The 69,099-nt window shown below is 56.5% G+C and overlaps 3 protein-coding genes across 3 annotated transcripts in view; all 3 read left to right on the top strand.

Moving 5' to 3' along the window:
- The window catches only part of SLC52A3 (solute carrier family 52 member 3), a 4,154-nt gene extending 1,067 nt beyond the window's left edge, over positions 1-3,087 (top strand). The window contains exons 2-3 of the mRNA XM_048820442.2: positions 1,010-1,133; positions 1,346-3,087. Of these exons, the coding sequence (XP_048676399.1) occupies positions 1,010-1,133; positions 1,346-1,558 (337 nt within the window). The 3' untranslated portion in view covers positions 1,559-3,087. The remainder of the gene's footprint in view (positions 1-1,009; positions 1,134-1,345) is intronic.
- A 32,695-nt stretch (positions 3,088-35,782) lies between these two features.
- On the top strand, positions 35,783-47,167 carry SCRT2 (scratch family transcriptional repressor 2). The gene is made up of 2 exons (XM_048820502.2): positions 35,783-36,309; positions 45,703-47,167. The coding sequence occupies exons 1-2, from the start codon at positions 36,168-36,170 to the stop codon at positions 46,407-46,409; spliced, it is 849 nt and encodes a 282-aa protein (XP_048676459.2). The 5' UTR covers positions 35,783-36,167; the 3' UTR covers positions 46,410-47,167.
- An 8,897-nt stretch (positions 47,168-56,064) lies between these two features.
- On the top strand, positions 56,065-64,376 carry SRXN1 (sulfiredoxin 1). Its single transcript, XM_048820544.2, has 2 exons — positions 56,065-56,561; positions 63,551-64,376. Exons 1-2 carry the CDS (start codon positions 56,331-56,333, stop codon positions 63,752-63,754), a joined length of 435 nt encoding a protein of 144 aa, XP_048676501.1. The 5' UTR covers positions 56,065-56,330; the 3' UTR covers positions 63,755-64,376.
- The last annotated feature ends 4,723 nt before the right edge of the window (positions 64,377-69,099 follow it).

Below are 69,099 nucleotides of genomic sequence, written 5' to 3'. Positions count from 1 at the left end.
TAGGTGCATCCACAATGCCCTCGGCAGCACAAACAGCCCCTGATTTACAACTCCCACAGTGAGCCGGGTTGTGCGACACCCGAACCCACAGGGGCTCCTCACCCATCCAGACGGTTCAGCACCCCCTCATGGACACTGAATGCCACCGACGGGAATCAGGGCTGCTGAGACAACCCCTCGCCAGCCACACACCGGCTGCATACGTAGGGACCATTGGCCAGGAGGGGCAGTTATGGGAGTCTAGAGTTAGGCTCCTGAGTCTGTACCTAGGCGTCCGTAAGTGCCTTGATTTCCCCCCGGGTTTGCTCAGCACTTCAGCAAGTCAGAGTGTGGATTTAGGGCAGAGCTGAATGCTAGGCCACCAGGTTTGGAAATCGGGGTCATTCCTGGGGACAAATGGCTCTCCCAGCTCCACTCACTGTCCCAGACGCATCTCTGGGGCTTTCCAGGTCTCCAGGGGAGTGAAACGCAAACCGATACAAACTCAGTTCCTGTGGTTCACTCCCTTGGCAACCGAGGAATATTACAGACACACTTCCCCTGCCCTGGGCCATGCCCTGCCATCTCCAGTTCTGAGCTCTCCTCTTGCTAAGCCCAGGGGAGAGGTGGGGATCGCAGACCCAAAGGGCAGCTGGCTCTGGCTGGGAAGCCCTTGCTGACCCTGGTACCTGTGTGAGCCGCAGGTCACAGCCCAGTCAGCAAAGCAGCAGAGGTATTTACTGCTTCAGGAAAGACACCCCACCCCCCCCAGGGGAGAAATACCAGGGGAGTTTGTTTGTCCCCTTAACCCTTTGCTCTCCTGCCTGCAGGCCCTCGGAGCTGCCCAGATGTCGGACAGGCAGACCAAGGCAGTTCTCAGTCTCCATGCAGTGGGCAGGACTCGTCCATGTCTGGGCCCAGCAAGTTCTGGGAGCTGTAACTCCAGCAGACTTTGCAGGGCAGGGTGGGCTGAGCCGGGGCAGCTGTGCGGATGCCCGGCTGGGAGTCACTCTTTGTGTGTCTCACACAGGTCTCTGACCCTGCTGGGGGCGCTCTCCGTGGCCGGGACAGGATTTGGGGCCTATAACATGGCCATGGCTGTCATGAGCCCGTGCCCCCTCCTGCAGCACGCGGCTTGGGGGCAAGCTATCATTGTAAGTAGCTGGCGCTGAAGTCTCCCCCCACCCCCGGTCTCTGGAAGGTCTTTGCTACCGTCCCTTCTGTTTCGGCTCCAAGATCCCGCACCGGTGCCTTCCCCTTCTCCCCCGCTCTCAGCCTGTCCCCACTCCCAGCCCCCATCCCTGTCCAAACGGCTGCTGCCAGGAATCTGCGACCCAACCCGGGGATTCTCTTTCTGTTCTGACAGGTCATCTCCTGGGTGTTCTTCATGGGGAGCCTCAGTTACGTGAAGGTGATGACCGGGGTGATCCTGCGGAGCCAGAGCCACAGCGCCCTCGTGTGGTATGGGGCAGTAGAGCAGCTGGGGTCTCTGACGGGGGCCCTCATCATGTTCCCCCTGGTGAACGTCTATAGCTTCTTCAAATCTGCTGACTATTGCAGCCTGCAGTGTCCAGCGTGAGCCTGGGCCAGGGGAGGTGCTCTGGGGAGGAGCTGTGGCAAGGGACTTGCTGGCCAAGGACATCACTGACTCCAGTGACTTCCATACTGGGCATAAAACACCTCCGCCCCGATCTCGTGAGCTTGATGGATGTCCATGCTGCAGCCCATATTCTCCAAACACTGCATGCCAAAGCACACCCCAACCAGTCATGCAAACAGTGCTGGCTCCAGGGCCGACGCCCACTGTGCTTTGGCTGCACAAGGACAATGGACCCACACAGCTGAACGGATGCCACAGCTGCCCCTCAAGCCCTCCCTGACAGGCTAGGGGAGTGGTGGTTTCTCTTGGGAAGTTTAAAGCAAAACGGGTCAGTGCACGTGATCTGGGAGGAAGCAACTAGCTCTCAGCTCTGCCCAGTGCATGGACAGATTGTACTCAAGGGGTCTCTTGTGCACAGCGGAGTCCCCCTACAAAACACAGTGTATCCATCTCCATCCAGCGTGGCTGGCAGGCTCTGGATGGAGCATTCCCCACATCTCGATGACCCAGGGCATCAGTTCAGGTGCTGTACCCAGTCTGTGCGCTTTCTGGGAGGCAAGTGACTCTCTCCTTGTTCCAGCTCTGCTCAAGCCTGACATCTGGTTGCGCACATTGACTCTGCTCCCCGTGGCGTGCCCTGGGTCTGTGTCATCTGCCTTGATAAAGCAGCTGAAGTCAACTTTTATTTTTCCCGATTGAGTTAGATGGATCACTTCTTCCTTCTTTCTCTTCCCATCTCCTCCTGTCCCAGTTCCCTTTCATCTGAAATTTTACTGAGTGGTTTCCATTCTATCATTCTGAGACACTCATAACATTCCTGCTGGAGTTTAGGGAACTATAGAAATCATAGAAACGTAGGGCTGGAGAGGAGCTCGAGAGGTCATCTAGACCAGGCCCCTGGGCTGAGACAGGACCAAGTAAACCTCAACCATCCCTGACAGGTGTTTGTCCCACCTCCTCTTAAAAATCTCCACTGACGGAGATTCCACAACCTCCCTTGGAAGCCTGTTCCATAATTAAACTACCCTTAGAGTTAGAAAGTTTTCCCAATATCTAACCTAAATCTCCCTGCCTGCAGACTAAGCCCATTTCTTCTTGTACTACCTTCAGTGGCCATGGAGAACACCTGGTCACCGTCCTCTTTACACTGGCCCTTAAAACTGTTCTCAGGTTCCCCTCAGTCATCTTTTCTCAAGACGAAACCTCCCCAGTTTTATTAACTTTTCCTCACAGGTCAGGTTTTCTCAACCTTTGGTCATTTTTTTTGCTCTCCTCTGGACACTCTCCGGGTTGTCCACATCTCTCCCAAAGTGCAGTCCCCAAAACTGGGCACAGGACTCCAGCTGAGGCCTCCCCAATGGCAAGTAGAGCAGGACAATGACCTCCTGTGTCTCACATGTGACATGCCTGCTAATACACCCCAGAACGGCATTAGCTTTGCCCTTTTTCACAACTGCAGCACAGTGCTGACTCATTCAAACAGTGAGCGACTGGAACCCCCGGCTCCTTTTCAGCAGGATGATCACCTTGCTGGCTATTCCCTGGCTGTTACTTTGTAGTTGTACATTTGATTTTTCCTTCCTATGTGTAGTACTTTGCACTTGTCTTTATTGAATTTCATCTTGTTGATTTCAGACCAATTCTCCAATTTGCCATGGTCATTGTGATTTCTAATCCTGTCCTCCAAGGAGCTAGCAACCCCTCCCAGCTTGGTGTCATCTGCACATTTTATAAGCACGCTCTCCACTGTATTAGCCAAGTTGTTCATGAAAATATTGAATAGCACCAGAACCCCGCGGGACCCCACTAAATATGTCCCCCCCCCACCCAGTTTGACAGTAGACCACTGATAACTACTCTTTGAGTATGATCTTGCAACCAGTTTTGTACCCATTTTATAGTAATTTCATCTAGACCACATGTCCCTAGTTTGCTTAAGAGACTGTCATGTGGGACTGTGTCAAATGCCTTACTAAAATCAAGATACCTCATGTCTACAAGCTTCCCCCATCCACTAGGCCAGTAACCCAGTCAAAGAAGGAAATTAGGTTGGTTTGGCATGATTTGTTCTTGAAAAATCCATGTGGGCTATTCCTTACCACCCTGTTATCCTCTAGGTACTCACAAATGGATTGTTTAATAATTTGGTCCAGTATCTTTCCAGGTATCGAATGGAATGTCTCTCTTTTTCAAGAGAGGTGTCAAAGTGGGAACCATTTCCTCAAACTTGTCAGATAAATTGAGATCGGGAACCAGATCAGACCAGGAGCTGTGCAATCTCTGCAATTCCCACCTTATGGGGCAACAACAGTGAAATTCGGAGCTTGGAATCTTTAATTTGCAAGATTATTGGCGCAGACAGACACTGTGTGCTGCCCCCTTGGGGTCAGGCCTGTCTCTGCTTGGACTTAAAGCACATACGCCTGTCCCAAAAGCAGCCCAAACAATTCCATCTCCTCTTTGAACACATCCGTCCGAGAGCCAGAACAGAGGGGAAGACTCCAGACTGCCACAGGCTGGGAGCTGTTCAGAGCTATGTTGCTAGCTAAGCTGAGCCAGGATGGACAAGTAGCAGGATAGAGACCTCTCAACCGAAAAGCCTAAGTGATGCTAGTGGTATTCCTCTGTAAATCCCATTCAGAGTAAGGAATGCTTAGGGTTAATGGATGGCATGATGTGGATGGTACCAGCTGCAGATGAGATGGAAAAGTCAGGCCTTGACCCCCTGTAGCCACTGAAAAGCCCAATGTATTTGCCAACCCTGGCATCCTGGCCAGACTCCTACCTGGGTGTCATTCCTACCTAAACTCCCCTCTCGTTTCAATGGGATATATTCTTCTTCTTCACTTCCTGTCCTGAACTCTAGCGTAGTGTTGTTGGTATTGTTATTTCCCACCCCAGACGTGGCTGCATTTCTCTGGCATCATTTGTAATTCTGTGGAGCGCCTTAAATTTGTGAAAGGTGCTGTCTAGACCGGTACTCCCCGCCCCCAGGTACTCCACTCCCCTGAGTCGCACTGCATCTGCCAGGTGAAAACCAGCTTCAGCCGGTTCTGGCATGGCCACGTTGTATGGGGTGAATCCAGCCCTGCCAGGAGCTGCATCCCACAAACATCCCTGTGCAAAGGACAAGGTGACTGATACACAGGGCAGCCCTGTGCCAGTCATGCCAGGCACTTGCAAGAATCCTGTAGGTTTGTGAGCATAAGGGAGAGGCCTTCCTGACTCTGAATAGGACATGGGCTTTGCATACAGCGCTCCGCTGCGGATCTTCACCCTGACTGGGACAACCTCGGTACCCACAGCGCAGCTTGTTCCACCAGGCGTCACTGCAGCCCGAGAGAGCAGAGAGAGAAGGCAGAGGTGGGCTGGTCAGGCCTAATGCTGGTTGTCCCAGCTACAACGCTGGGTACGGAGGTCGAGCAGGGTGCAGGCCTGCAGGAGAATAAATGGCCATTGCCACCTTGGGCTAGGGCCTGGCTGGATTTGCAGCTAAGCTGGGCCAGGGCCAGTCAATTCTTGCATGGGACACTGCTAAGGAAAGTGATATTGAGTCCCAGATGATCCAATGCCCTGGTCTGTGTGTTCAGAGGGCCCACAAATGAGCCTGGGATCCTGGTCATTCAAGAGCTCACCCGAGCCCCATGCCCTGGCTCCAGTACCGGCAGGTCTTTGCCTTTTGAATGGCATATATTTGGACCTCTTCCCGTCCTGTCCCAAACACTGTTGCTGGGAGATCCTACCCAGAGCTGGCTGCATTTTAGCCCCCAAGGAAGCGGCCCCTTACAGCTCCCAGTGTGTAGGGCACCTCGGGGAGCAGCTCTTCTGGGAGCGAGGTAAAGGCCAGGGGCCTGACAGAGCTGCAAATGAGGGGTGCCCCGATAGCGCTGTGCTGGTGGATGGGAGAGGAGAGCCAAGTTCAGGGGCTTAATTAATCACGTCTCCCCCGATCCGCGAACCTTCCTTGTAGCCCACATGCAGGAGGCCAGAAAAAGGTCAGCTGTGACTGCAAGGGAAGGGGCACTTAACGCCCCAGGTCCTGCTGTCGGAGCACGTGGGGGGGCCGAGCGCTGGCAGCAAGCCCTGCCCCTGTGCCCCTGCCATGCTGGGTTGTGTGAGAGCCTTTGCCCAGCGGCTCATCCCCTGGAACCCATCCTTCCTCAGTCAGCTGGAGCATGCACACGTTAATTCTTTCATGGTTGATCTGCAGCATCTTCAGTCCTCCGGGAATGAGGCGCGGAGGGGCATCCCTTCCCCTCCCCCAACATGGGCAGCCTCGCCCCGGCGTGCAGCTGTTCTACCGCCGACTCCCCCACCCCCCTGATGGCGCACGGACGCCCTGCTCCTTGGAAAGGGGGAGAGGGAGCCAGACAATGGCGGAGGGAGCCCTGTCCCCCCCCGCAGTTAATCACAATTAGGGAGCGGGGTGTCAGCTGCATTGCTCAGATCATCAATCACGGGGTGTGGAGGAGAGTTGGCAGAAGCAGCAGCCCCAGCAAAGGGAGACACAGGGTGACCCAGTTACCATAGGAGCAGTGCAGCAGCCAGGAGATTGCTGCTCACAGGATCGGGGGCGGGGGGGAGATGGAAGGGCCCCCACCTCGCCACACAGTTGCACCAGTCTCTAATGAGCCTGGGCCTGGAGGCAGCTGGGGGAGGGGGGTCAGCAAGTGTTCCTCCCCCAGCGGGATGTACTGGCAGAGAAATCCTGCCGCAATGCCCCCAAACACAGGCAATGGCTGTGCACCCCCCGCACCCCCTGCCTGTGTGCAGCTGTCTGCTCTTTTGGCTAGGCGTGGCTGTGCCCCTTGCCCAGCGGGCCCCTGGCGGGGGCCGGGAAATGCTACTGCCCTACAAACGCTCAGGATGAATTGGAGGCGAGGGCCCCATGCCAGCCGCTTCCCCAGCAGCACACAATTCCCTTCCAGCAAAAAGCAGGCACCGGCTGTGCAGGCGGGTTTGCTGGCTGCCCGGAGCACGCACCCAGCAGCGTCCCAGGGAGCAGGGCTGCCTAGAGAGGCCAGCAGCCTCCCTTCCCAAGGCTGGGGAGCAGAGAGCTTCTCACCAGCCGCTCCTGCCTGGGTGGCAGGCCCTTCTCCCTGATAGCCACCAGGGGGCAGTAGAAACCTGCAGTCAGTGGTGCCTTGGGGGGGGACCTGTCCAGGTGCCCCCCAGCCTCCGGGGGCATATTGCACAGGTTGCTAAAGGCAGTAGGGGAGTTGGGTGTTTCAATGTGGGCGTGGGGAGTCCCAGCCTTTACAATATGGGACAGACGAACGCCTCCGGTGGAAGAAAGGGGAGTCCCGCCTCTGTCACATCCCCGCCTTGATACCCCTGGCCCAGTGCGGCGCTTTCCCCATATCCCGCTATAGCTTCGCGCCCCATGTGCGAGGGATCCCCTGTCGTTTGCCTCTGGCATGGAGGGTACGAACAACATCCACTGCACCTCCCGGGTCGGGGGGGACGACTCATTTCTTCTACACCTCCCGCCACCAGGGTGTGCCTTGCTCCCCTCCCCCAACTGGGGGCTTCTTGGCTAATTAACTCGGAGCTAATAAGCCACCGACTCAGCCTCCTTTGTGCCCCTGTGGCGGGCGGCATTGAGATGCAAAACGCCCAGGGCCGGGGCCTCCCCGCAGCCCCCCGCTCTGTCCCACGGCTCCCAGGCTGCAGCTGGCCAGAAAGGGCCGGCACCACCTGGACATCCCAGTTTCGAGGCGGAGATCCCCCTGCGGCCTTGAGCAGCGAGGGGGCCGCCTGGCTGCTCGCCCATCTGCTTGCAGGCCTGCCCCCGCCCCTCAGCCTGCTCCAGCCAGAGAGCGTGCGGGGCAGGAGGGGGAGCTGGCTGCATTCTCACATGCACCCCTGCAGGCCGACGTGTCCCCCACCCACAGAGCAGGCCCAGGGTGGCCGTGTGCACCAAGCCTGAACATGGGGAGCAACTCCAGCCGCTCCCCCAGCGTCAGGCCGGGTCGTGCTGAGGGAGCGGATGGGGCCTGGGGCTCAGAAATGCCAGCCGACAAGGGATGGGGCCAGAAGAAACAGCCCTGAGCACCGGGAGCTCCATGCCAAGGAAGAAAGGGTCTGATCCCCAGGGAGCCATGTGCAGGGGTTGGGGGGTAACGCTCTGGTGTGGGGGTACCTGGGCGAGCCTCCCCTGGGGACACTTTGCTCAACCAGGCCCTTTGGTGCAACCTGCTCCCTTGCAATGGCAGAGCGCCCACCCTCCGAGCTGGCCTGGGCAGCACGGCCGGTGGGGATGGGCTGGCAGCCGGGCTGAACTCCCCAGAGGAAGGGAATCCCCCTGCCTTACAGCTCACCTGGCTGGGCATGGGGTAGGGGGGGCGACATCCTGGGCTGCAGTGAAGCGCTGGGAGGTTCCTGGCGTTTTGATCCTGCAGCACATTTTTCCAAAGCTGCTGATTGACGTGGAGCCCGAACCCCAGTGCCCAGGCGTGAACCCTTGTACCCCCACCCTGGGTGTGAGCCCTTGTACCCCCACCCTGGGCGTGAGCCCTGTACCCCCACCCCGGGCCTGAGGCCTTGTACCCCCACTCCGGGCCTGAGCCCTGTGTCCCCACCCCGGGCGTGAGCCCTGTACCCCCACCCTGGGCATGAGCCTTGTACCCCCACCCTGGGCCTGAGGCTTTGTACCCCCACCCTGGGCGTGAGCCCTGTGCCCCCACCCCGGGTGTGCCTTCTGCCCTGCCATAAAGCCCCAGCCCGACCCCTCGTTCCCTCCTCCAGCTCCAAAGCTCTGCAGTGCACCTATGTAGTTCTATGTAGGCCAGCCCAGAGGATGGTCTCAGATGCCCAAGACACGTGTGAAATCCAGGCTTGGGATCCTGGCCTGCCGTTACCGCACCTGATGTAATTCTGGGGTGACTCCACTGGCTTCAGCGTGCGTGAGTGTACGGGTGCACACACACTCACACCCAGCATGCGGGCACTAACCTTACGAACCGGCCTTGGCTCTCTCGCACCGGGGCAGTCAGCGGGTCCCTGGTGTCACGAAGAGCAGAATGAGGCCTGGGGTCTGCACTGCACAGGAGCTGTTACAGGCGACCGATGAGCATCAGGCGGCTGATCCAGCGACGGACGGGCCTTTGCGTCCCGACTGCTCTGCAGCTGGCTGACCTGAGCCGCTCGTCCCACGCGCTACAGCGTGACTCCAGGTGACGGCCCTGCCGCTGCGGAGCTGGTGTTTGAAGCAAGTTTGGCTTGTTGCTCTAAACGGCCAGCACGCTGGACTGACCTGGCTAATGAGCTGGGTCAGCTGCTGGGATGTGACCGTTCCAGCGGCTTCAGGCGCGTGTTGGTGCCTGGCGGAAGTGGAGGGCGGTTGTCTGCCGTGTGCACAGCCCTGTCACACCCTGTGTGCTCGAGCGGTACCATGGTGGCACAAGGAGCGCAGAACAATGTGTTCTGGACCAGCGTAAGCACAGGGAGGCAGAGCGCTACCTAGGCGGATGCTTCTCCTTTACACCCTTTTCACACCAGCTACAGGGCCACGCTCGCATCGCGGAGCCGCGTCAGGCTTTCGCACTCACATTGCTGGCACATCTCATGCATGCACCTCTACGCACAAGGCCCCAGCCAGCTGGTCTGATCATCCCCAGGGTACAGAGGGAGAAACTGAGGCTCTGAGAGGCCTATGGTCACACGAGTCAGTGGCAGAGATGAGAATAGAACCCAGATCCCCAACCACATCCTAAGCGCCCACCCTTTGCTACACACACACACACACACACACACACAACTGTACATTTCCTCTAAGCTCCACATTAGAACTCAGTGCCATATGTTCAAGGACCCCAGGCCCTGTGCCCAGCCCCACCCACTCACCCACAAGCCAGGGTAGCACTGCATTACAGAGGAACTGCCCTTGGGGCAGAGATGCAGGGCTGGTGCTAGGGTCCCGCCCTGCCGTTAGCCATGAGGCGTGCAGCAGTAGAGGGAAGCTCTGCCCAGGCTGCTGAGACTGTGGCTTACGGCACTGGGTTTGCCAAGCAAGGGGCCAGGATCGGCTGTCACCCTGCGGCACAAGAGGCTGGTGCTGGCATACCGTGCGGGCTGGGAGGCCTCGAGTGCACCTGGCATTCCAGCTGCTCCTCGGCAGCGGAGAAACACAGCGTGTGCCCCGGGGGGCGCGTCAGGCAGAAGGGAAGGGCGGCTGGGGGGCCACCTCAGGGAGAGAAGGGTGGGGGGACCTGGCTGGATGTGGCCTGCAGGGGCACGATTCTATGGTCCAGGAGACAGTTGTGGCTCAGTCCAGGGCTCTGGATTTGGTTGGAAAAGGCTGACACAGAATTGTAGGAATCAAGGCTGAGCAGCCAGGAGACGTGAGCCAGTCCGCCACCCACCGGGGTCTTTACACTTCAGTGGGTGGAGCGGGTCCATGCCAGGCTGGGACAAGCAGGGAGCTCACTGCCCAGAACTCTCTGGGGGCTGGAGACTAAGCCCAGCTCCTGTACACGCGGGAGGGAAGGTTGCAGGCCCAGTGCTGACCCCTGCGAGGGACCAGTGTCCCCCACTCCACACTGGAGTCTTCTGCCACCCTCTGTGCCTGTCGGGCATGGGACCAGCTCTGACCCTTTGCCTGTCCACAGTGCATCAGGGCACTGAGTCGGCTATTTACAGGGTGTTCAGCCAGAGGAGGATACAGCAGGCAGAGGAGGGCAGGATCTCTGTCCCGCACAGAGACCCGGGGCCCCTGGGGCAGCCATGCCGAGACAGTTACTGCAGCTGCGGGCAAAGCACTTCCACTGTCCAGTCACTGCAGTGCCAGCCTCCATAGGGCAGTGCCCAAGCAGCGCCAGCCAGGACTCCACCGCTGCAAGTTTCCTCATGGCAGTGCCCTGCCGGACCCTGGCTGTCTCACAAGCAGTCTGAAATCTCCGGGCCAAGCGATGCCTGCAGAAGGTGCCGTCACAAAAGGTATCTTGGCCCATTCCTTGCCCAGCCCCTGGCACCTGCCACGATCCACAGGGCAAGCACCAAGGTGGGTTTGGTGGGTGCAGGTTACTCCTCTGCTGACTGACTGGGGTGCAGACTCAGGCCGCGGGAGAGGGCTCCTGGAGAGACGACGAGTTTTGGATAGAAAAGGAAAGTCCCGTAGGCTTGGCCGGTCTGGTCTCTCAGGCCTTGTCCACACACACAAGCAGCCCAGGGATGGTTTCTTTTGCTAAAGCCCAGCCCAGTGTGTGTGTCCATTGCTGCTCCTGCTCTGGGGTAACCCGCCCCGGGTCCCCACAGCGCTGGGCTCTATCGGTGAGTGTGCGGCAGTGCGGGCCGGCCGAGCTGATCACTCCCGAGCCCTGCCCGTGCCTGGAGCTAGTGCCAGTGAGTACCAGCGCTGCCCAGCGACCCCTCCCTCAGAGCGGCTCTGCTGGCTGGTACATCAGACTCAGGCAACGGGACAGGAGCCAGCTCTGCCACAGACTTGCAAGGGGGCCTTGGGCAAGTCACTTATCTTCACGTGCCTCAGTTTCCTCCGCTATGAATTGGGGGTGAAGGTTCCAAGTTCACAGGGGCATTAGGAGACTAAATGCTTGAATCTCTGTGAAGCAGTTGGAGGCAGAATGGCTGGGCCTTACCACAGTCATCTGAGGCGTTAGCAGGGAGGCACAAACACACGCCCGGCTCCAGCTTGTCCCGGGTGACACAGTCCAGCCACTCCTAGGCCTCAGTGATCTCACAGGTGTAATGGGGCCAAGGCAGCCAGCACCCCTCCTGCAGCTGTTTGCTAGAGCCCTCTGCTGCAGTCCCTCCTCTGGGCCTGGTGCTACCCGTTCACAGGGGCAAGCCCCTCTCACTCCTAGATGGGCAGCAGCCCCAGGCCGCAGAGAGAGCTAAAGGGGCCACGTAACGGCCGAGGGCCCAATGCAGTCCCTGGCAGCTTGGCTGGGCTTCCCTGTCTGGGGCAGTTAAATCCTGTGGCTTGATACAGATTCAACCTTCCACATGGAAAGAAAGAATCCCCACAACACACACACAGGGCCACCCCTGCACACACCACCAACCCTTCCCAGACACTCCCCCCCCCACTTTCACACACAGTGTTCCCCAGGGGGCATCAGGCAGCTCAGCCTTTGTGCTGGCTCTTTGTCTCACAATCTGTTTCTCCTCCAGGAGATGAGCTGCTAGGCCCTGACAGTCTGTTGTTTTACCTTAAAGACACAGGCTACAGGCGGCCTGGGGGGCTCCAGCTGTTCCCATGCTGCCTGTGGGAAGGGGGCAGAGAGGGGCTAATTTCCCTGGAACACCTCGCAGAGCCGGGGGCAGAGCCCGGGGCACTCTCCGCTGGCCCGGCGTGGGGAGGAACAAGGAGGGAGCTCATGGCTGCAGCATGCTCTGCAAACCCACCCTTCGGTGCCTAAAGGCTCCCTGGCTTCGCTCCAGCCAACCCCACAGGCCTCGTCCCCAATCCCTCACCTTCCCACTCCTTGTCACGCAAGGCTGCCCCCTCTGCGCCTCTCCATGCAGCCTCCCCATTGCTGGCACAGAGCCTTCTCCTCTGCAGCCCCAGCCCTCTCACACAGCGCCCCGTGTTTCATTATCCCAGTGCCCATGTGAAACCTCAGCCCCTTCACCTCTCTCCCAGGGAGCGAGGGGGGATACAGCCAGACCCCCTCGTGCCCTGAGGGTCAGAGAGCAAGGGGGGACATACAGCCAGACCCCCTCGTGCCCAGAGGGGCAGAGAGCAAGGGGAGACATACAGCCAGACCCCCTCGTGCCCAGAGGGGCAGAGAGCAAGGGGGGGGGGATACAGCCAGACCCCCTCATGCCCAAAGGGGCAGAGAGCAAGGGGGGGATACAGCCAGACCCCCTCATGCCCTGAGGGGCAGAGAGCGAGGGGGGGACATACTACCAGACCCCTCGTGCCCTGAGGGGCAGAGAGCGAGGGGGGACATACAGCCAGACCCCCTCGCGCCCTGAGGGTCAGAGAGCAAGGGGAGGGATACAGCCAGACCCCCTCGTGCCCTGAGGCGCAGAGAGCGAGGGGGGGGATACAGCCAGACCCCCTCGTGCCCTGAGGCGCAGAGAGCGAGGGGGGGATACAGCCAGACCCCCTCGTGCCCTGAGGGGCAGAGAGCGGGGGGGGGGAGATACAGCCAGACCCCCTCGTGCCCTGAGGGGCAGAGAGCGAGTGGGGGGATACAGCCGGACCCCCTCGTGCCCTGAGGGGCAGAGAGCGGGGGGGGGGAGATACAGCCAGACTCCCTCGTGCCCTGAGGCACAGAAGAGCGAGGGGGGGGATACAGCCAGACTCCCTCGTGCCCTGAGGGGCAGAGAGCGGGGGGGGGGGATGCAGCCAGACCCCCTCATGCCCTGAGGGGCAGAGAGCGAGAGGGGGGATACAGCCAGACCCCCTCGTGCCCTGAGGGGCAGAGAGCGGGGGGGGGAGATACAGCCAGACCCCCTCGTGCCCTGAGGGGCAGAGAGCGAGTGGGGGGATACAGCCGGACCCCCTTGTGCCCTGAGGGGCAGAGAGCGGGGGGGGGGATGCAGCCAGACCCCCTCATGCCCTGAGGGGCAGGGAGCGGGGGGGGATACAGCCAGACCCCTCGTGCCCTGAGGGGCAGGGAGTGTGGGGGCTGCTCCTAGGGCTGACACACGGCTGGCAAGGTAAGGAGACTGCAGCTTGCTCAGGCGACCAACAGCAGCAGAGCATATACGGTCCCTGCTCCATCACAGCCCCGCTCAGTGGGCGTTTTGCCCGATGTACCTTGAAGGACTGAGGCACTGGCCTGGTCTCAGAAAGCCCACCCCTCCTCCCACCCCACCCCGAGCCCCAGCAGCTCTGTCCAGACGGGGTGCAGGGGTGTGAGGGGCTTGGTGCACTGAGAGGTGGTGTCACCTCTCTCCGCCCTGAGCTAGACCCCTTGCCACTAACCAGGGCTGCCACAAACGACCCATCGAGCACTGAATCCATTGAACAAGGACAAAGAGTGGATCAGCCCAGGAGAACTGCAGCATGTCCATGGCCAACTACAGGCTCAGTGTGCTGGAGAAAGTGACTGCAGCAATCACTCAGCCAGTCCTTCCTCTTTCCATTAGCTAATCAGGGAGGCTGGGTGGCTTTTTGCTTAAGTCGAGGCCCACAAGTCAGGAGACCTGGATTCTATTCCCCACTCTGTTACTGACTGGCAGGGTCACCTTGGGCGAGTCTCTTCCCCGCTTTGCACCTCAGTTTCCCCATCTGCACAATGAGAGCGATGAGACTGACCTCTCTCATGAGGCTTAAATCGCACCATGGCATTTGCAAAGCACCCCCAGATCCGCTGAGTGGAAGGTGCTAGAGAAAGTGCCCCGTGTTAGTAATCAGACGGGGGCTGGGGGGTGTCCATCAAGGTTGGAGATTTCCAGGTGGAATGTGTTGACTTGTCAGAGGACTGGTCTGCCAGGTGTCCAGACACCGGTGCGATGAGGGGGCAGGTCCGCCCCTCAGACAGCTTTAGACATGAGGCTGTCACTTCACTCCTGAGATGTTTCTAACCCCTGCAACGTGACGGTGGCAATTAAACGCACTGCCTTCGAGCTGAATGGCCAGGGAAATGGAACCGGCCAGAAAAGCATCTCCCTGCAACAAGCAGGTTCCCATAAGCCTCTGGGCCACCTGGCCCATCCCCCTCCCTTTTCCTGCCTCACCCCCCACCCCCTCCTCCAATCAATATATCAGTTTCCTCTTAGCGCTCTCCTTGCAGAGCTCAAAGTGCCTGGAGGAGAAGCATTAGCTGGAAATCCCCCTTAATTCCTCTTGCAGGCTCAGAGACAGCTTCCCATCCCACCCCCATGGCCTCCAGCTTTCTGTCAAACTTTGTCTTCCCTCCTGCTACTTCCCATCACTCCCTTCCCTCAACCTGCCTCCTTCAAAGCCTCAGAATCCCCGCTACTGATGGACTTCCAAACGGGGCCATTCCAGCTCAGGGGCCAGGGATGCTTCCCACAGCCCAGGTGTGAGCCCAATGTGCGGGAAATGTCACCTCCTGGCAAGCCACATTCCAGCCGCGGGGGCTCCTCTCTCCCTGCTGATTATGAAGCCTATCTCGAAAAGCATTCAGCCAGAAGGGGCCATTAGGGTCGCCTAATCTGGGCGATGGCATAGCCCAGGCCAGAGAACCTCCCCCATGGATCCCGGCATCCAGCCCAGAGTTGGTGTTGGAGCTAAAATAGAGCTTTTAGAAAGATATCCGTCCTGAGCTTTCTCAGCTTGCCCGTCAGCCCCCTGCCCCATGGCTAGCTGTTATTATGCTTTGTGTCACCGTAGCACCTAGGAGCCTTAGTCACGGACCAGACCCCATGGTGCTAGGCACTGTACAAATCCCTGGCCACTCTGTGTAGCTATGTCACTGAAAGGAGATCGTATCATTCTGTTTTCTGTGTGTGGCACCTTTCAGTTTCCCTATATCCGTCCCCCGCCCTTGGCCCTTTGCTGCAAAGCAGCTGCCATTTTATGTTCAGTCCAGATGCAGACTGTATGAGTGAATCACTGCATTGCTCTCGCTCAGAGACTTTACATGTATTCTTTCTTTGCATGTTGGCTTCTTTCATCTTAAGGATCATCCAGACTGAAAAGGAGGCAGTTGTGGGGTTGCCGGCCCTTTAAAAGGAAATGGGTCCCAGCCCCCCCTGTGACATAGCCAACTCCCCTCCCCAGGGTGGAAGAATGAAGACGATCATAGATGATGAGGAGGGTCAAGTGGCTCAATCAGGCTGCTGGGGTAGATAAGGCTAGTGAGCTATGGTAGAGAGTTTAGCAGCCAGTAGAAGGCTCCTGCAGGGGACCCTGAGACAGTAGGCGAGAAAAGACCCCAGCTTGGTAGGACTGGGGGCAGCCCGGCAAACCAGGGAAAGGTATGGCAGGCAAGCCTGTGAGGGGCTTGATGGAGAGCAGGGAAGAGTGACTATATGGACTTTGAGGACTTTATTTGGGCTGGTTTGGGATAATAAATGAGAAAAGGCTGGGGGGGGGGGGTTATTGAGGTGCCCTGAAAGGAGGGAAACTGAGGCATGGATTGTGCAGGGCCGGGCCACCCCATCCCATGAGGAGGTGGTGTGCAGGAGACCAGAACCCAGTTAGAGAAGTAACCTGTTCTTTGTGCATGGGAAAAGCATTGTGAGAGCAAAACAAAATTCCCCTAGAACTGAAGCCTAACAACACGGTGACTTCTTTCAGTACCTCCTGCCTTTCATCTTGGGAAGTGGTCTAAAGAATGCTCCCAACATCCCCATGCAGCAGGGAAGTCTCATTATCCCCCTGTGCAGGGGGTGGGCCCGGGGGGGGGGTAGATGAGAGACCGATTGTTTGTTTAAGCTCCTCTGAGAAGTGAGGGTGTGCATGGGAGCACCTGTCAGAGCTGCACAGAGCGTGTGCCCAAAGCATGCCTACAAATCAGGAATTTGCCTCTGAGCAGACCCAGCTTGAGCACACAAAGTGTGTGTGTGGGGGGGGGGGGGGCGAAGGGTGTTTAAAATGTGGGCCTAAGTGACTTGCCCAAGGTTCCACAATAAATGAGCATTAGGGTCAGGACCAGAACTCAAGGGTTCCTGGCTCCCAGTCTTGTGGTCTGAGCGCTAGTCTCATAAAAATTCACGTCAGCACACTCCTACCACAATCAACAGCCACCACGGGGACTGGGCTAGCTGGAGCTGGGGAGGAGTTACTCAAAACACCAAGAACCTAAGGAATGACGCGCCCAGATCTCCCTGCTCTCCCTCCCCCCACATCCACGCACTGACATGCGGTGAGAGTGTATACTGCTGTGTGCGACACCCCGCAATGCACACAGCCCGTGATATTCACTGCTGCGCAAAGACACGTACGCACAACCTCCTCGAACACCGTGCTCCTGCAGCACCGCCTGCTGGCGATGACAGCCGGGATCTCCCCATGCGCCTTGAACCACCCCTGCTGAGAGGCTGGAGCCGGAGATGCTGTGAGCTCCCCAGCCATTACTGACATGTACAAGGTGGTTATGAACTTCATAGCGTAGCTGCAAACAAACCAGCGCTCAGAGCCACCCCCCTTCACTTGCTGTCTCTGGGCTCCCACCTCCCAGCCAGCCCTGCTTTCAAACAGAGGGAACAGCGAGGGGAGACACACGCTGCTCACCCTGACGGCAGCGTTGCATTTGGGCCACTGAGCAAGGAACACCCAGTGCGCAATGTGGGGACGTCAGTACTGCCAGGTCTATTTCGGGAGGCGCGGGGAGTTTGCACAAGAGCTTCCTAATTCCATTAGCTCTCTCCTAGGCCCACGTTGCAGAGTTATTGATTGCAGATCCGGCTGCAAGATGGGGCCCTGCTGTCCTGAACAAAATTAGGGAACCTGATCTTCCGAGGCAGTTCACTTGCGCACGAGTTCAGATCTGGCACTGCAGCATCCAGCTGGGTCATTCCTGATCCCACGCAATCCATGAATTCAGGAACATCGCAATGTGTGTGTGTCTAACCTCACTCGTGTACTAGGGTGCTGAACCAGAGACTAGGGAAGGACAGGAAAGGTCCAGTTTGTACTGTGCCTCTGGGAGGCAAGATCGTCTTCTCCTTTGATCTCCTGAAGTGACATGAGTTCTCCCTGGTAGCCCGGAGAGCAAAGACTAGCCTTGAAGAGGCTATTTCCCCTGGTGCCACTGCTTTCCTGCGGGGCTGGTCCTGCACTGTAGCTATCGCTGCAGTTCTCCACCCAGCAAGGCAGGAGCTTGTGGCATGGCAAGTTTTCTCTGCCAGTCAGCTGGGGTCCGTTGGCATGTGGCTGGTACATCCCAGCCCAACACGGCACTTCCCTGCTCCCACTGTCTAGATCCAAGCCCTCGAGACCCAGCTGATCCCCTCTGGGCTGAGGCACAGCCCTGATCATAGGAGGACTCCACACTGAGATGGACCAGAGTGGAAGCCATTTATCTGAGCCGCACCCCAAGGGAATAAGATTGGGGCAGAACTGAAGCCTAGAACTGAAGCCTAACAACACGGTGACTTCTTTCAGTACCTCCTGCTCCCCTGGATCCACCCCACACACTGCCAGTTTCGGAATGAAAAACTGACCATGTCAGGCAAAGTCCAAACCACCCATTGCTTTGGAAGATGGGTTCACTTGACGGCATTCAGCTCTGGTACTGACCACCCCAAAGTGTCGTGGGTGCTGGACACTGGTGCAGCTCTCATGGTCCTGGCTAATGGTTCCTATGAGTCCATAGCTGGACTTCGCAGGGCCATGAGATGTGAGAAGCTTGGTGCACTCTTAGAGGGCTAGCTGCATCTCTGTCCCTTTTCTGATCTCTCTAAATGTGCCCCCCCTCGGGTCTTAGGCCTCATGCCTTCATCTGGCCCCGGTGGAATTACACAGTTCTCCCAGGCTCTGTGTCTCAACCGTGCTTTCATAGCAGGTCCAGATGAATTCGACACCTGCGGTTCTTCCCTTCAGGAGCCTCTGCTCATCGGTGGAAGTGCCCAGCCTTCTTAAACCAGTCTTGTTTATTTGCCAACAGAAACAAAGCATAAAAGAAAGAGGATTTAAAACAAGAAAGGGTCTGTACGTGTCTCTCATCCCCTCCCCTAGGCAGGCCTGACTTCTCCAGACTCCAGTGGGCCTGGGGTATCAGAGTGGGTCTCTCAAACACCCACCTGCTCCTTTGAAAGAGAGTCCCTTGTTAAACCTGGCTAGAGCTCATCTGATCTCATGTCTTCCCAGGCCTTGCCCTGTCCTGGCATCATCTTTAAACAGCCTACAAGTGTCTGCAAGGAAAGGCCTTATCTTGAGCCAATCTTTCCCTTCCTGTTTGCTCTACCCAGCAGCCCCTATTAAAGCAATATATTCGTACAGCAAACATCCCCACAACCATCATACAGCTATTACAGGGCAACTCCAAATCAATTACACTGGGGGCTGCAATGCCGGCATCACCTGTGGCCAGTCATCTGCTAAGTCCTGGGGAGGGGTTCATGCAGGGAATGGGAGGAGATTTGTCCCTTCCACCACCCATCCCCCTCCCGCTTCCCCTCCCCAGCTCAGCAACCAAGAGGGATCATGCAAAACCAGCAGTGGGCTGCAGGAAATGCTGGTGAAAGGGTGATGTCTGGCAGCCTGCACAGCAAAAGGTGCCACAGGCATTTTCATAGATGCTGTGGGTTTCGGCTCTGCACCCTCTGTCACTGATACTGAATGGAAGGGTCTGTGCTCTGCCCCCTCCCCTATCACTGAGCTGCAGGGTCTCCATTCAGTACTTTCCCTCCCCATTGCCTCAGAGCATCCAAACCCAGAGCCTATCCCGGGGGAACCTGGTCACTTAGCCACTTTCCTGGCTGGTCGGCCTTTGCTCTCGAACCCCAGGGTTAAGCCAATATGTAGGACGGGCTTTGGGGGGTCAGACCAACAGCTGAGGGGGTCCCCCATTCTGTAGGACATTGTTGAGGTGAGGTCCCCCATTCTGTTGGACACTCCTATGTGGACCGTGGTGCCGTGGGCCTGCAGGCTGCTGCTGGCTCAAAACATTGACCAGCACGCCCTTAGCTGGAGCTGTGCTTGCAGCCTTAGGCAGGAAGGGAGTGGAGAGGTGACAACCAGTGGCTCCCCCACCCCACTGAGAATAACCTTGCTGATGGGCCCCAAATTCCCACGGGCAGCTTTGGCAGTGACCCCTCAGCCCTGCAGGTAGCAGGTGGAGGAGTGGGGGTTGCTTAGCTAAACCCAGGGTGCTGCTTTGGCAACCTGGGAGGCCAGTGCCAGGCACTCGGAGCTGTTCTGGCAGGCCAGGAAGCTTTCCCATCATTCCTACCTAGGGATGGGATGAAGCTGCCAAGTGGTGTCCCCCCCCCCCCTCGATCCCAGTGCCCTGCAGCTGGGGGGGCACTGAGATCAGCCCATTCTAGCAACAGGGTCTAGCTGCCCGGTGGCTCCATAGCCCTCGGTCATGAAGCTTTCTTCTGGAGACTCCATTCAAAGGCCACAGATCAGTCACTCTCCTGGCATCATTCCCCCCCCCCCCCCCATACACACACCCTTGCACGCTGGGGGATTGTCCTGTGCAAACAGATGGCAGCAGAGCCAGCGAGCTGGGCCCTGTCTCTCAGAGCTCAGCACAAAGGGGAAGGCATTTGCTTTGCAGTTCAGGGACTTTGTCCTGCTCCTTATCACACAGAACAGACCCACAGCCAGGGCCGCCTGTGCCCCACGCTCCCCTCATTCACGGGCACACAATAGCCAATTGGCTTGTAAGGTGCGAAGATTAATTGCCCAATAACCAGGAGTATGGGATCCGGCTGCTGGGGGAGCTGGGAGAGGGAATAATGAAGTGTGCAAAAGTTAATTTGATCCTTGACTCGCTGTTTGTCAAAAGGGCCAACAATAAGGTTGCATCTTTGCAGCGTAATTGAACGAGTTCCACTCCAGCTAGCGGCTGGCGGGGGACGCACGGGCCTTGGGCCGGGGCTGGCCAGGGTCACTGCAGAGCGGGGGGGGGGGGACCTGGGACCCAAGGGGGAGGGGGCGCAACGGAAACCAGCACAGGAAGGTGCTGAAAATGGAATTCTGTACTTCTACCCACACGCGGCTACTGCCTCCTGCTGGGACCCCGCTCTACTGCCTCCTGCTGGGACCCGCTCTACTGCCCCCTGCTGGGACCCGCTCTACTGCCATTCGCTGGGACCCCGCTCTACTGCCCCCTGCTGGGATCCCGCTCTGTTGACATTCGCTGGGACCCCGCTCTACTGCCCCCTGCTGGGATCCCGCTCTGTTGACATTTGCTGGGACCCCGCTCTACTGCCCCCTGCTGGGATCCCGCTCTGTTGACATTCGCTGGTCCCATTTTACTGCCCCCTACTGGGACCCCGCTCTACTGCCATTTGCAGAGACCCCGCTCTACTGCCCCCTGCTGGGACCTGCTCTACTGCCATTTGCTGAGACCCCACTCTACTGCCCCCTGCTGGGACCCCACTCTATTGCCAGTTGCTGGTCCCATTTTACTGCCCCCTACTGGGACCCCGCTCTACTGCCATTTGCTGAGACCCCGCTCTACTGCCCCCTGCTGGGACCCGCTCTACTGCCATTCGCTGAGACCCCACTCTACTGCCCCCTGCTGGGACCCCGCTCTATTGCCAGTTGCTGGTCCCATTTTACTGCCCCCTACTGGGACCCCGCTCTACTGCCATTCGCTGAGACCCCACTCTACTGCCCCCTGCTGGGACCCCGCTCTATTGCCAGTTGCTGGGACCCACTCTACAGCCCCCTACTGGGACCTGCTCTACTGCCCCTCCTGGGACCCCGTTCTACTGCCCCCTGCTGGGACCCCACTATACTGTTCCCCACCGAAACTCCACTATGCAGCTCCCCACTGTACCCCATTCTACTGCCATCTGCTGGAACCCCACTATTCCACATATCCCTCTTCACTACTAACTCTTAAATCCCACTCACCTGCTAGTCCATGGGCCCTCACTGCATTGCGACTCCCTGTAGCCAAAATGGCACCATGCAAATGCCCAGAGGGCCCTCTCTGGCAGTGCCCATGCTTCCCCGGCCAAATGAGCCTTTTGCACAGCATGGCCTCTGGGCAGCAGCCTAAGCAAACGGTTTGAACAAGGGACTGGGAGTTGGAGCTTTGCCCCTGACTCACCGCACAGCCTGGAGCTAGTCACTGAATTAGTCTGCAGCTCAGTTTCCACTTGTGTAAACCCAGGGCTGACACCCCTGGCCCACCACAGCCAGGGTCTGTGGGATTCTCAGCTGCAAAGACCTGGCCCTGTCCAAGGGCTGGGCATAATGAATGTTATTAGACGTCTCCGATGGGTTTTGAAGGCAGGAATGTATCCTGTATTGATGAAGTGAATCCTGAGCCTGATTTCAGGTCTGTGGCTGTGGCGTGTGGATAGATGGCAAGTCAGGGCATCTCCTCTTTGTCATGACTTGGCGGAGAAGGTGCCAGGCGCCGCCAAGAGACAGAGCCCCGAGAGATCCAGGAGCGAGGCTGGCATGGCACAGAGGGCATCTGTCAGGCTCCTTGGATGAGTCAGTTCTGAGCGAGCCCTTGCCTGGGCCCCATTTGGTTTTGAAAGGTTTTTGGCATGGAAAGTCCTCTTCAGAGCAGAACCAAGCAGGGGCAGGCTGGAGCCAAGATCCTGATGGACAGCAAGAATCATCCTCATCCCTCCCTTGGGAGACAGGGAAGGAAATGTTCACAAGACACACAAGGGAAAGACAAGGGTCAGATTGGGCGGCTGGAACTCCAGATGAGCCAATGAGTTGTATCTGCTGACCTCAGCTACGGGCATGGTCTGCATTGGCACCTGTTGAGTTACACTGGCCTGAATCTCTGTGCACCAGCTTTTATTTTGGTTTAATTTATCTAAATGCTCTTCTCTGGATAGCAGAGACTGATGGAGCCCCAGCTAGACAGTCTGTACCCAGTGACCTCCAAGGGCTCCAGAGGGGTGGCTCTGAATGACACACAGATGAGAGGCTTTGAGTGCTGAGCCCTGCAGGGAGCCCTCCCCAGCCACAGGCAGGAGCAGGATTCAGGTTCAATTAGAAAAGAGACCAAAGCATCCAACTTGCTGCTGAGAGCAACATATCCAAGAGGGATTCCTGCCTGAGACAGTCCTAGAGGCCAGGTAGACATGCTCAGGGTTATCTCCTGGAGGGACAGCAGTGGGGAGCACTAGTTTAGTGCAGTGGGGGGGGGTCCCTACATCTGGGCGGGCTGGGGTCTGCCCTGGTGGCTGTCTGGGAAAGAACAGCCGCAGGCTCAGGGCTGCTCTCAGAGGCTGTGGCTGCACTGTAGATCCAGCCATGCCAGGGAAGTGGTTCTCCCTAACCCTGTTACCAGCATCTATGTGGTTGCAACCTGCAGTGTAGACTGACTCTTGACCATGTTTCATACCAAGGCTGAAGTCTAGGTTAGCACAGTTAACCTAGTCTAAGTGTAGCCATAAGTGTAGCCGGGCTTAGGGGACCACCACATTGTGCCCAGAGTCCCTGGCAGGGCTGTGTTTGTAATTGACATGATGCCAGACAAAGAGAGCATGCAGTGCTCAGAGATGGATTTACTAACATACACGCCCACCCCCGTTCACTTGGGGCTGAGCTGAACTGGCTCTTTGGTTTACAAAGATGGAAGCCATCTGCAAAATTGCGATCCAGAGCCAGGTTTGGAGTTCAAACTCCTTCAACGTGTTCACCAAAGAGACCTGCTGCACTCCCACGCCCAGCCTTAGCAACAACTAAGTCTGCCCCTTCCCCCGTGTTCTTACCACTAAGTACTCCAGAGAGGCAGCATCCAGTTTGGACTGGAGGGATCAGTGGGGTGTGAGAGGCACTGGAAAGCAGAGGGGAGCGAGGGGCATAAGGTGGGGTGCTGCAGAGCCTTTAAATGGTTTTGTAAAACTGAGCGAAGGAACTGCTATTTCATACTGTGCACCATTAGTATGTGGAACTCTCTGCCACAAGATTTAATCAAGGTCAAGAGCTTAGCTCGGTTGAAAAAAGCCTTGGATGTTTGCTTGGATAACGAGAGCATCCAGAGTTCCAAACGGTAAGGTCCAAATAAACAAGAGTTTGGGAAAGGCTGCTTTGGGGCACAAGCCAGCCTTCAGCTCTCAGGAGTTAGAAGGGAAGGTTCTCCCATCACTGCCTACTGCAAGGGTCCTTGCACTCTGAAGCAGCAGGTGCTGGCCAATGTCGGCGCCAAGGCTCTGGGCTAGCTGGCCTGGCTCACTGGCACCTCCTCTGTGTGCTGTGCAGGTTGTCGTTGGAGAGGTCCTGCGAGCAGCTCTCCCCAGCTGCCCCTACAAAGAGGGGGATGGTTTGCTCTCATTTAAAGGCACCTCTCGGTTTCTTTTCAGCTCAGTCACAGAGCCAGGTTTTCCCACCAAACAACACAGCTCCAGCTGGTGAGATGTAAAGGGGAAACCCCATCCTGAGCAGTGCTGGGGGGCCTGGTAACCGCTCTTAAATCAAGGCTACCAGCAGCCTGAGGGAGGCAGGGAAGGCTGGTGCAGGGACAGGTGTGCCCAACAGAGGGAAATGCAACACAAAGGTGGGGTGATTAACGTGCCAGCCGCAGGCAGCAGAGGAGGGGACGGATTCTGTCCCCTCTTTCAGCGAATTGAAGCGTTCATGAAAAGTGAGTCGGATACCAGGCATGGTGCAGGCAGGTGCTGCTGTGCAAGCTTCTCCACACACCACTGTCAGCGGACCTCCACCCTGCCCAGCACTGCCCTGGTTACGCCAGCCCTGTGCCTCCCTGCTCCTCTGCCAGTGGCCCGATGTGACGAAGTGGGACTGTTCTTAATGTTTCCTCTGAATAGTGTGGGGGTGCCTCAGTTTCCCCTAGGCAGTTCTTAAGTATCTAGGGGGTGGGGTAAGGGTGTATGATCATTGCAGAGCCCTAGAGGGCATGTGTGTGCAGGAGTCTGGACACAGAGAATGGCCGACACCCTGTTTCCTGGCAACTAATGGCCTGGGCCCTTCCCCCCCTGCAAGGTGAGAGCTGAAGGGTTGGAGAACAAAGGAATCAGGTGACCACCTGGCCCGGGAAAGGAACAAAGCCCAGAGGAGGAGGGGCTGGAGGGGGTTTTCAGTTTGGGGCTGGCTGGGACATGGAGTGAAGTGCAGACGTGGTTATCTGGCTCACTGCCCCCCAGAATGGACCCAGCTGAGGGGTCCCGTTCTCTGCACCTGCAAGCTCTGTTTTAGACCATGTTCCTGTCGTCTAATAAACCTTCTGTTTTACTGGCTGGCTGAGAGTCACGTCTGACTGCGAAGTTGGGGTGCAGGACCCTCTGGCTTCCCCAGGAGCACCGCCTGAGCGGACTCGCTGGGGGAAGCACACGGAGAGGCAGAGGATGCTGAATGCTCCGAGGTCAGACCCAGGAAGGTGGAAGCTGTGTGAGCTGTGTGTCCTGAAGACAGTCTGCTCACAGAAAGGCGACTACCCCAGAGTCCTGACTGGCTTCATGGGGAGCAGTTCCAGAGCATCGCCCAGGGACTCCGTGACAACTGGTGGCAGCGGTGGGATGTACTGCACCCCGTGGATGGCGCTTCCTGCAGTAAGTGACTGGGGAGCAGTAACACGAAGGGGGATTGCCGAGGACCAGGCCTGCTGAAGGCTCAGAGAGGAGCGGTTTCGGGGGGCGGTTAACCCCTGGGAGTGTGTGACCAGCGAGAAGGACTGTGCAGTAACAGGGTTCCCCTGGGGATTGCAGCGAGCAGTCCAAGGGGCGGAGGAGTCTGCAGCTCGACCCTGGCAAAGAGGTGGTGACCTCGAGAAGGGCTGGCACACTAGGGGTTCTCCCTGGAAACCGTGGGGAGCTGAGAACACACGGGCCTGTGAGTCCACAACAACTTGGGAGGAGCGGAGTGATGGCCTGTCACCGTCTCCTTAAGAAGGACATTGTAACCCTGTGCAAAAAGAGAGGGTTGAGCATTGGAAAGTTCACCAAAGCAGAGTTAATCGTGCAGCTGGAGGAGGATGACCGCTCTAAGGAACAGATTCCTGACCCCAACTGGGGCTATAGCAGGATCTGGGAGCAGCTGAAGCGGGAGCCAGGCATCGCCAAGACTCCTGTCCCCGACCAGACGGTCTTCACGATCGGGTTCCCCATCGGGGGATCGAGACGGACGGGATTGGAGCTGAGTCTGAGAGAGCAAGAGGACCGTGGGAGACAGCGAGAGCCCGAGAAAGAGCTGCAGAAGCAGCAGCAGCATGAACTGGCGGTGGGGGAGCGGAGAGGCCTAGGGGACCTCCCCGGGGTAAGTGGGGATAGACCCCGGGGGGCCAGTTCTGCAGGGAACCTCAAGACTAAATTGCTGCCCCTGGTTAAGGAGGGGGGGTGTGGATGCCCACCTCACTGCCTTTGAGCAGGCTGGCGATTTGAACCAAGGGGACCCTGCGGAAAAGCCCTGGTGTCTAGCTCCCTTGCTGGGTCCCAAGGCCACAGACTCCGTCAGCCAGATGGTTGGGGATGTGGACAGGCTCCCACTCCTGACCCCAACCTATATGTCTGTGTGGAGTTTCCTGGGGCCAGGCCCCTCGGACCTCCAGTGGGAGCAGAAGGTGATGGTCAATGGGGAGACATTCTTGGGGTGGCCAAAGGGCATGGGCTGCATAAACCTTCCCACATGTGGCCTGCGAGTGCTATCGAACACCCCTGACCTAAGGGAGGGCGTGAAACTGGAAGGGCCTGGTGTAACTCCTACCAAGGAATGGGAGAGATGCTGGGGCATCCATGGGAACGTTGGTGGCTTCAAACTTCCCCAGGTCACCGGCTAAAGTGACCCCGCTCAGTTCGATCTCGAAGGGGGGAGAGATGTGACGAAGTGGGACTGTTCTTAATGTTTCCTCTGAATAGTGTGGGGGTGCCTCAGTTTCCCCTAGGCAGTTCTTAAGTATCTAGGGGGTGGGGTAAGGGTGTATGATCATTGCAGAGCCCTAGAGGGCATGTGTGTGCAGGAGTCTGGACACAGAGAATGGCCGACACCCTGTTTCCTGGCAACTAATGGCCTGGGCCCTTCCCCCCCTGCAAGGTGAGAGCTGAAGGGTTGGAGAACAAAGGAATCAGGTGACCACCTGGCCCGGGAAAGGAACAAAGCCCAGAGGAGGAGGGGCTGGAGGGGGTTTTCAGTTTGGGGCTGGCTGGGACATGGAGTGAAGTGCAGACGTGGTTATCTGGCTCACTGCCCCCCAGAATGGACCCAGCTGAGGGGTCCCGTTCTCTGCACCTGCAAGCTCTGTTTTAGACCATGTTCCTGTCGTCTAATAAACCTTCTGTTTTACTGGCTGGCTGAGAGTCACGTCTGACTGCGAAGTTGGGGTGCAGGACCCTCTGGCTTCCCCAGGAGCACCGCCTGAGCGGACTCGCTGGGGGAAGCACACGGAGAGGCAGAGGATGCTGAATGCTCCGAGGTCAGACCCAGGAAGGTGGAAGCTGTGTGAGCTGTGTGTCCTGAAGACAGTCTGCTCACAGAAAGGCGACTACCCCAGAGTCCTGACTGGCTTCATGGGGAGCAGTTCCAGAGCATCGCCCAGGGACTCCGTGACACCCTCCGTCCTGCATTCCACTCCAGCTCCACCGACCGGGCCCTCCGCCCAGCTCTGCTCGGCACCTAAATCCTGCCATGTGCAAGTCATGTTATTCCAGCCCTGGGCCGTCTGCCAGCCTCCTTCCTTGGCCCCTGCTCTCATGCCACCGAGCTCTGCCAGTCCACCTCAGTGCTGAGCTGGGATTCCAGCCCTGCTCCTGGGCTCCCCATCAGAAACCGCCAGCCAGGCGCTAGCTGGGATATGGGGACTGGCCTGTCTGCCTGGGGAGGACAACTTACCCCCTTCCAACTCTGGCCTAGCCCTGGTCTGCACTACAAGGATGATGCATGGCTCCACGGCTCCCGCTCTCTCCCTTCCCCTACTCTCCGCAGGTCTCCAAGGAGAGATGTCCATCGTGCTGGCATCGGGCCCCTTTGGGCCATGTCCTGAGCCCAGTTTCACCCCAGCCCATTGCAGCATGGGGCACCTCATCCCATCACAGTGTGGAATGGCGCAGGACCCCTCACGTGTCCCAGGCGGGCCAGTCAGATGCTTTGTATATTGCACAGCAGGGCAGGGCTGGGAAGTCTGTCCCCTTCGTTATGGTCCTGCCGTGTCTTGCAATGCACCTTGGATGTCGTCTTCTGGCCTCAGGCCGTGCCACACCTCTCTGTGCACTCCAGCTGGGGAAGGCGCTGCTCATTGCCCTAGGGCACAGGCCAGTGCAGTGAAGCTCGGGATGCTCACCTAGCATGGTGCCTCCCAGTCCCAGATGTGAAAGCAGCCGCCAAGCCTCTGGCCCTCAGCAAGAGCCAGTGAAGCTGATTCTGGTGCCACCAGCATTTCGCCATCAACCTCCATGCCCTGGATGACACTGGGTTGCCCAGTTATCCTCAGCACCGAGAGCACCGTCCGTCTCCCACCAGGAGAGGCCATTGCAGGCTCCGCAGAGCAGGAAGCAGGAGAGGCTGGGCCATGGCGTGGCACCATGGCATTGGGTTTATCTGAACCAGAGGCCAGGGGGTGGAGTAACTGGCCAGGGTCACACTATAGGAGAATCGGGAACTGGGCCCCTGACTCCCATTCCTGTCCCTTTGTCAGGCACCCGTCCTGTGGGGGACCCAAATGCACCCCCTGCAATGCCCATGTCTCAAGCCCACTTGTGTCCCCTGCCTAGATTTATCGCGCCCTCTGCGTCTCCCACCTTCTTTGGCTCTGCCTGTCTGCTTGTCCCTGTGCCCATCTGGCTACGAATCCCGGCACGGGCATGATTAACTGGCCGGCATCCTGAGTGAGGCTGAGCGCTGACAGGTGTTGTGTTAGCAGCAGCCTTATGCAACGGGTCCCAGCCATGTTTCATTTCACGCTTATAAGAGGGATAAAGGGCAGGCTGGGAGGAACCATTTGTCAGCCCGGGCAGCGGAAGGATGGGAGAGGGCTAGTCGGGATGGGAGTGCTGGGGTAAATGAGCTGGGGTTCGGCACAGATCTCCAACAGGGCAGCGCGAGGCACAGGACTCCTTGGGAGCCGGGGGCACAGGTGAGCTGCGTTTCCTGCCTCAGTGTACGAAATATAGATGATGATCTCAGACCATCTCCAAGGGGGAGAGCCCCACCCCACCCCTGGCACTGTGACACAGCCTCCTGCCACCCTGGGGATGGAGTCTGGGGCTCCAACTCAGCCCTCTGTGCCCCCAGGCTTCCAGGCAGCATGGCACACCAGCCCCTGTGCCAGTTCAGAACCATCCTGATGGGTTCAGCTGGTGTCAGCCCCAAGAAGCATCGTAGCCCCACAGAATCCCAAGCCAAGGTGTAGACAGCCTGGAACGTGGAGCATGCTGTGCGGCGGCAGGGGGCTGCATCTGATCTAGGACCTGTTCCCTTTTGGGTGGGGGGAGGAAAGGAGAGGGGTCTCAGGCTGTCTGAATATCCATGCTGCCCTCCACGCACAGAGGAAGCAGCTGCAAATCCAGCTGAGTGAAGTGCTCGTGGCCTTTGTCCCTTGTGTTATGTTCAGGAGACGGAGCCCAGCAGACGCCCACCGTTTGGCTGGTGAGCATGTAGCAGGGTGACCCCTTTCGTGGCTGTTGTCTCCCACTGCTGTTGCACATACAGGAAGAGATGGTTCCCCTGCTCCTACTAGGTCCCTGCTGTTGGGGCTGGCTGGCTGGCTGACAACCCCGCCCCCCGTCCCTGTCACACAGACACAGCCTCAGCTCCCTGCTCCGGCCATACAGACTCGTCAGCTGCAGTCACCCTCTGGCCTGTGGCTGCAGCCCCTGGCAAGCCACTCTGCAAGAGGCTTTCTGTGAGTGACTGCGAGTTATCAGGGCCACATGCTTCTGGGACGGCGCCTCCTGCAGCCGGAGCTCACTGGCCATTGTTCAGTGCGCTGGGCGGGTTTGCTCTACACATGCAGCAGAACAGGTGAGGACGTGCCTCTCCGCCTGGGAGCTCGGCCCCCCACCAGCCCCTCCTAGCATCAGCCTCCATGAGAAATGCAAATGGTGTAAGGCCCGAGGCACGTCAGACTGGGCAGTGACCCCCTAGAGTCTAGGGAAGGAAGTGGGGTTGACACAAGCCAGAGGAGCAGTGGCCACACACGCTGCCCAGGAGGCAGCCTGCAACCCTAGCCATGTCTCCCCTTTGCCTTACTGAAGACTGCCTGCACCCTAATCACCTCCCCCATATCTGCCTGGCTACCAGAGACCCCCCACCCAGGGGCCACTTTTCAGCTAGCGTCTAGTCCGCCTCTGATTTCGCCTGACCACTTTTGCATGTGCAACTGACTGTGCCAGCCACAGTACATGTGCAAAAACGGCATTTCCATATGCAAATCAGGCACTGGGGCAGCCCACGGCCCGAAGCGTATGGCTGTTTCTGGGTGCAAAATAGATGCACGCTCACTTCAGCTGGTGCAGTCAGTTGCTTGAGCAAAATTGGATGTGCAAAATCAGAGGCCGGGCTGAACATTTGGTCGTGACAAGAGAATTTTCGTATCTCCCAAAGTTCACACAGTGCTTCCCAGCGGTAAGGCCAGCTCCTGTCATCCGTACCTCACTTCAGCTCAGTCTTCATTCAGGCAAAACCCTCACCAGCGTCAACAGGCGCTGAGTCCTCCGTGAAACAAGACAAACACCTACAAGGCAGATGTTCGGCAGCAGGTGATGTGGAGACGGGTGAGGAGGAGCACGGAGGCGGAATTGCTCACAGAGGTAGGCTTTTAAGAGGGATCTGAAGCAGGAGAGGCAGGCTGGGCAGAAGACAGAAATGAGCAATGGTCAATATATTGACACTAAGCGACAGAGGGGACGTGTGGGGTGGGGGCAAGGTCGCCCCCATGGCTGCCCTCATTCTGTCTGTCCCCCCACTATCGGCAGTCACAGGTCGTCTCTGGTAAGTGCCATGTCTATCCCCTGGAGGCTGCGAGCTATACATGTCCCGTTGGCTTTAATGGGAGTCACGGAGCAAAGCTCTGGAAGCTGAGTTTGTGCCAGTGAGCTCTCTCAGCTGCCTCCTGCAGCTCCATGTTCAAGGTTTTTGTTTTTAAGTCACTCCTGTACTTCCACTTAAGGAGGAGAACGATTAACCCTGCAAGCCCCACTGCAAATTGTGCCAAGGGCAGCAAACTGCCCATGGTTTCCTGTCTCATTAAGCCTGTCAGGAAAGCTTAGGCCCAGACTTCCATCACTGTAATTGCACAAATCCTGCGTGTGACTGTCCAAGTCTGGGCCTTAGGCTTCAGTTCCTGCAGCCCCTGGAGTGTGCGAAAGGAACACTGAAGACAGTATATCTTGCACTTCCTGGACTCATAGACCTTAAAGAGAGGTCATCTAGTTCAGCCCCGACAATGAAGCATCCTTTCTAGTGTAAGCTCTGTGGGGCAAGGACCACCTCTTGCTGTGTATCTGTACAGCACAGGGCACCTCCCCAGACTGGAACCTCAGGCCGCTAGAGGAATACAAGAAACAAACACTGGTAACCTGTGGCCTCAAACACTGTGAATGACCCATTTCCCGGGCCATCTCCCCTGCCAGCCTCAGTGGGCTTTGCTCAGTCCCCTCCCATTACTCTTGCAATGCCTGGGCCCACCCTGCCAGTCACTCTCCCTCTTTGTTTGCACCCTTCTGCTCCCTGCAGCAGATTCTCACATTCCCACCTCTTCCCTTGCCATGGCAGCGATGAGGGGAGGGGGCTTCAGCCCCTTGAGTGGGGTTGTTTCGTCTTCAGGTAAAGGCAGCACTGGTCCTTTCCAAGAGCACCCAAAGCCCTGGGCCCTGGCGCTGGCTCAGCAGAAACGCAAGCCCCGTTTCCAGTGTGCGTGGTGGCGGGGAGGCTTGCAACAGGGTGAATGCCTGGGGATTGGACTTGCTGGGGCTGGTGGAAGTGGTCAGCAGGCTCCCCTCCGTCACCCGGGTCCACCCAGATGAGACTGGTGAGCTCGTTTCTTTCCAGCTGGAGACACGCAAAGTCCTGGAGTTCCTAGCCAACCCACACGTGCTTCTCCCAGACATTCGGGGCACGCAGGCAGCCGCTCCCAGAGAAAAGCTCATCTCTGTTCAGTGCACGCCTCCAGCCTAGTGCCTGTGGGGCTTTCCCCTCCACACGTAGCCTGCAAAGCCCAGCGCCTGCCCATTCTGGCAGGATTCCCTGTGACCCTACAGGGGACACTCAGCTTGCTCCCCGCACCACTTCCCCCTCCCCCCGAGATGAGACACAGGAAAGAATCAGATTCAAATAGAGCGAGAGGGAAATTATTTCCATACAGCTGCCCAGAACGCCACGAATGGAGAGCTGGCCCAGTGGTATTTCAGAAGAAAGGATCCGTTTCCTTCTTCTCGGTTCTCTCTGCCTCCCTCTTTCTCTTTCTTTGGGGGGTGGGTTACAGAGCAGTCAGCAGTATTTGCACAGCTCAGCAGGACTGATTGCAGGTTATTAACATACATTATCTCACTCCCCTGCCTCTGAAAAGAGTGGAGTTCCTATTCTTCCCTCTCCTCAGCCCTCCCTCCTCCCGCTCCTTGTCATTTACACTTAATTACCTCACTTATTACACCACAGCCGGGGAGAGAGAAATCACAGGACACTGGGCAGGCAGGCATCCCGGCACAACTAGGGCGTGAGTAATTGCCTATTCTACTAACGTGCCTTCAAGGAAGGAAATCACACACACACACATAAATAAATAAGGGACGCAGGGCTTGAAAGCACAGGGATCCTTCCACACATGGAGGGGGCAGGGAAGGCCAAAGCATAACCAGTGGCATCTGAATAAAAGGTTCCAGGCTCAGCCCTGAAAGGGATGCCATCTGGATGTGACCTCAGCTCATCCTAAGGGGACTTGCGACCTTGAACTTGTCCAGCCTGTGATGTCACGGGTCCTTGCTGGAGAGACAGATGGGGTGTGATGTCACAAGGAGAGGGGACTGTTCTTTCAGCCTGCCTGGTCGGAGGCTTCTGAAAAATGCAGAGAGGAGACCAAGAGCAGAGCTAAGTCGAAGCCCCAGAGCAGCTCTGGATCTGAACTTCCCCAAAGCGCAGGGGGTGTTTGAATCCTGGGCTTTGCTTTGGCCCATTATAGAGAGAGTGGCATTTGAGAAGCTCAGATCTGAATCCGGACCAAAGTTCGAGGGCTTTTGGATCTGGGGAGTACAATCAAACCCTGGGTCTCTGAAATAAGTTTAGTCTGCAGGAGAACAAGAAGAGAATTTCTAAGTGGGGAAAGGTTCACACCAGGGTGTTTGGGTGGAGAGGATGGTGCTCTGAGTTTTCCTGAACACAGTTTTCCAGGTTGATCAGCTGCTCTGCACAGGACACCCGCACATGAACTTAGCCCATCCCAACAGTGATGCAATTCTCCACTGCCTGGTGACCAAAGGTGGAGGGTGACCAAATAGTCCCCTAAGCCCAGTCTGAGTGGGTAAAAGAGGCAGGCCTCTCTCAGTGTGAGAGGTGGGAGCATGTGGCGCGGTCTAGGCAGCGGGAGCCATCTCACCACTCTACAGAACAACGAGGCTCCTTTGCACTAGACGGTACAAGGTGTTTCACTGCATTTCCCAGGCCCAGGTCAAATGCAAAACTTCTGTCAATGAGACCAGTCTGTTCCTGAGCTCAGAACAGGCCTGCTTTGATCACAGCCCATTTCTGTGCAGCGTTAGGACACTCTGGAGGCAGTGGGGTCTAGTGGACGAGACGCTGGACTGGGACTCATGAAACCGGTTCTGTGCCTGGGGGATAGATTAGGGGCCGCTGTATTCCAGGAAAGGACGGTTTCTAATGTGTTTATGTAGCCCTGTTGTGCTAGGTGCTGTACAATCTAGGTCTGGACCTCTAGGTGCTGCTGTAATATAAATAATAGTAAACCCATCACTGGTCTCTATATCATAGAATCATAGACATGTAGGCCTGGAAGGGCCCTCAAGAGGTCATCCAGTTCCCTCCACCCAAGGCAGGACTAAGTATTATCTAGATCATCCCTGACAGGTGTTTGTCTAACCTGCTCTTAAAAATCCCCAATGACAGAGATTCCACAACCTCCCTAGGCAGTTTATTCCAGTGCTTGACTAGCCTGACAGGAAGTTTTTTCCTAACGTCCAACCTAAACCTCCCCTGCTGCAATTTAAGCCCATTGCTTCTTGTCCTAGCCTCAGAGCACAGGGGGAACAATTTAACTCCCTCCTCCTTATAACTTGAAAACCATTATCACGTCCCCTCTCAGTCTTCTCTTCTCCAGCCTAAACAAACCCAGTTTTTCCAATCTTTCTTCATAGCTCAGGTTTTCTAGATCAGTCTGGATAGAGACCAGACACTACACCCCAGGAGAGGACAGCCCAAAGCACCCTCAAGAGAGAGAGATGAGAGGAGCGAGCAGTCTAATAACACTGTATGGGAGGCCCTAAGGGCCAGCTGGGACAGCTCCTATAACAGGCTGGGGACAGTTTAAACAACTCGTTGAACCAGGTGTGAGCAGCTGAGTGGAGCAGCACTTGTCTCAGCCTGGAAACAAAGCGCAGGCCCCCTGAAGTGGGCCTGAAAAGCTTGGGAAGTTGTTTGCACCACAGCTGACTCCCTAGCCCAGGTGCTGCAGCTGACCTGCCTCATGCGGGAAGGATCGACATTTGACTGCAGTGCAGTTGTAACCGTGCTGGTCTCACCCACCTTGTCTCTCTCGAATATTTGGCTGGCATTCTCATTAATTGTTATACTGCTGAGCATTTTCCATTGCAAAGTCCTGTGAAGTGTGTAAGTGTCCCCATCATACAGGCTCTGCTCTCGGTGGCTGCTGGCAAATATATCAGGAACTAGTATTAGTTAAGTGCTGACAAAGTGCAGACCCTGGTCCCTTCCCAAGGAGCTTGCAAGCATAGTACACAGGCAACACAAAGCACAGTGCATTGGAGGATCCAGAGGAAGGCTCTGTCCTGTTTGTTTGTTAATTTAATGGTGGGGTGGGTCTGTGGCAGACATTAGTTTTGAGAATGGATTTGAAGGGCAAGGGAGCAGCCCAGGGCCACAGAACAAGGCAATGGCAGATGCAGGATTAGAATTCAGGCACTCCCAGCTCCTAGCCTCACACTTAATCGAGTCTAGGGGCTGTGGCTTCATAGCTGAGGTCGGATGAGGTGATTCATCAGAAGCCCTATATTTTACCCCTCCTTAATTCTCAGAAACAAAATTCCCTAAATGTGAGCCATCTAGAAATTCAGGGATAAATTGTCAGAAGACGACAGGCTCTGCTCTTGAGTCCAGAGAGGTCCATAAACCCCAGGAGTGTCTCTGAGGGATGTGGAAAATTTACACACAAAACCCCTCCACTAGGTGACAGGGGTTCTTTGGTGTGTCTCCTGTTTGCCATTTGAGAAACGTACCCATCAGAGCTCTCTGTATAAATACTGAAGTTCTGAAGTGGGATTTCCCTTTGGATCAGCTCAATGTAGAGCAGAAAGGGACAGTATTTGCAAGGGCTTTTATAGTACCTGAGTTTGAAATTGTGTTTCTGAAGCAGATTATCTACCTGTCATATGAGGACACTCCTGGAACGGTGGGAGGAGGAAAATAATGTGAAACTTTGTGCTAACTCAGCTCCTTGTAGGGGATTTGACGGGGCCTCCACTAGCTGGGATATTCTTGCACTATTGCGATAGGGGAGTAAACTCACTGTTGGTGTAACTCCATTGGCTTCAGTGGAGTGACACCAGTCAACTATTTGGCCCAAGCAGTGACAAATTCAGGGCAGGCCAAAAGCATTTAATAAACTGATGGACAGTTTGGAACTCCTTACTCCCCCTCCCTTCCCTGGGATTCTGGCCTAACTTTGGGCCACAGGAACGAACACTGATTGCCCCACTGGTGCTGAGACTCTCCAAGGTCGTCCTCGCAGAATCTCTTTCCTGGTGTCCTGAACCTGCCATGTGCATGCATTTCTGCAAAGCAAACACATTCTGCAGAAGGCAGAAGCCTGCCTGAAACCTACTTGGCTCTAGCCGCGAAGGCAAAGAACCCAGCTTCTTGAAAGGGGAACAATACCACAGACTAGCCCCTCTTTTTGTTTTAGATCTGCCTGGGTCACTGTTTATTGCCCACCTTTGTTGAACTGGGAAATCAAAATGCACTCCCCTCCCCCAGCATATGGAGCTAGACTGTATTATTCACAGGGTCTTAAAACACACTGGTTGCACCAAGACAAAGGAAACAGAGCCAGAGAGTTCATCTGAACAGCCTCTCTCCCTCTGCACCCCTCCTTCTCAGACTTCCTCTCTCCTCTTCCTCATGCACGCGTCTCTATTGTCTGCCTGTGGCTGGACTGGAGGAAAGAAAGGGAATTAAAGAAACCCACCCGCCCAGCCGGGGGAGAATGAACTGCCTGGGGCTTTCACTGCGTGGCTGGATATTCCCTGCCCCAGAACATGGGGTTGCAGGACAGTGTGGATGATTGTCCTGGCCCCGGGGTGGTGTGCCTTTCCAGTGTGTGTGTGTTGAAGAAGTTCTCTCTTTATTCTGGAGCATGTCTCAGAGCTGAGTACCGCCCCCGCCTGACACCTGTTCCGCCCCCCCCCCCTTGAACTGAGACTCAGACCAAGGGCTGTGTGTCTAAATGTTAAGCAGATGGGCAGTGGGCCATCTCTCCGCCCCCCATTTCCCCCCCTTCTCTTCCTTCTTGCCCCTCCTCCTTTCACTTTTTCTCCATCTCTTTCCTTTTTTCTTTCTCTTTCACCCACTTTACCTATCTCTCTCCCCCTTCGCCTCTCACTCTCTCTCACACACACACTCACACACTTTCTCTGCCTTTTCCCCTTTCTCTCCCTCCTCCCTTTCTCCCCCACCCCACCCCACCCCACCCTGCGCAGCCGGTTCAGCGGGGATGCGATGATTGTCCTGGGGGACGCGTGATGGATTCAGCTCCTCAGCAAAGCACCGCCTGATCTCCAGCCTGCGTCCCATCTAAAGACCGCGGGCCCTGAGTGCTGAGCTCAGCGAGCGCCAGCCGGCTCCCCCCACGCCCGCCGCCGGCGCAGGGAGCTGTCCAGTGCTGATCCCCTCGGAGCGCAGGAGAGAAGCCCCCCAGCTCGCACCATGCCCCGCTCCTTCCTGGTCAAGAAGATCAAAGCAGACGCTCTCCAGCCCTGCGAGGTCCCGGCTCCCCGCTACCACCCCCTGGAAGCTGCTTATGTGCTGGCCGGGTCCCGGGTGGGCAGCGGCCCCGGGGCCGAGAATGGTAAGTGGCTGAGGCCCGGGATGGAGAAGGGTCCCGGCAGCTGGAACCGGGGGAGGCTCCCTTCTACCCCGCAGTGCGTTTCACCCGAGAACCAGGGTCCCCTGCACAAGGCGGGGCGTCTCCGACGGGGTCAGCATCCCCCCCGCGCCGCGGGGCTTGTCGGAGGGGGGGTTGTGTCCCTGACACAGCGGAGCGTATTATTGGGAGGCTACGCCCCCCCCCCCCAGACACCGCAGCTCCTATTTTCAGGGGGGCAGCGGATTGTAATTGACGGGAGTGGAGCTGACCCCGGGCCCTGGGGAGTCTGTGCGCAGGAGCCTCCGGACCTCCGCAGCCTCTAAAGAGAGAGACTCCGGGTCGCCTCTGAAGAATAATTAGGACCATGAACCGGCCCGCTGGGTTTGCAACTGGGCAGGAAATGCCCGGCCAGAGGATTCCCTTCGCGGCTCGGGAGTGGGGCGGTTCGAACCCCGAACTCGGGAGGCCACGTGCCGAGCGGGCCCCGGGCAGCCGCCGGGACTTGAAAAGTGGCGTCTCCTGTGAGGGTGTTGGGTATTTCTGTAGGTGTAGCTGGAGGGGGGCATGGGGGGGGGTGTACACAAGCATATGCATTTAAAAGTGAACCTCTGTTTGTAGTATTGTGTGTGTGTGTGGGTGGGTGTGAGTTACAGTGTGGGTGGGTGGGTGTGAATTACAGTGTGTGTGTATAGGGATGAGTGCCCTATATTGTACATATGCATGTGTCTGTGGGTTGGGGAGGGGTGTGTGTATGCATGTGCTGGCATATGTGTATTATACTGTGCCGTGTTTGTATGCATGCTGTGTTTTGTTGTGTGGGGGTGCACACCTTTGTGTGGATGGACTGTGTGTGCCCTGTGGTGTGTGTGCGTGGGTTTGCACAGATGGGGTGTACCGGTCTGGATGTGTCGGTGCATTTCTCTATTGTGTTGGGGGCTATGCACGTACGTTGTGTTGCGGGCGGTGTGCCCGTGGTTGTGTACTGTGTGGGCTGGCGTGTGCAGACGTGTCTCTCCCTTAGCAAGGTGACCCTAGAACCCAGCAGCCTCTGCTCAAAGTTGCTCTGTTGCAAAATTTCTCCTCCTGCTCCTAGGGGTATTGCTGCCCTTGGAGGGGTCTTGCTAAGCCAGACTTCGTTACCCTCCAAGGACATGGGAGAGGGGCCAACTGTTCTGCCTGAGCAGCCCCCCAGATTTCCTCTGAGCTGGAAATGTCCCTGTGTTGTAGCTTTCCTCTGGGGCACCAATGGCTGAAGCTGGGCTTAAACCCTGCACTGGGCTCGCCTCGGGGTCACGTCCTGGTTGCCTTGTTCACTGCAGAACAAGTGGTGGCATTGACAAGCGAGAGCAATTCCCCAGGAGACAGGAGCTGATCCAGGCAGGGAGAAAGGACATCTTGGGAGGAAATGGGGTCAAGGGCACTCACGTTCCCAGGGGGCCTCATTGTTCAAAGCACTGCCAGCAGGTTTGCACTCCACAGCCCCTGCCAGGCGATGGCTCCGAGGGGCTGTCACCTCACCAGCTAGACCTGAGGAAACTATTTGCTGCTGCCTGGGGTTGGCTTCATGCAAACGAGGAACAGAATGGAAGAGCGAGGAAGGGAGAGCAGCAGGGAAAGGTGGAGAGTGGGAAAGAACAGAGGAGGAGAGGGATGGCATGGCCAGTGTCCCCACGCTCCAGCCTGCGGCATGTGGTGGTGAGTGGGAGCGTAGGAGGGTCAGGCTGAACTAAATGGGGTGGGGGCACCCCAAGCTCCATTAGAAGGCCCTGAACATGTGTCCCTATAACCAGAATGCCCAACACCATTGCGGGAGCGAGAAATGCTAGGCATGATGGCAATACCGTACTAGTCAGATGTTCCTCCAACATGAAACCACAAACAGGGCAGCCCCTGAGGCTCCCCAGATGTGCCCAGGGCTGTGTCATGCAGCACCCCCAGATATCTTCTCAGAGGGTGGAGTAGAGAGAACCTCTGCTGCTTCCAGGCGTTTGGAGGTTCCAGGGGAGGTGAGCTGCAAAGTGGGGAGGTGTTGGATGGGGTTGCAGCACCATGCCCAGCCCTAATCTACCCAGCCCAAGGTGACATTCCTGCCTGCCCTGGGTGCTTGGGGGAATTGGGAGGGCAGGCCGGGGCTCAATCCAAATAACAAGGCAGTCAATGTGAGCCTTGTCATTTACACGGAGGGGTGCTATATCAGCCGCTCATTAGAAGACTCCCTCAGCTTCACCCCCATCGAGACACTTCTTCACAACGCTGAGAAGGCTGCAGGGCTGCCCCAGAAGAGGGAGTGATTTTGAGATGACCTGTCTACCTCTCCCTGCAGGTTCAGAGAGGAATAGCAAGGGTCGTGCTATATCTTAGTGGAGATTCAGGGTGCTCTGAGATTCAGTCTGTCACAACCCCGCTAGGCCTGCCCCCCATTTCAGGTTCACACCACAACATTAGGAGACCTGGGATTCCCAAAATTTCTTGAGAAACTGCCCTTTCCCATCCATCTCATCACGCATAGACCATCATCTGGCCAACCGGGCCATTGCTTCCTAGGATGGAACTATCTGGGGTCAACAGAAGGCACACTCAGTGGAAAGCTCTCGTGTCTGAATTTGCTTCCTCTGAGTTAGTCAGGTGGCCTTGGCACATCCATGGATGGGGTTTGGTCTCTACAGAAATGAATTGTCTGCCAGATGGTTTTGATGTGTCCTAACAGTACCACTGACCCAACCATCCTGCACAGGGGGTAGCGTTTAATTCTATTTGTAAGTACCACTAGGCACCTAGAAGAAGACCTGAATAAATAAATAAGGAGGGGAAGGAGGATGCTGTGGCCAAAAGCTGGCCCTGTGAGTCAGGACCCCTGCATTCGAATCCCATTCCTGTCACTAACTCAGTGTGTATGGCAATGTGCAAGTCACGTACCCTCTCTGTGACTCAGTTTCCCCATCCGTGAAATGGGGGTAATTTCACTTACCTACCCTCATTATTGCTTGTACAGTACTTGGAGCTCCTCACCACAAAGGCCCTACAGAAGTGCAAAGAGTTATCATAATTCAGTATTTTCGGTATACATTTAGTTTAACAGAACATAGTCTGTTTATCTCCAGCCTCTGGATCCTCTCAGATCCAGTCAGTGACCCAGCTGGAAGAGGACCAATAAACATTGATTTACTGCCCAAAAGAAGAGGAATACCTGGTGCTGCCACTGGCATTAGTGATTGCATATGTGGGTACAGCAAATGGCACTTGGGGCTGCACATTTAGTACTGTGGTTGGCACTTCGGATCTCTCGGTTTGACACTGGGGATGGGTGGGGGTGTATTTTCAGCTCATGCCATGGCTGTACGGGTTGTGACAAACCCAGGCTGCGCCTTGCCGACAGAGGGTGGAATGTAGGGTACCTCCGTAACGGTACCACAAACGCTTGTACGGCTTCGGAGGTTTTCTGCTCCCTTCCATCCCCCTCCTCCCTACCTTTGTGTGTGTGTGGAGCAAAACGTGTGCGAAATAATTTGTGCGCTGGGTGATGTAAGGGAAAGGAATCCACGCCAGCCGGGGAGAAGCTGTTGATGCCGCTCTCCTGGAAATAACCTTGCTGTGTGCTCCAGAGAAAGTGTGAAAAATTGCTGAGGAGAGGGCTTTTCGCCCAGCGAGTGTGACCGCGCTCTGTAAACAAGGAGAGAGGGAGGGAGGGAAAGGCAGCTCCATAGCAGAGCTGGGGTGAGGGCGAAGGATCCAGGGCAGGGGAAATATCAGGTGGCCAGCTCCATCAGACACATGCAGTGATGGAAGACCACTGGAGAGCCGGGGGGTGGGGGTGGGGTTTACACCACATTCAGGCAAGGAGGGGATGCTGCTTCTTAGGAGATGACAGAAATATGCTTCCAGGGATTAAAAGGCAAGTCTTTTCAGAGCTGGGAAGCCAAGGAAGCGTAGGTTGGGGAGAGGACAAAAAATCAATAACTAGGCAGGCTGAGGGCCCGGGGAAACTGCAGGTCACACTCGAGCAATCACTGTAACCTGGCACTTAAAGTGAAGCAGGCCAGGAGGGAGAACCCGCCCCCCCCAGCCTGGATACCACTGTATCCACCCCTTCTTGGCATGACTGGCTCTTAAAACTACTTGTGAGGAGTAAAATTGTTGCCTTAGGAGATGCAGTCGCTTGCCCTGAGTGAGGGGTACGTGCAGAAGAATTTCCCATCCCCACCAGGGCCTTATCCCCTGTCTGCACAAACACTGCCCTTTCCAGAGTTAAAGCAAAGATCAGAATTCCTCCCTCAAACCAGAGCCTGAGCGTGTCTCCTCCACACAGTGCCTTTCGGTCGCCACACACAGGGGAAACCTGGGGTCATTCTCATCAGGCACCCCAAGGCGGTTAGGAATAGAGTGCTCAAGCGACAACAATGTCTGATCCAATTGCAGTCAAACTCACTTGATGTCAGTGTTAAAGGAGGAAGGAAGGTCTTGTGGCTAAGGCACAGGGGTGGGAGTCCAGAGACGTGGGTTCTGCTTCTGGTTTTGCCATGGACTAATTCTGGGACCATGGACAAGCCACTGAGCATCTTGTGAAACTCTCCCACCGTTGCTGGAGTACGGGTGCAACTCCCCAGCTGCTGGCAACGGGGGCGGTGCTCATGTAGACCAGTGGCTAGTGCTTGTGGCAGTTAACCCTGAGCAGAGTTAGGCAAAATCACTGGCCAGGCCCTCCCTGCCTTGGTTTCAAATAATTGTCAGACATACAAACCATGCAGCGAGGTTGACAGCTCTCAGCCCAACTCTGCTCCCCCACAGACAGTGTGGTTTGGTGCATGGAATGTGACATGGGCCCTCCAGAGACCTGGGTTCTGTTTCTAGCCCTGCCACTGACTTGCTATGTGACCTGGGGCAAGTCCCTTCCCCTTGTGAGTCAGTTGCCCAACCTGTAAAATGGGAATAAAGCTCATGAGTTCATTCAGAAACTATGAAATCCAGGGACGAGAAGCACTCTCTAGAAAAGCTGAGTATTGATTAGGATTAAATGGTGGTGGCAAGATGGGGCCACTAGTGTCACATGAACTCATTGACATGGAGCATGCGGTGGAGTAGGCGACTGGTGGTTTCCAAGTGCTGTTAAATGGGAAATCATGTCATGGCCATTGATTGTAAGTAGGCACTGAGTGTGGTGAATTAGTGCAAACAGTTTGGTGCAAGGGGGAAAGGTTTCCAGTAAGTGGGAGCTGGTATCGAGTGGGCTGATCCAGGTTATTAATTAAGCCTGTCTTTCAGCACGAGCACAGTTGGTTCTGGTCTATTGTCTGAGATTGTGGTGAACCCCATATAGTGCATCCACCGCCCACCCCTCATAAAATCTCAGGGACCTCAGGAGGTCATCGAGTCCAACCCCCCTGCTCAAAGCAGGACCAATCCCCAATTTCTGCTCCAGATCCCTAAATGGCCCCCTCAAGGATTGAACTCACAACCCTGGGTTTAGCAGGCCAATGCGCAAACCACTGAGCTATCCCTCCCCCCACAGGGCAGATTCCCCACCTTTTTCTGATGCCTCCCCCAGCACCCCGGAAAACAATTCTATACCCCAATTGCCTCCTTAGCCCCAAGTTCAAGCTCTTCTGGGGCAATACCCCACCTATTCCCCAGCTGGCAACTGGCTTTTTTCATGGAGGGTGGGGAGGAGCCCAAATCCAGGCTCGCTTCCATTCTTTTTTTTTATAATTGAAAACTCAAGGGGTTTCTATAGATAGGGCTCAGCCCCCCCACCTGCCAAGCTGAGCATCGTTGGTACATGCTGCACTGCACAGGAGTAGGTCTAGCTCCGGCCCTTACTACACTCTCCGTGCTGCAAGCTGCAAGCCGGGTGCTGCCATGAATGAAGTTACTTCTGCTAATGCGCTCGTCAGAGTACCTTTGCCTCTGAGCGCCACCTCCTGGTGGGTCTACACAGGCCTATGGAGAATAAACAATTGACGGAATAGGCCCTCTCCTTATTAGAGGAGAATATTGATAGACATGTATACATCAGACAGCCATCAGTCTTTGCAAATCAACATGCTGAATATTAATGTACCCAGAAATCCCTGGCTCATCTGAACTAAGTGCCGGAGCATACAGATGAGAGGTTGATGCCAGTGGGGGGAGGGATAGCTCAGTGGTTTGAGCATTGGCCTGCTAAACCCAGGGTTGTGAGTTCAATCCTTGAGGGGGCCATTTAGGGATCTGGGGCAAAAATTGGGGATTGGTCCTGCTTTGAGCAGGGGGTTGGACTAGATGACCTCTGAGGTCCCTTCCAACCCTGATATTCTATGATCTTCTATGAACACTTTTCTATCTCTCCTCAGCTGAAGGGTTACCTTAGGAGTCAATGAAGTTTTGCCAGTTTATGCCAGCTGAGAATCTGGCTCATTCTTCCATATTTTACCATGTCTCGCCAGCAAGAGCCGCCTGCACTGCTTTCAGCCGTGGCACCCACATTTCTAATGGGGAAACTGAGCCCAGCTCATAGCCTGAACATCTGGGTCTCTTTATCGGGCCAGTGAATCGTACCGACAGGGGTGAGAATGCATGTGCTGGGGGGTTTGCACAGCGGCACCTAACCCAGCCTCATCAGACCCGGGATGTTAATTTCAGAGATGGGATAGCCAGAAGCAACTCAATGCCTCACGTACTGTGTTGCAGTGGATGAGCTGTAGAAGTCACACTTCCAAAGGCTTTTGAGTCAGGGCCACCTGCACCAGCCACATGTGAGCCAGCTCATTGTGTGTTCAGAGGGGCACGTGTGTTTTGCATGCACAAATAGGAGGCTTTGTGGATGCACCGCTGCACAGCTTCCTGTGATTGATTCAGCCCTCAGTATTTTAAGTGGACGTGTCAATCATTAGTCGACAGCTAAACATCATCCCAAGTCCCCAAAAGATCAGCTATTCTATCAGCTCAGAGAGGTCAAAGATCATCAAACCAACAAAATACACTAAGTCGTCAGGTGATGTCTATTGCACAGAGTGTGACAGTTTCACACCATGTGTCTGTGGGGCTGTTTTGTTAGGTCCCAGTTATAATAAACCCGGGATGCATGGCCTGGAGGCACTGATGTTTATATCCAGGTTGCAGAGAGAGGTTTGCTTCCTACAGATGGGTAGAGTTTTTAGTCAGATCCTGGGTTCTCAAGCTGAGAGTCAAAACCACCCTCCATTTCTCAATAGCTAGGGAGATAAGGGGGTCCCCAAACTTGTTCTGTTGTTAACATGAGGGACCGGTCTGGAAAAGGCTGAGACCACTAAGTTAAAGATGCACCATGAAATATACACTGCAGAAGGCTGCTAAGTGCATCAAAAATATCCCTCTCATGAATCACCTTATTAGAGAGTTTTACCTTTCCAGGCACTGTACGGTCCTGATCCTCTCCTCTCACTTGGCGGGTGGACCCCCCTGGATCCCTGCCAATGGGACACAGAAGCAGAGCATGGCACTGCAGTGGCAATGTTTCCCTGTGAACAAGCACACCAGACCCTGCAGAAATCGCTCTGTGGGTTTGAGATCAGCACAGGGCAGGAGGGAGTCCACCTAACCATGGACCCTGACTGAGCCAGGATCAATGTTTGCATGCACCCTGCATGCTGCAGGGAGAACCCCCTGAGAGGCAAGGCAGGTTTGCTCCATTGGATTCCCACTGACAGGTATCCAGCACAGAAAGCTAGAACCATTTCAGAGCTGAAGCCCCTCCAGGTGGGTGGCTTTGATTTCCAGCAGTTCCACTAGAGACTCTCTGACTCTTCCAAGCGGGAGGGCAAGCCTCCTGGAGTTTCCAGATCCCTGAGCCCGGTTCTTTCCCTACTAGCTTTCCTTTTAAGGGGGTTCATGTGTCTTGCTTGTTGCCAGGAGCATCTGGTCTTTTGTTCACTGCCTGCAGCTTCCTTACAGCTGCGTTTCTGTCTTCTCACCTTTGCTGTCAGTCAAGCCCAACCTCCAACATCCATCCCCCCTTTGTGTCGCCAGGAGAGTCATGCTCCCAGGCTCTGTGCCGCCGTGTCTCTCTAGTCTCCCCCTGTCAGTAAAGCACCTGGCGAGAGTCAAACCGATAATCTGGTATTCTCTTGAGGGATGCGCCGTGAAAACAGCTCCACAACCAACAAGCCGTCCTACAGATGCTCCTACATTTAGAGGTTGCTCGCTCACTGATATCGCTGAGAGCAAGCTGGGCCTGTGTTTCCAGGGGAAATGGCTGGGGATGGAGGGCAAGACAGGGTGGCCTCTGTGTTCTGTCCCAAGCCCCTTCCTGATCATTCACTTTGGGCTTGTCCAGTTTTCCCCAGGTTTCTGGAGGGGGAGAGGACACTGAGAGACTGCACAGCTCATTGTGAGTGTCTGCCACAGTGGAGCAATGAGGAATTAAGCATCAGCAGCTGTCTAATGGCCTGGGAAGTGATGGAACCCAAAAGGGGCTGGTTGCAGTCTGGATTCAAAGGGCAGGTGGAGTGAATGGACCAGGGGCCGGGCCTAGGATTCTTTCCTTGTGGCTCTCTCAGCAGCTGGTTGGGTGGTGTGTGGCCAGGAGAGATAATAGACGGAGGCTGGGTCAGGACTGAGGAATGGTGCCCTGCGTGAGGTCTAATGGGAACAGGGTGGCTGCACATCGAGACAGACTGGGTCAGACTCCGGGACTGTGGCCCAAGGACTCCTGTCTCTCAGGCCAGGAGACGAATAGCGCACTCTGCCAGGCCCAGCTGCACCCACAGATTCGCAGATGTTAGCAAATATTATGGTGAACCAGATTTCGGTTTGGAATAAAACCCCAATCTCAGAACAGGACCAATGTGGCCTTGGCTACTGGGCGCTCCATATGAGAGCAAGGCCCTTTACACTGAGCTCTGCTAATCAGGTCAGTTCTGCATGGACAGCCATACAGCTTGGACTAAACCTCCCACGTCCTACTCCACCTTGCAACAGGCAAGAGGGGAATGCTGGGAAAGCGTCTGTGGGTCCAGTCACTCCTCAAGTCCTTGTCAGGATTCAGGAGTGGATCCCCCTCAGATATTGACTCTGACTCCTCATCTAGTTTTCAGCACTCTCCAGTCCTGTCAGCTCCCCCGGGCCGAAGGTTCTCATTTGGCTCGCCACAGAGACTGCGGGCCAGGACCAAGTTTGGGTGCAGGGTCAGATTCTGAACCCTCATCAGAAGTCCAGGAGCACCCAGACTTGGCTCTTTTGGCTTGCCCACCTCCATCCAAAACCCACCTACACTTTTCTTGCAAGTCTGCAGTGTGGTAAAGGCTGCCCCAGGGAAGTCCAGGTCTCATGGGGATGGGACAGTTAGGAAAGGGCTGGGACATACAAATAGGGAAGGAGAAGCCCTGGTAGATGGTGATCTCCATCTGTGTTTGTCTCCTGCAGGGTACAGCCAACATTGCCTCACGCCCTCCGACTATGAGCCTGACAAGAAACAAAGGTTTCAGCTGGTGTCTGCAGACCCGGTCTACGCCCCAGCTCACGAGGAGTACAGCGATCCTGAGAGTCCCCAGTCGAGCCTCTCTGCCCGCTACTTCAATGGCGAAGCTGCAGTCACAGACAGCTACTCCATGGATGCTTTCTTCATCACTGACGGCCGCTCCAGGCGACGTGGCGAGAGCCAGCGGCGCGGGACCCACCGCCACTCGTGTAATGAGTGCGGCAAGACCTACGCCACCTCCTCCAACCTCAGCCGGCACAAGCAGACCCACCGCAGCCTGGACAGCAAGATGGCCAGGAAGTGCCCCACCTGCGGCAAGGCCTACGTCTCCATGCCCGCCCTGGCCATGCACATCCTGACCCACAACCTGAAACACAAGTGCGACGTGTGCGGCAAGGCCTTCAGCCGGCCCTGGCTGCTGCAGGGCCACATGCGCTCGCACACGGGCGAGAAGCCCTTCGGCTGCTCCCACTGCGGCAAGGCCTTCGCCGACCGCTCCAACCTGCGGGCCCACATGCAGACCCACTCGGCCTTCAAGCACTTCAAGTGCAAGCAGTGCGAGAAGACCTTCGCCCTCAAGTCATACCTCAACAAGCACTGCGAGTCGGCCTGCTTCAAGGGCTCCGAACGCAGCTGTGCCATAGAGAACTGAGCCCTGTCCCCCGGGGAGGGGAGAGGAAAGGCCGGGGCAGACGAGAAGCCACCGACATTTGGGAGGAAGGGGGTCCCCTCCCCGCCACTCTCCCACCAGCGGAATCAGGGCTACTCAGAGCGCAAGAGGCAGCAGGGACTTTTGCAGCTCGGGCCAGCCGTGTTTGCTGGAAGGATGCGTTTTCCCAGGAAGGACTTGCTTCCTGCCGTGGGGAGGGCATGTGGGGCTGGGGGGTCCCAGGAATTTTCCTTCACCGACCAGGTGACGTTTCTGGATGGAAATCTCAAATGGTGCCAACCGCCAGTTCCACAGCTCGCCCGTTTCCCACCCTCCAACCCTCATCCCCCCACTCCCATCTCTTCCCCTCGCGGCTGGTGGAAACAACAGCTCCTGGCTGGCCGGGGGAATCGGGGCAGGACTGTCTCTGGAGCTGCTTTGCTGGCGAGTCAAAGTTCCTCCCCGTGGGATTCGCTCCTAGCTCCTTTTCAGGCCAAGGGACCTCGGGAAGCTCCTTGTGTATTTATTTAATTTATTGCTGTATTTATTTAGTGCTGCTTCTTCTCCTTGCCGGAATCGACTGGGGAGAAACGAAACTTGTCATCTTCTCCCTCAGGAGCTAAACTCACTGGGTTCAAAATGCATCAGCTGTGAAATTGTAAAAGTATTGACAAGGGAACAAGGCAGGCGAGGGGGTCAGCCAGGACACATGTGGGTTCTGTGCGACTGACAGGCCTGGGGGAGGGGCGTCAGTGCGACTGACAGGCCTGTGGGGAGGGGGTGGGGGAGTCAACTGACAGGCTGGGGCATGGGGGAGTCTATGTGACGGACAGGCTTCTGGGAGGGCAGTCTTGTGGACAGGAGGGGTGCTGCATGAGTGACAGGCCTGTGGAAGGGGGTAATTCTGTGCGGCTGACAAGCCTATGAGGGGGGAGAGGTGTTTGTGCGACTGTTGGGCTTGTGAAGTGGAAGGATGTCGGTGTGACTGTTGGGCCTGTGAGGGAGAGGGGTGTCTGTGCGGCTGTTGGGCCGGTGGAAGGGGGTGAGCCTATGTGCATATGTCTCTGAGTTCTGTCCTTGTTGGCTTGTCTGTGCTACCCTCGGAGCGCCTCTCTGGAGGTGCTCTGCTCTGTGACTGACTGGAGGGCTGCAGGGCAAGCCAGCCAGGGCAAATTCCCTCCCGCCGCAGCCATGGGACTGATAGAAAATCTCACCATCCCCTGGCTTTAGGAGCGAGTGCCCATTTGGCAGTTCAGGTGTTGGGGCAAGCCCCAACTCCTGGAATCAGGGGAATATGTCAGAATCTCAGCTTTCATTTAAAACATATAGGAAGATTCTAGCCCTTATTGGTGCAGAGAAAAGTTTAGAACCCTAACCTGAGCATCCCCTAGACGTTCAAAAACCAGAAGGTAAATTAAAGAAAACCCCAAATTCAGGAGGCTTTAAAACCAATCTCGTGATTTTTAAAACACATCTCAGGATTTGGGGGATTGGCAATCCTGCAAACACATACCCAGCAACTGGAGGGCCATTCTGGGAGGCAGAGAGTTTCCCTTGTTCGAGTGAGTTACCGACTCTCCGGGGAGTTGTGCAGCTGTCACAATCCAGTGCTTTATGGTGGGAGACCCTTACAGTGAGAGAAACGGGAGCAAAACTTAACGCTTCTGCAGTTTCCATCCATCCCAAATCTCACGGCAATGTAGGACAAGACGCCAGGAAGGATTAAGCTCCACCAGTGCCCACGGCCCACATGCCATAGCCAGAACTATCTGTCCTATTGGGTATGCCCAGTTGGTCTCCCTTCAATGCCCCAGAGGAAGGCAGAAAAACCTCCTAAAACCCCAGCCAACATGCCCAAGGGAAAAGTCCTTAAGCATGGGTTTTGTGAGCTGGTCCGTGATGTCAAAGCCAGATTCCCCTGCTATCCAAATCGCTACCTACGCTTCTCCCTGCAGACTCAGGTTTGATGGCCTTCTCCTGCCAGACGAGATGTGACAGGGCGTTAAGTCCCAATCTGAGTTTGGGAAGGGCCAGCCCCGCTCCTCACCCATCCCGACGCTCCCCCTGAGGCTGCAGTGTCACGCTGCGGGTTTGTGCTGAGAGGTGGCCACACCGAGCTGGGCCGTTGTGCTGGCGGCCAAGCCTGAGAGGGTGGCACCCTGACCCAATCTGACTCAAACTGTGGGGGGAGGGAGGGCTTCAGTCCACGTTACAGTAAGGCGTCTCGCTGTGGACCGTGCTCTGATCCCCGTGTCCCAATGGGCTTCCCGCACTGCCCAATCAATGGTGCATCCTGCTGATTCAGACAGACTGGGATGTTCAGGGGCTAGAACAGTCCCTCCCCAATCACCTCTCCCTCCGTCACAGAGCTGGAGTTCCCTTTGGCAGAGGCCAGTGAAAGGGGAGAGAACCAGTGCTACTGTAAAGTTCGGGGGGGGGGTCTATTTAAATGCTCTAATTTATATTATTTATAATTTATGCTTTCGACTATTTATTTGTCATGACAGAAGGGGCCGCACCAGACCCTGCGGGCCCCTTTGCATGTGTCCTTTGAGGGTCTGAAGGTTCCATGCAGATCTGTGCTGTTCCCAGGGCGAGAGTTCGGAGTGGAAGAGATGTAGGGCATTCGGTGACCTGGGGGAATTCCCTTATTCCCAGACTGAGGGACAGGGAGGCCAACCCCAGACTGTAGCTGGTGGGAGAAACTAAAGCTAGCCTGCCACAGCTCTGCATTGCCACTTGGAAAGGGATTCTGCACTCTGCCAGTTGGGAGCAGGCTGGTCAAGGCAAAGCTGTTCTCCCTCATCTTCCACAATGCCAAAGAAGGTTCCCCTGCCCTTTGCCAGGGTTCCAGGCTGCGCAGGGAATAAAACAGTCATTTCTATGCAACTTTCCAAGTGGAGAGCACTCTTTGCCATTCCTGTGTGCTCCAACCTTTCCCCATCACAACTGACTGCACCATCTACGGGCATGCCGTGCCTCCTCCCCATCACAGGCAATGCCCCTGGGGCAGGTGGCTGCCACCACAACACTTCCTGTTTCCTACCTCACATACTGAGCCTGTGACAGACTGTCAGTCACCACGCTGTCTGTGTCAGAGGGCATTGGTCCAAGAGACCAGGGCTCAGCCGCAACAGGGGCATGCCAACATGCCCAGCTCTTAGAGCCTCATGTATGTAGGAACGCACACACATGTACCCATGCCCTTCTCACAGTACACAGCCTCCCACGTTTCTTTGTACACACGTGTTCTCACATCTGCTGTCATGTCTGCAGTCTTTTCTGTGCCCCTCGCCTCACAGGACACCAGCCACGTGCTCATGCATGCACACCTTGATTGCACAAGCAGCTCCGCACACCTGCATAGTTGCACATAAGCACCAGGTGCCCAACCTCACAGGCACAATCCTACCTGCCCTCACGCCCCCTCAGCTAATCACACACACGCGGCCACGCCTGAGCCCATAACCTCAGATGTGAACTGCGTGCTACTCACATCCTCTACACACCTACACACCCCGGTAGACATGCAGAGTTTCACTCTCCCACTCACACATCCTCATGCAGTGCCATTCACACACTTTGATTCATGCCTACATACACACGTGCATTTACACGAGCACTGCATCACACACACACTGTGGGTATTCTTCTCTGATGGGCCCTTCCCTGGTGGAAACACAGTTGTCATAACTTACCTTCCTCTGGGGACAGAAGGTGGAGCACCTTCTTTCAGGGTTTATCCATTGGAGCTGTGGGTGAGCCAGCCCCCCTGGTTTGATTGCACTGGGGACAGACAGGAGGGCCAGTCCCTGCTCTGTGTTTATATTGTATATAGGAAATCTGACAGCAATAATTTTCCGTGCACGATTGATTTTTCTGCCAGGTTTTGTATTTGGCAGAACACAGTGAGACATGTCTACCGAGAACCGGCCACCTGCAGTATTACTTGTAATGCAATTCAGGGATATTAAAGGGACTTCTGCTACTCAGACACATGTCTCTGGAGATCTGTATGTATGGCTGAGCGGTGGTTGCAGGCTAAAGCTGGGGAAACTAGTAGAAAAATGTAACACACCTGTCACAAGGCCTGAGGTGCATCACATTTGAACCCACAGGTCCAAGGACAAGTGATTTGTTTAGTAAACCGTCCCTGTAAATACCTCGGGCATCAGCTGTCACTTCCCTGCTCAACCACTGCTGATCCAGGATCTTTTATGCTGTCCTGAGAAGCAGCAAGACACCTGCCAGGGCTACTTTTCATTTATGAGATATTCCTTTGATTAATTTTTTTCCTGCAGAACGAAGAGGAAATTAAAAATCCACTCTTCATATACTGTGCAATAGATAGCAAGAATCCCTTCCGGTTACAAGCGTATCTGAGCCAAAGACCACACATGAATTGACTTATCTGCAGGCAGCTTTAGAATCTCAAAAACAAAACAGGTAAATAAACAAAAACCACAAGGGAAAGGTCCGAGAGGCACCTGGCTCTCCTGCATTCCTTTGAGGCACACACGTGCATCAGCCCTTTGAAGGCCCCATTCGCTCATCTCCTGCCCCTTGCAGAAGCATGAGAATGGCTGTAGCAGAACAAGCCAATTGTCCATCTGGTATCTGAGTGCAGCCAATGTCTGTATCTTCAGAGGAAGATATAAAATCCCTACAATGCACCAAAACAGGCCTCTCCCTCCTCCTTAGCCCCGAGCAATCCACTGAAGTCAATGGGTGTTGGGGGCGCTCAGTGTCTTGTGACTGGAGTGAGAGCGCGGGCAGCTGGAGTGAGGCAGGGCAGCGCTCTGTGAGCAGGGGCACAGGACAAGGGAGTGGGATGGGCACAGAGCAAGTGAAAGGTCCCTCATGGGTTTGTCCCTGGCTTCCCTGCACTTTTCTCCAGCCTGACACGGCAATGCCCCCATCTCGCAGCCCTCTGCCTTATCCTGCTCTTGCTTCTGCCAATATGTGCTGATCTAAAGTGCTCCTCAAGCGGGCGCTTCCTGGGTGCAACCAGACGCAGGCTCTCTCCTCCTGCCTCTGCAAATTCATTGCACAGATGGGGCATAAGCCGAGGCGCCTGCAAAAAGCAGAAAGGGAGCAACAGGGACCTGGTGTGACCTACAGCTCAGTCACGGGCTGCTCTCCTGGTGTCGACAGTGGAATCTTTGCTGTCCTTTTTTCAGAGTAGCAGCCGCGTTAGTCTGTATCCACAAAAAGAACAGGAGGACTTGTGGCACCTTAGAGACTAACACATTTATTTGAGCATGAGCTTTCATAAGCTACAGCTCACTTCATCGGATGCATGTAGTGGAAAATACAGTGGGGAGATTTATATACACAGAGAACATGAAACAATGGGTGTCACCATACACACTGCAAGGAGAGCAATCAGGTGTCCTTGTGGCTTCTGTTGCTGCTCCTCTGAGTTCCTTTTTCTGGGAGCTGGAAATTCTGCAAGCAGCAGCCCCGGCAAGCTCACGCTGGGGTGAGCAATAGATTTATGTTAATGCCACCCCGCTCATGAAAGAGCCCGCGAGGCTGGGAGCAGCAGCAGAGCGCTGACCTGAAAATAAAGAGAAGTGAAGTCTTAAATAGCAGCACTCCAGTCAAAACGCTTCCAGAGTCAGCCCCACAGGGATCTCGAGATCTTCAAACGCATGCCAAAAAATCCCAGGGAAGGAGCCCGGGCCCTCATTAAACATTCAGAAGGCAGGTTTGAAACCTGAACATTTCAGTTGTCTGGGCTTTTCCATTGGCTGCTGCCCTCACAAACGCTGGAGCCGGCTCCTGGGGAATAAACCTCATTCACAGCCGCTCTCCTCTGTGTCGAGCAAACCACCTGCAATCCCAGCTCTTTGAGTGGCTTTGTTATTTGCAAATGTGCTCCGAAGAGTTAGCGAATCATCTGCAGCCTCTCAAGGTGGGTCTACAGCACAGAGGCTACAGCGGCACAGCTAAGGCCCTGCAGTGTAGACACTATGTACGTGGACGGAAGGGGGGTTCCAGCAATGTGGTTCACCCGCCCCTGAGAGGCAGTAGCTAAAGCGATGGACGAATTCTTCCATTGACCTCGCTGAGTCCAGGGTCAACCTAACTCCATTGCATGGGGTGCAAAATTTTTCACAACCCTGAGTGACAAAGCTAGGGCGACCTACGTTTTAGCTGTAGACCAGGCCTAAGTTGTCGGTGAACTTTGCCTCTGGCAATTCACTAATGATGTGGTGAGTCACTGGAATCAAAATGTATTCTTTCTGCTTCCTGATGGCTGGCTGGCTGGGAAACATCTTAATTAGGAGAACTCTGAATCAGGCTATGATTTTGCAGATGAGTCATCATGGCTGCTAAAATTCATGAAACTCTTGGGACTTGGGACTCTTTCTGTGAATACCTTGCAGCCGTCCAAATGCTCAGAAAGAGTCGATAATACAACCCCACAAATCACAGCTAAACGAGGACAGTGCTTTCAGCCATGAAAGTATTTGCAAATCCAGTTTGGGGGCAGGGGATTTTTAACTATTCACCCAGCTTGGCACAGGACCACCTTTCACAGCCACTTACTCTTGCTTTGGCCTGCCTTCCGATGTGTTGCCCAAGGACCTTTTGGGGAAAGGATTTCGTCTTTTGATCTGTGAGCCTCCATGCACCCTTCCAGGCAGGCTGAAGGGCCTTTTGTTTTCCTCTATTTTTAAAATATATAAACGTGCATGTAAAACTGTCCATATTTTGGATGTGTCCATTTCTCCAATCATCCATAGATCACTGATCTTCTTAAATAAGCAGGACAAGGATCACATCTTCCTGTGTGTTTATGTAATCTAATGGGGCCCAGATACTGACTGGGACCTCAGGGCACTAATAATAAATACAATCATAAATAAAGAGCAGTAATTAAATACCATAATAAGGGCATGGAATTCATTGGGCAGGAGGTAAGCAGGTATCTCCACTCTGGGTAATAAGACAGCCAGCTCCTGCACTTTTCATCTTCAAAGCATCTTCCAGGCATTTACAAATGGATCCTCCAAACACCTCCATGATCGGTGTAATAGGAAAAGAGCCTAAGACATAAGCCCTTGTATCAGAGGCCTGGCATAAGGCAGGACCTGCTCACAAAATCTGGCAAGAACAGGACTAATATTGCAGAAATACACCTTCCAAAGAAGGGCTAAGTACAGAGTACTCATGCAAACACATCCCGATATCAAGTGGTACCAGAACATCCTGATATCAAGGATGGTACAAAATATTCCCCAAGAATAGGAGGAACACATCGACCCCTCCTAAAAAATAAGGTCAGGATGACAGGAGGTAATTTGTTTGTATCAAGGTATAAAGATGTATCTCAGAGGAAGTATCTTTGGCCAGCCAAGGGAGCAGTGGAAAGTCCCACCATTGACTGAGCTGCATCCATTATCATGGGCACACACATCTTAGTATCCTTGTAGAGTCTGCCAGGTGCTATTACTGTGCTTCATCGACAATAAACCTGGCCGGGCTCCTTCATTCCTTAACGGATCTTGTGGTCATTGAGTGGTTCACTCAAGGTCTCCTGTGTCAGCTGTCTGCACAGAACTGGGGCAGCACACAGAGAGAACACACACATTCAGCCAAACATGTAACCACAACCAGGAAGTAGGGACCATCTCCATTTTACAGGTGGGTAACAAGACAGGGAGGTGAGTGATTTGCACAATGCTACTCCAGCAAGTCAGTGTCAGAGCTGGGAATTAGACCCCAGGAGATGCTAGCACCTAGACCTGTGTTCAGACCGTGCCTCTATCAATCCCCACCCGAGTTCAATGCAAACGGGTAGGGGAATGTTTGACTTTCCTAAACGCAATGTGGCAAGACAGGTTCATCCTTACTTGGTTTCCCAGCTGGCTGGAACCAGTGGGCTGGAGCCCCAACTGGCTATGTCTTCATTGCAAAAAAAGACTCGTGGCCCGTCGATGTAGATGTTCGGGCTTGGGCTGGAACCCAGGCTCTGAAGCCCAGCGAGGGGGCGGGTCTCAGACCCTGGGCTCCAGCCTGAGCCCGAAGGTCTACACTGCTCATTTTAGCCCCATAGCTTGAGCCTGAATCAGCTGAGCCAGGCTGAGACTTGCTGCTGTGGGACTTTTTGTTTTTGCAGTGTAGACGTACCTTCCGTGGGCTCTGGAGTCTCTGCCGAATAAACCGCAGTGTCTCCACTGCGTGTGCACCCGCTTGTGACACAAAGACTTGCCAGGAGCACAAGGCCTGTGCTCAATTTGCTATCTAAATGTGTGTGCATCTTTAGGATCGAAACCAAAACGCATCTCATCTGCTTGCACTCACACCCGCCTTGCTAGGTAGTCACCTCTGCTACTTGGCTTGGTTCATCGGCCACGCCCACCAGCCCTCGATCAGCTTTGTTCTCACCTGTGCCAGTTACAAGGAGTAATGACAAGGGGCTGGGCACCACCTTTCCTTCAGGCGTGAGCGGGAGGGGACGGCAGACTCATCCCCCCTCCTGGGCCTGTCCCCGCTGAGCACCGTTTGGGCGGATGTCTTACAAGAAGAGGATTAGGGCGATGACCCAACAAAGGGCTGAGCTGTGATTGGGCCAGTGCCGTTATTTGGACCCAGGCTGTAGGTAGATCTCAGTGTGGTGCCCTCGCTTGTTACTCCAACCTCACATATAAACCGACTGGGACATCGACGTTCATGCCTTGCTGCTCAATCCCATATTCTTGCATTGTTTTAATGCCTCCCCGTCCGTCCTCAGGGGTCCTCGAGTCATTCAGTGCCACTGGAATGCGGCCACCTCTGGGGTGGAGAATGGAAACAGCTGATGCAGCAGGGGAAGGAAAAGTTCAGCCAGGGACAAAATTCTGGCTCAGGACGAAAGTGGCGGGGGATCTTTAGTGTCCCTGCACAGCAAACAGGACAGTAGTTCTACAGGCCTCCTCCTAGCGACCCACCCACAGGAAACCTCAGGAGCCTAAAAGTTCAGGTAAGAGGCAGCCGGCCAGACCAGAGATCCCTAAAGCGACAGGGCAGTGAGCTGAGAGCGGGGGGCTGTAGACCGACAGGCTCCTGTCTATAACCACCCAGCCAGCGGCCACTACCGCAGCCGCTGACCCTGCCGTAACTGTCATGGCAGGCGCATGTCCCGACTGCCAGCTGCTTTCAGGAAGTCCTGGGGCCCACGGTCATTCCGTACGGTTAGTTATTTACAGTAGCACTGGCTGCGTGCCAGGCACTTCCCCGACACACTGCACAGCCCCTGCTGCAAGGAGCTCCCTGGCTAAGGGCAGTGATCACCCTGGGAGCAGAGGTTTATGTGCATGTGGGGCTGGACAATCCCAAACCGAGACATTGAGAGGCAGCCACCTCTGGGGTGGAGGGCAGGTGTGGGCGAAGGCCAGGCTGGGGCAAGGAGATAATGATTTGGTTAAAGACACCGGGCTCTTGGGTCTTGCAGCCTAGGATCTTTAAGGTCCATACTGAGCAGACAAGCCCTCGGCCGGCCCCATCCCCCGGACTCCTCGTGGGATGCCCGGACTCCGTTCTACCGGTTCATTCTGAGTCGGCGGAGGAAGGCAGGCCCCGCCTCAGGGGTGCGATGATTGAACTGGCTTCCCAGCTGCCCCGTGGGCGAGGGCAAAGCACGCTGCACACTGCAAACTCACTGTGACTCAGCCGCGCTCGCCCTGCCGGAAACAGCCTCTCCACCTCACACACAGCGGTGGGGGGAGGTGACCCAAAACCCAGCCCCAGGCTGAAAGCACAGAGTGAAAGCTTTGTGCAATTGAGAAATCCACCCAGGGGCGGTGACCCAGACGAGGTGGAGCTGGGCTGGGGGAACAGATTCCTCTGCACTGCCCTGCAATTCCAAACGGTGCAATCCAAGCCTGAGCGTAAGGCCTCCCGGCAGCGCTCCGTGGGGCTCTGGGGCAGCAGTGGATGCTGCGGGTGAGGGCAGGTGGGCAGTGGCGCGTGCTCCAAGGGGCTCTTGACAGGGGCTGGGCCACAGCGATGGCTAGCACGGGCCCAGCGGAAGAAGACCAGGGGAACAGAAGCATCCACTCCGACAACATCCCCACCATACACAATGTCCCCATGAGGGTGCTCATCAGACCCATCCCCTCGGTCCTGCAGGAGAGCAAGGTGACGAGCCTCATGAAAACCATCCAGGTAACACCAGGGTCACACATCCTGGGGGTGGCAGCACTTCTCTGGCGATGCTGAGAACGGGGCCACCTGCTAAACCCAGGTTACGCCGGGGTGGCCATGCCAGTGGAGCCAGAGTTGGGCCGAGTGATGAGCTGCAGTGGGCACAGTGGCTTGTGTGACGAAGTGACTCAGCAGGGAGGGGGGAGTGTTGACCTGGGAATGTGCCCTGGGGATGGGAGACCTGAGAGCCTATCACCTGAGCCAGGAGGGGGAGGGGGAGGTAACACCTCGGCCCAGGAATGTGAACAGAGGCTGCAGCAGGGAACCTGCTGGGTGGGGTTAGTGGGCAGTTTGGGAGGCTGGGGAGAGGAACACAGGGAACCCCAGGGCTGGGGTCTAAGCTCCCTGCTCCCCCAGAAGGACGTGATTGAGGGGTCCTGGTTGTACCCACAAGCTCTGTTGTGGACTGTGTTCCTGTTGTCCAATAAACCTTCTGTTTTACTGGCTGGCTGAGAGTCTCAGTGGATCCCAGGAAGAGGGGTGCAGGGCCTGGACTCCCCCACACTCCGCGACAACTGGTGGCAGCGGTGGGATCTACTGCACCCCGTGAACGGCGCTTCCTGCAGTAAGTGACTGGGGAACAGTAAAACGAAGGGGAATTGACGGGGACCAGGCGTGCTGAAGATTCAGAGAGAGACGGTTTCGGGGGGCGGCTAACCCTTGGGAATGTGTGACCAGAGAGAAAGACTTTTGCAGTAACAGGGTCCCCCGGGGGATTGCAGCGAGCGGTCCCAGGGGCGGAGGAGTCTGCAGCTCGACCCTGGCAAAGAGTTGGTGACCTCAAGAAGGACTGGCACACTAAGGGCTTTTCCTGGAAACCGTGGGAAGCTGCCCGGCCTGCGAGTGGCCAGCAGGGAGATGTACGCTAAACGCCTTAAGAGTGACCTGGTGGAGCTGTGCAGGCAGAGGGGGCTGCGCATCGGGAGGTCCACCAAGGAACAACTGATTGCCCAGTTGGAGGAGAGGGATCGCTTGGATGACCCGATCCCTGTCCCTGAGGGGAGCCGCCCGGCAGACGCAGCTTGGGCCCCGGGGCCTGACCGGGCTGGGAGGGGTCAGACTGCTGCCGAGGACATCCCGAGACCCTTCCTACCTATGCCTGGGGGAGGGGTTGGGGGAAGCCCAGCGAATACCGAGGGCACCCTGACCCCAGCACCCAGCAGGGGATCCTCCCGGCGGAGCTCCCCATCCCTGGAGCGGAGGCGGCTGGAATGGGAGAGGGAGATGAAAATGAGGGAGCTGGAGGATCATGAAAAACAACGTCAACATGAGGAGAAACAACGTCAACATGAGCGTCAGGAGAAGGAGAGGGAGCGTCAGGAGAAGGAGAGGGAGCGTCAGGAGAAGGAGAAACAAAGACAGCATGAACTGGAGCTGGCCAGGCTGAAGAGCAGTGGGGCCCCGGCTGTGGTGAATGAGGGGGGACCCAAGACTGCAAGGAACTTTGATAAGTGCTTCCTGGCCCAGCGTAAGGAGGGGGAGGACATAGATAGCTTCCTGACGGCCTTTGAGAATGCCTGTGAGCTGCACAGGGTTGACCCTGCAGACAGGCTCCAGTTTCTCACCCCCTTACTGGACCCCAAAGCCGTGGAGGTGTACAGCCGGATGACAGGGCCGGAGGCAGGGGACTATGAACTGTTCAAACAGGCCCTGCTCCGTGAGTTTGGGCTGACCCCCGAGATGTACCGGAGAAGGTTCCGGAGTCAGCGTAAAACGCCTGAGGTCACCTACCTACAACTGGCCAACCGGATGCAGGGGTATGCCCGCAAGTGGACAGCTGGGGCCCGAGCTAAAGAGGACCTGCTTGACCTAATTGTACTGGAGCAACTGTATGAACAGTGCCCTTCCGACCTGAGGCTGTGGTTGGTGGACAAAAAGCTCGAGAACCCCCAGCACGCAGGGCAGCTGGCCGACGAGTTTGTGAACAGTCGGTCAGGGGGTAGCCGGGAGGAGTCCCAAAAGAACAGGCCCCCCCCGATGCAGAGAGAGAGTCACCAGGGGGCCTCCCAGCGGGGAAATAGGGAGAACCCCCTCCCAAGGGGAACGCCTGGCGTCGGGCCCCTCCGACCCGCTCGAGGGGACCAACGTGACCTGAGCTGCTATCACTGTGGCCAGAGAGGCCACATACGGTCCCAGTGCCCTGGGCTCAGGGACAAACTGAGCAGACCCAACCTACCCAGGGTTAATTGGGTAGGGACCCAGCTGGACGAGGGGCAGACGACCCAGGAAAGGGGGCCTACCAGTTTACCACCTGCTCAGGAGGGAAGAGTACCCCAGGCCAGCTCCGCCAGAGGGCTGGAGGCTCTGGACTCAGGGTGCTCGGTTTACAGGGTGGGCGCGGGGCTGTCCCTCCGGAGAGAGTGCCTTGTTCCCCTGGAGGTGGATGGGAGGAAGGTCAATGGATACTGGGATACGGGCGCAGAGGTGACGCTGGCCCGGCCCGAGGTGGTGGCCCCAGATCGGGTGGTGCCCAACACCTACCTGACCCTGACAGGGGTGGGCGGGACCCCATTTAAGGTGCCCGTGGCAAGGGTACACCTGAAATGGGGGGCCAAGGAGGGCCCCAAGGATGTGGGGGTACACCACCATTTGCCCACTGAAGTTTTGATGGGGGGACACCTAGAGGACTGGCCAAGCAAGCCCCAGACCGCCCTGGTTGTGACCCGTAGCCAGAGCCGGCGAGGGCCACTGCTCCCTGACCTCGGGGAGGGTACCGCACCGGAGGCGCAGGACCCTACCCTGGTGGGAAGGGAGGGCCGAGGGGCACGGCTCAGAGAGGCGGAGGCCTCAGACCTGGCCACTGAGGGGGAACCGGTCCCCAACCCTTCCCCAGCCGCTGAGTTCCAGGCCGAGTTGAGGAAAGATCCCTCCTTGCGGAAGCTCAGGGACCTGGCCGACCTCGGTGTGGTACGAACCATGAGGAGAGGCTGCCAGGAGAGGTTCCTGTGGGAGAAGGGGTTCCTATACCGAGAATGGGCTCCCACAAGGGAAGTAGAGTCCTGTGGGATCAGGAGGCAGCTGGTGGTCCCCCAGAAGTATCGCCGCAAGCTCCTGCACCTGGCCCATGACATCCCCCTCGCAGGGCACCAGGGAATCCGGCGCACCCGGCAGAGGTTGCTACAGAACTTTTACTGGCCCGGGGTCTTTACCACGGTCCAGCAGTATTGCCGATCCTGTGACCCCTGTCAGAGGGTGGGGAAGGCCCGGGACAAGGGGAAAGCGGCTTTGAGACCTTTGCCCATCATAGAGGAGCCTTTCCAGAAGGTGGCCATGGACATCGTGGGGCCTCTCAGCAAGACGACCCGGTCGGGGAAGAAATACATTCTGGTGGTGGTAGATTTTGCCACCCGCTACCCCGAGGCAGTGCCCTTAGCTTCCATTGAAGCAGACACCGTGGCCGATGCGCTCCTGACCATTTTCAGCCGAGTGGGGTTCCCCAAGGAAGTCTTGACAGACCAAGGCTCCAACTTCATGTCGGCCCTGCTCCGGTGCTTGTGGGAGAAATGTGGGGTCCGGCACGACTGGGCCTCAGCTTATCACCCCCAGTCCAACGGGCTGGTGGAGAGGTTCAATGGGACGCTAAAGATGATGCTGAAAACCTTTATGAACCAGCACCCGCAGGATTGGGACAAGTACTTACCTCACCTGCTGTTCGCGTACAGGGAGGTGCCCCAGGAGTCTACCGGATTTTCGCCTTTCGAACTGTTATATGGAAGGAGGGTGAGGGGCCCCCTGGACCTGATGAGAGACGAGTGGGAGGGGAAGGCCACTCCCGATGGAGAGTCAGTGGTGGAGTATGTCCTGATCTTCCGAGAGAGACTGGCTGAACTCATGGGCCTGGCCAGGGAGAATCTGGCCAGAGCCCAGAAGAAGCAGAAGGTCTGGTATGACCGCACGGCAAGGGCCCGTGCCTACGCCACCGGGGATCCGGTGATGGTTCTCATCCCTGTGAGAAAGAACAAACTACAGGCCGCCTGGGAGGGCCCTTTCAAGGTCGTCAAGCAGCTCAATGAGGTAAACTATGTGGTGGAGCTGTCGAACCGGGCGCACCACCGCCGGGTGTACCATGTGAATATGATGAAGCCATATTATGCCAGGGGGAATGTGGTGTTGGCCGTGTGTGGACAGTGGGAAGAGCAGGGAGATGACCCTTTAGTAGATCTATTCCCTGGGACCAGAGCTGGTTCCCCCCTGGAAACAATCCCCCTCTCGGATCAGCTAACCCCTGCCCAGCAAGCTGAGGTCAGGGGGGTGCTGCATCCGTACCGACAGCTGTTTTCCAACCAGCCTGGACGCACTAATCTGACTGTCCACCGGGTGCAGACAGGGTCGCACCCGCCGATAAGATGCTCCCCCTTCCGAGTCACAGGGAAAACTGCTCAGGACCTGGAAAGAGAGGTCCGGGACATGCTGGCTTTGGGGGTGATCCAGCCATCTGCCAGCCCTTGGGCCTCGCCGGTGGTGCTGGTCCCCAAAAAGGACGGGTCGGTCCGGTTCTGCGTGGACTATCGGAAGCTCAATGCCATCACTGTATCTGATGCCTACCCCATGCCCAGGCCGGACGAGCTCCTAGACAAACTGGGAGGAGCTCGGTACCTTACCACCATGGACCTTACAAAGGGCTACTGGCAAGTGCCGCTGGATGCAGATGCCCGACTGAAATCGGCCTTTATCACCCCTCTGGGGCTCTATGAGTTCCTGACCCTGCCTTTCGGCCTCAAGGGAGCGCCGGCCACCTTCCAGCGCCTGGTGGACCAGCTCCTGAGGGGGATGGAGAGTTTTGCCGTGGCGTATATTGATGACATCTGTGTCTTTAGCCAGACCTGGGAGGACCACGTGTCCCAGGTTAGACAAGTGCTGGACCGACTCCAGGGGGCTGGGCTGACTGTAAAAGCGGAGAAGTGCAAGGTGGGGATGGCGGAAGTGTCTTACCTGGGCCATCGGGTGGGGAGCGGCCGCCTAAAGCCGGAACCAGCCAAGGTGGAGGTGATCAGAGACTGGCCCGCTCCCCACACCAAAAAGCAGGTCCAAGCCTTTATTGGGATGGCAGGATACTACCGAAGATTTGTGCCCCACTTTAGCGCCATAGCCACCCCCATCACTGAGCTATGCAAGAAGGGGAAGCCAGACAAGGTGGTCTGGACCGAGCAGTGCCAGGTGGCTTTCCGGGCGCTGAAGGAGGCTCTGGTCAGTGGCCCAGTTCTGGCGAACCCGGACTTTGACAAGGCCTTTGTGGTGTTCACCGACGCCTCCGACACGGGACTGGGGGCGGTGTTAATGCAGGAGGATGAAAAGGGGGAGAGACACCCCATCGTGTACCTGAGCAAGAAGTTGCTACCCCGGGAGCAACACTACGCGGCCATCGAGAAGGAGTGCCTGGCCATGGTGTGGGCCCTCAAGAAACTAGAGCCCTATCTCTTCGGGCGACACTTCACCGTCTACACCGACCACTCTCCCCTGACCTGGCTGCACCAGATGAAAGGAGCCAACGCCAAGCTCCTGAGATGGAGCCTGCTCCTGCAGGATTACGACATGGACGTGGTCCACGTGAAGGGAAGTGCCAACCTGATAGCGGATGCGCTGTCCCGGAGAGGGGGCCCCAAACTTCCCCAGGTCACTGGTCACAGTGACCCCGCTCAGTTCAGTCTCGAAGGGGGGAGAGATGTGACGAAGTGACTCAGCAGGGAGGGGGGAGTGTTGACCTGGGAATGTGCCCTGGGGATGGGAGACCTGAGAGCCTGTCACCTGAGCCAGGAGGGGGAGGGGGAGGTAACACCTCGGCCCAGGAATGTGAACAGAGGCTGCAGCAGGGAACCTGCTGGGTGGGGTTAGTGGGCAGTTTGGGAGGCTGGGGAGAGGAACACAGGGAACCCCAGGGCTGGGGTCTAAGCTCCCTGCTCCCCCAGAAGGACGTGATTGAGGGGTCCTGGTTGTACCCACAAGCTCTGTTGTGGACTGTGTTCCTGTTGTCCAATAAACCTTCTGTTTTACTGGCTGGCTGAGAGTCTCAGTGGATCCCAGGAAGAGGGGTGCAGGGCATGGACTCCCCCACACTCCGCGACAGCTTGTGACTGCTCTTCCTGCGTTCACGCTGAGAGTGTGCTGGTGCCACGGGGTTATACCAACTCTGCCAGCAGCGTAACGTCAGCACGTGCCTTGAGCAGGCGCTGCTGCGGGGGAGCTCTCAGCGGGGGTGACTAGGTGTTGAGGGGGTGGGTCTTTAGACCCTGGACGATGGGTTGGATGGGGCTAACTCCCTGCTGCTGTTTGACATGAGGCAGCAGGGTGCCCTTGTTGCCAAGAAGGCCAGTGGCATTTTGGGATGTATAAGTAGGGGCACAGCGAGCAGATCGAGGGACGTGATCGTTCCCCTCTATTCGACATTGGGGAGGCCTCATCTGGAGTACTGTGTCCAGTTTTGGGCCCCAACCTACAAGAAGGATGTGGATAAATTGGAGAGAGCTCAGTGAAGGGCAACAAAAATGATGAGGGGTCTGGAACACATGACTTATGAGGAGAGGCTGAGGGAACTGGGATTGTTTAGTCTGCCAAAGAGAAGAATGAGGGGGGATTTGATAGCTGCTTTCAACTACCTGAGAGGTGGTTCCAAAGAGGATGGATCTAGACTATTCTCAGTGGTAGAAGAGGACAGGACAAGGAGTAATGGTCTCAAGTTGCAGTGGGGGAGGTTTAGGTTGGATATTAGGAAAAACTTTTTCACTAGGAGGGTGGTGAAACACTGGAATGTGTTACCTAGGGAGGTGGTGGAATCTCCTTCCTTCGAAGTTTTTAAGGTCAGGCTTGACAAAGCCCTGGCTGGGATGATTTAACTGGGGATTGGTCCTGCTTTGAGCAGGGGGTTGGACTAGATGACCTACTGAGGTCCCTTCCAACCCTGATATTCTATGATTCTATGACATCATTTCTCGAGCTCTCTCTCTGCTCCCCAGGAGGAAGAAGACAAGGTGCCTCCCATAGACATCCTCTGGATCAAAGGCAGCCAAGGGGGGGATTATTTCTATTCCTTCGGGGGGTGTCACCGCTATGCAGCATACAAGCGGCTGAACAGGGAGACCATTCCTTCCAAAATCATCCCGTCGAACATCAGCGACCTTCGCACCTACCTGGGCGCCTCCACCCCTGACCTGCGCTAGGAGCTGCTCACTGGTCAGAACAGACCTTCTGCAACAGACCAGCGGCGGGAGCTGTTCGCTAGGCAGCCTGACTCCTGAAGCCCAGAGCCGCCTACCTTATATCAGAGACCTGCTATCAACCCTAGGAATGGGAGCTGCCCGCTTGATCCCTCCACACCCAACCTCACCTGCAGGGGGAGCCCTTTGCCAGGCTCCAGGGACTCTGCACCTGCCACCTGGGATGTCCCAGGCTGAAGCAGCCGGGACACCTGTCTTGCAACGGGAGCTAAGCCCTGGATGGTTTTCTGCATGTCTTTGCTGCTGGTCGCCCCAGGGGCTGAGATCTAACAGGGACCATGAAGCAGGCTGGGCAGAAATGCCTCTATGCAGAGGCCATGCTCCCGGCTGCAGGTGAGATGGGGCGGGGTTGCAGCTGCAGGAGTGTCTATCGATCATAAGCGTGAGGGAGCCTCGCTTCCCACTCTCAATGGGACGGCAAGGAGCAAGGCCACACAGGGCTTGGGCTCTGACCCCAGAGCCCAGATATTATGGGAAAGGAGGGGAGGTCAGGAATGTCCCAGCACTCAGCTGGGAAAGGAGGGGCTGTGGGGGAGACTTGGGATTTATTTTATTGCAGGGGGAAACTCTTTTAACCTATTTATGTAATAAAACTGAATGGGATCCAGTGTGTCACCGTGTGGCGATGTGTCCAGGAGCCGGCAGAGAACGCTGCCCGTTGTGCAAGAATCACACAGCACAGGTGCAGCATATGCCCGAGGCTTGAACCTGGGCAGGTGTGCAGACTTTCAGGTGTCAGCAGTAGGTGTGAGCCGAGGCAGGCGCGTACAGGGGTGTCTCTGTGCAGTAGGTGTGAGCCGAGGCAGGCGCGTACAGGGGTGTCTCTGTGCGGTAGGTGTGAGCCGAGGCAGGCGCGTACAGGGGTGTCTCTGTGCGGTAGGTGTGAGCCGAGCCAGGCGCGTACAGGGGTGTCTCTGTGCGGTAGGTGTGAGCCGAGGCAGGCGCGTACAGGGGTGTCTCTGTGAGGTAGGTGTGAGCCGAGGCAGGCGCGTACAGGGGTGTCTCTGTGCGGTAGGTGTGAGCCGAGCCAGGCGCGTACAGGGGTGTCTCTGTGCGGTAGGTGTGAGCCGAGCCAGGCGCGTACAGGGGTGTCTCTGTGCGGTAGGTGTGAGCCGAGCCAGGCGCGTACAGGGATGTCTCTGTGCGGTAGGTGTGAGCCGAGGCAGGGGGGTACAGGGGTGTCTCTGTACGGTAGGTGTGAGCCGAGGCAGGTGCGTACAGGGGTGTCTCTGTGCGGTAGGTGTGAGCCGAGGCAGGCGCGTACAGGGGGGTCTCTATGCGGTAGGTGTGAGCCGAGGCAGGCGTGTACAGGGGTGTCTCTATGCAGTAGGTGTACACAGGTCCATGTATAGATGAGGTATGAGATTCTGCTGCCGTCCAGAGCAGACAGCAGATGGCAGCCTTACCCCGTTGTCAGCCCACTGATGGCAGGAGCAGCAGGGCCTTGGGTTGCTTGTATTTATCTTCCCGCCCGGGGCCAGATCTTTGCTCAGTGGGCACAAATGACCCCATTTTCTCATGTCTCCTGGGGAGTGAGCAATCACCTCCTGCCCTGTCCCACTCCGGGCTTTCCCAGGCTGAGCTGCCCCCACCCCTAGAACAAGCTGTGCCCCGGGACCCAGCTCCGACCTGCTGCCCCCGGCACCCAAAGGAACTGATCAGATGCCTGGCTGGCAGCACTCGTCTCCTCTGGGGAGGGAGGGTAGCCCAGTGATTAGGGCACAAGCCTGGGCATTGGGAAACCCAGCTTCACTATCCTACTCCACCCCAGACTGCCTGCGCAACCTTGGGCATGTCACAGAGCCTCTCGGGGCCTCAGCTCCCACCTGTACTGTGGGGATAAAGCCCTGCCCTGCCCGGCTGGGGTGCTGGGAGGAGAAATACCTGGATGCTTGTGGAGTGCGTGGAGACCATGGTAACAGGGGCTACAGAAGTACCTTAGATAGACCGGCCCCAGGACTCCTGGGTTCTGGCCATTGACACTGCGTGTGTGACCTTGGGGGCACGTCCCAGCTGCGCTGGGGGACTCCCTTTGTTAAGGGCCGGATGGCACTCCGCTGCCGTGGGGTGCACTCAGTGCGGCGTGTTCTGTCCTCCCCCAGCACAGAGCCGGCCCTGGAACACCCCTAGCTGCGCTCAGTTCTCCGCTGGGCCCCATTGCTCCCATAGGGTGTCCTCAGCCAGCCCTAAAGACGCTGCTAATGTGCTACGTCTATAAACTCTGGTCCCTGAGGATCTGAAACCCCTTGGTGCCCATCCCCTCGGGGGCCCGGCGAGTCTCTCCTCCACCACACAGAGCTGGGACTCAGCGACTCTCCCAACACTGCAGGCAGAGTGGGGTTAAATGGAGCCCAGCCTGGATGCACTAACCGCTACCCCCCGCCCCCCACACTCCCCCTAAAGAGCTTTGGGGTGAGCGTTCCAAACATCACCTCCCAGGCTACTCTGCTCTCCCGCTCAGTATCCGCTCAGCCTCCCTCAGCCTGCCCCTCCTTCCCCTTGCCTGGCGAATTTTCCTTCTCAGCCAAGCACAGTGAGCCTGGTAAAAACTGGAGGAGCCGCGACCCTGCAGAGGTCTAGGAACAGCTGGAGGCCAGGAGAGGGCAATGCTGCTTCTCCCTTTGGCCACAGAGCCTGCCAAGTCCTAGGAATCCCCGGCAGAGAAACCGGGGACCCCTGTGGAAGCACAAGGGCTAGGAGCATAGGGACCGCTAGAGCGGAACAGAGAAATGGCCCATCTCATCCGGTAGCCTGGCTTGAGAGTGGTCCCTGCGGGGGGCTTCCAAGGAAGGCATGAGCCGCCCATGATGCACCTAATTGAGCAGTCATGGGTGGAAACTTCTTCCTGAACACAGCTGGGGACCGTTCACATGGCAGGACAAGCTGATGGTTTTTATTCCACTCAGTGTAACTGCAGGCACACTTTCCGCACCTGCTTTGAGCCCTAGGTAAGGGATTGAATTTGGCCTTATGCGTCTCTCCATTTCTGGAAGCTTACACACCTCTTTGCCCCAAGAATATCCAGTCGCGGGAAGCTCCGCTCATTAGTGGCACAATTGCACCTGCAAAAGGGACCCTAAAAGACACATTTCAAACACTAAATGGAAATACATTGAAACTAACTGTCCTGGAAATGGGCAGCTAAACTCATCCTGCTCTTGTCTGTGGTGCTGGTGGATGGAGAGGAGGATAAAGAAATGACAATAGAGAATTCACAGGTCTAACTAAGGGTTATGAGGCTAACTCCAGCTCTGGCAGCAATGCTGATGGCAGAGCAGGCAGGCCCGAGAACAGAGTGTCTTAATCTCTATGGGCTCAGGACCCATTTGTAAACCTTGATGGCCTGTCACGATCCCCCGCAGATGCCACCAGACCCAGTGCTCCCACCCAGCAGGGGTCCACTGAAGGGGGAGCTTAGAGCTAAGATTCCAGATGCTCCAGATCAGATGTGTAACCCCCAATGTCAACTGGGGGAGGGGTGGTGAGCCAAGACACCCCCCAAAACACAAACCCCACTCACTGCCAAGGAAGGACAGAGGATAAGGGGGGATTTGGAGGCCTGGAGATGAAATGGGGAGACTGGAATGGAGCTGGGAGTCTGGGAGCTGAGGAAGGAATGGGGGGCAGAAGGCATGGGGGTGCAATGGAGGGCTAGGGAAGGAATGGGGGCAGGAGGCATGGGGGTGCAATGGGAGGGCTGGGGAAGGAATGGGGACAGGAGGCATGGGGTGCAATGGGGGGGCTGGGGAAGGAATGGGGGGCAGAGAAGTCTGCAGGCAGTGCAGCCAGCCAATAGCTCCCCAAAAAACATACAATCCCCACCCACAGCCCATGAGGAGCAGACGTTAAACGGGTGGAGGGGATTTGGGTTCCTGGCGGGAAAACAGGGAAGCTGGGGAAAGGAGATCGGGGCAGAAGGGGCTAGGGGCACAGTGGGAGAAGACCTGGGGGGCTGGGGCCAGGATGGGTTCTCTGATGTAGGGGGAGTTGCCTGGCTGTGGGCAAGGGGTACATCGGTGGGAGCTGACAGGGGGCAGGACAGGGAATATGGAAGACAGAGTGTCGTCTGGCTGCAGGGTGAAGGGTACATTGGCGGCTGGTGCTTCCCGGAGAATGTGGTACCTACTGCTCCCTCCCAGCTCCTGTCCCATGGGGCAGGCAGGACTCAGCTCTCTGCTCTGGGCATTGCGAGCTCTGGCTGGGGCTGGGGCAGGGAGGGAATTACAGTGCTGCTCGGGCCTTGGTCTGAAGGGGCAGCCGGGTGGGCCAAATCTGTTCCAGTGGCATTGCAACCTAGGCACCGAGGGTCACAGCACCACTCACTCCTATTTGCCCCCACCCCGCCATCATGAAAGAGGAGTAGCTAGGCCAAATCTGAGCAGTGCTGCCACCCTGGGCACCAGGGCACAACCCCCGGAGTGGGGAGTGCAGCCCAGCCAGCCTCATGCCCCTTTGACACCTTCTGGGGACCCACTTTGGGTTGCACCCCAGGGGCTGAGACATCCTGCCCTCCAACTAGGGGACTGTAGGGAAGTCAGTTAAAGGTGGGTTCTGCAAACCCCACATTCCACTTCTGCACACCCCAGGCCAGGGGTAGAAAGCCTTCCAGAAACACCCCACAGGCGTCACGATACCCTCCGATGGAGACTGTATCGAAACCGCAGCACAGAGAGGGCACCCTGACTCGCCAAAGCTGGGAATAGAAGCCAGATGTCCTGGGCCCCGGGCCCCTGCTCTGACCACTAAACAATACTCCTCTGGGAAGAGCCTGTCTAACAAGGCTGATTTGCGGGGGGGGGCTACAGAAAGAGTAAAAGGAGGCGATTCCAGAGGAGGAGTTAATCCAGTTTACCTAGATTTTAAGGGATCTTTTACTACAGAGTGAGCTCCGTGCAGTGCCCTCTGAGCTGCGGGCGTGTGGGGAGGGAGATGATTTGCTGCCTGCCTAGCTGCCATATTGCCCCTCATCACGCTAGCTAGATGGGCCTTTGGCTCGCCGGGCATGGTGCACTGCCTCCACAAGCCTGTGCCACGCTGCCTCGGGGGCTCCCACCGGTTGCCACCAGCAGCCTGCTTGCGAGTGAGCCATTTCCGTAAGCAGCCGTCGGAGGGGAAGGGAAGGGAAGGGGTGGATGGGGTGCAGGGCCTGTGTGCGTCTGCAGGGGAAGGAGCCGAATATCTGGCGCTCGAGCTGCAGGCCTGCCTGCGTGGCATCAAAGCAGCTCTCGGCCCCTCGGAGGAAGCGCTGCAGCCATTCGGGCAGAGAAGGGCCCTGGCAGGCCACTCCC

Source organism: Caretta caretta, chromosome 13 (genome assembly GCF_965140235.1).
Source record: "Caretta caretta isolate rCarCar2 chromosome 13, rCarCar1.hap1, whole genome shotgun sequence".
In the NCBI taxonomy this organism is placed as follows: domain Eukaryota; kingdom Metazoa; phylum Chordata; order Testudines; family Cheloniidae; genus Caretta; species Caretta caretta.
The sequence above is the reverse complement of the archived record's forward strand: the minus strand, read 5'-3'. Positions and strand labels throughout refer to the sequence as shown.

Excerpts from the sequence above, each read along its gene's own strand:
- SCRT2 (XM_048820502.2), top strand. The coding sequence starts at position 36,168 with ATGCCCCGCTCCTTCCTGGTCAAGAAGATCAAAGCAGACGCTCTCCAG. Across the intron at positions 36,310-45,702 it reads CGGCCCCGGGGCCGAGAATG|GGTACAGCCAACATTGCCTC; the intron begins GTAAGTGGCTGA and ends TGTCTCCTGCAG.
- SRXN1 (XM_048820544.2), top strand. The coding sequence starts at position 56,331 with ATGCTGCGGGTGAGGGCAGGTGGGCAGTGGCGCGTGCTCCAAGGGGCT. Across the intron at positions 56,562-63,550 it reads GCCTCATGAAAACCATCCAG|GAGGAAGAAGACAAGGTGCC; the intron begins GTAACACCAGGG and ends TCTGCTCCCCAG.